Here is a 72,089-nt window from a genome sequence, read left to right as displayed (position 1 = left end):
TTAGACTAGGGCAAGGTTGCCTTTCCCGTACGCGCGGTGCTTCGCACAGAAGCACGCACGCCGCCGCCGTCCGTCCGGTCGGTCGGTCGGCTCGGGCTCGGGCTCGGGTTCGGGTGTGGGTGTGGGTGTGGGTTCATTAGATCCTATCTTTTTGCTGAAATTTTTGGTACGTGTTTTCCACACAAGTAGAAGAATCTTTTCTTTGTCTGAACGTGCTTGTCTTGGCTTCTTTGTCTGCACGAGTTTTCTCCTGACTTCTTTGTCTGAACGTGCTTGTCTTGGCTTCTTTGTCTGCACGAGTTTTCTCCTGACTTCTTTGTCTGAACGTGCTTGTCTTGGCTTCTTTGTCTGTACGTGTTTTGTCCTGGCTCTCTTGTATGTACGTATTTGGCTTGGCAGCAACACACTGCTCCATGCCTGTCAAAACAACTTTTCTTGCACTATCTTTAACCCAACATAACCAGTTTTTCCTGTCATACACATGGGTTTTCTTTCTTGTTTGTAACTACACAAACACTATATAAGAGAGTAGTTGTAATCTCATAAGACATACCACAGAGAAATATCTCTTCTACTCTCCCTCAGTTTTTCTATAAACATCTCTTCTACTGTTTTAAGTTCTGCCAAGCTCTAAGGGTACCCTCATTGTATGCTACATTGAGGGGTACTAACTGTAGTTGTATCCTGGAGGTGACTCGCCAACTGCTGTAGCATCTCAGAGGAGTGGCAGGCGATATTGCCTTTAGGACAGCGTAGTCTACGTGCCTCTACATTCTCTGTGCAGCAACATCAGCAACATTATTTTGTGCTAAGTATCTTCTTCTCAGTTACTTTATTATTATTATTAACAACAGTAGCGTGGAATTTGGGCAGTGACAAAGATGATATTCTCTTACAAATTAAACATGGTAAGATGTTTGTTAAAATGATTTCAATGAATAGTGTATATTTTGATCGTGGAAAAGAATTTCAACTTGTTAAAGGGTTATTTTCTTTTGTTGGTAATTCTGAATATTATTTTGATACAAATACTTCTGGTGTGATTATTCTTACTGGGTTGATATTCATGGATGCTTATTGGGGCAAATTTGTGTATGAATTGATTGCCGAGCTACGGTACTGTTTCGATTTTTACTTCAGTATTGTATCCTTGTTTGTTACAACTGGTGACAATGGTGATAGCCGTAAGTTGTTTGCCAAATTTTCACAAGAAAATAGTATATAACACTTATCTGTCTATGTGGATGTATATGCGGGAAAAGAAAATTTCTCTTTTTCAACTGAAGTATGTTTAGCCTGATGCGATTTTGGATTGTCAGTTTGAGTCTTTGTTGGTTATATTTGACTTCTTTAAAAAAAAAAAATTAAGCCAGAAAATGCACGGTATCATCAAATGCCTAAACTCTCGAATTCATATGTTACTTTGGTTAGAGTCAATGACTTTTCTATAAGGATTATTCTTGCAATTGTTAGAAGTTCTTTTCAACTTCTGTGGGGTTCTACCAAATTGGAGTTCTTTGCCAAGTTATGGGGAACTCACGTCTTGCAGGGGGCGTTTTAGATTCTTAAAATGTTGGTGTGGGTAGATACTTGAGGTGGAAGTTCAGATTGGTTCCACCTAGTTTGTCGAGTGTGACATATGTTCGCTGAACCATTTTATCTCAGTGGTGTGTATAATATTTCAATGAGATACTAAATCTGGGATTTCAGTGGTGCTTGAGGTTCTACAAGAATATAAGCTTGAGAAAGCAACATAATGGGTTAGTAGAAGACATGGAATTTTTTATATGGAATTCATTTTAGATCTATTCTTCCTCACTCCATCTTATCAATAAAGCATTACCACCAAGAGCTCCAAACAACTTTGCTAAGTTTATGGACTTCCCCAGTTTATTTGTGTTTGATCGGGGTAAATTTATTTTAAGCTATGAGTGGGGGTTGTGATACCAACAAAGACTAGATTATCGTCGGATAGTTATTGCAGTTCAATTCTCTGGCCACCTTCTAAATATTGCGGCTCATTTTTCTGAAGGCGTTGAAATCAAGAATACATTGCCACATGCTTATGCAGTTACTTATAAATAAGACGACAGACAAACATACATGTTGCAGTTTGTATAACATTGGGAGGATCAAAAGGGAAATGACCATTACAACCTCAGGAAAACCTCCAAGAGCAAGTACCTGGCGTACCATCCCATAATTGCAATCAAGGAATGGATAAACCAAGAGATCACGAAGTAATACCAGCTGACATCATGACCTCATGTCCAGACCATTGTTGTGCAGGAACTACTGTTATTTGTCTGGGAGTTCATTTCTACCTTGGAAAAAGTCAACAAGGTTCATGGTACTACAAGATATGTTGGTGATACAAACGTCAACAATGAAGGCTGCAATCTTCATACTCTCAACAGGGTATCTTTTCAGGCCTCATCTTTTAGGGGGGGAGGAGGGGGCGGCTATGCAAAGCAATACATCTCCATTAGTATATAACCACAAGTTGCAAAAGCTACATAAAACAAAAGAATTACTCATTTATGGAATTCACGAGCAGGAGGTGATGCTAGGAGTGCACACCAACTACCAAGTTGGGAATGGCAGGTACCTAGTATGGTTAAGGGTGCCGCAACTCAGTGTTTATCCTTGAGGACAAGGATGATTTCAAGGGGAGTGTAATGCCGTGTACCCGGTATTGAAGAGGAGTGCCCTTATGATTTCCTAGTGGGTTGTTGGTAGTAGTTAGTAATAGTAGTATTCATCTGTCGTCAAGGTGTGAAATAGTAGTTGTCTTCACTCTTAACCTAGCTATATAATTCTAGTGGTCTGTAAGTGAAACCCTATCAATAAGTAATCAACTTATTTTCGGAATATTGTTCTTCACTGGTTATTCGAATTAGCAGGCTCTTACCGCAAGGTTTGAGAATAAACCTTATCCACCTCAATTCGTGAGAATTGAGTATTATCTTACCAAAATGTGATCCAATATTGTGATCTTACTCTCGGGTACATGACATATGGACACTATCTTACAAGATTTATACTAATTTTTAGACTCCAAATGACAAAAAAGTTGAAGCTAATATTTTAATGTCACATTACTCCTATTAAATTATAGATTCCTACCAAAAAAGAGCACAGTTCAAGATACCAAACCTTACCATTTGTCGATTTTAGTTTCGATCATTAATTTTCAACGTCGATTATCAAAGTGGTAGATCGTAATGTTATACGTCTCAAATTGCGCTCAATTTTTTGCAAGACAGTCAATTTTCTAAGAAGAACATATCACCAAAGTATTGGCTTTAAATTCATTGTTGTTTGGACTTTAAAGACAATTGGGTCAAATTTTGTAAGATAGTTTCCATGTAAGATTCCACGCATCCTCCCTCAAATTAAAAGCCATATCCAAACACGCAATTTTATCTCATCATACCTTCAAACACAATGCAACTTCATTGAACCGAAGTCAGACCTACAAAACGAAAAAATTTCATGTTATTCTAAAGAAATTAAAGGAATTACTAACTATGGAAATTGCTGTAATTGTCTTCGTGGATGAAGGAGGACATGTCTATGAGCCAAGATCCTTCACCTGCAGTGTTAACTTATTAGAAGAAACTAACACCCTATGGGCCCTAGCTGCAATCAAGTGTCATCACCAACTTAAGAAGAGAATCTGGAACATTGAGATTGGCCATGAAGTTTAGGTAAAGAAGTTGAAATGGGGGTATCCAAGCTGAACAACATAGGTTGGCATGATTGATGAAAGTGTGGGTTTGTTCACATACTTTAGACAGTCTAATTGTATTCGACTAAGGCTTGGTTTGAAGCCAAAACTTAAACGTAGGTGACAAATAACATCTGCAAAACAACTGATAGATATAAGGTCATAGAGCTGGACGAAAATATAGAGCCCGGATCAAGACAAGAAGAACGAGTCTCTAGCTCGAGCACGACTAGTAAATTACAACACAATCACGTGCGAGAAGTGATGGTTGATAATGTGACATGTGCAAGTCATGAGTTCTGGAGCAAGAAGTGAATAAGAAATCAATGGCTATCAATGAGTCAAGACCTAGAGATCGAGAACTAAGAAGGAGTTCAGGTCGAGGAGGTTACTTGGAGGGAAAGTAAAGTCTGAGTGGATATCCTTTCTTCCATCAATATTTACATAATGACATAAAAGGCTTAACTTTTGTAATCAAAAGTTCATTCTATCTTTTACCAATACTTTCATACTGACATATAACAGAGTTAACTTTTGAACAAATATGGGACAGTCAAGGTTCACGGACGTAAACAACATATCCCATAACAATTTGCAATATATAAAACCATAAATATTAATACTGCAAAAATCATCTTCCAAATAACTTAAAATTTAAATAAATAAATCTAAAAACATGTTCATGTAGACACGAGTAGTTCCTCATTACACATATGTGTAGCGTGATATTCATGCATGTAATATGTATATTTACATAGGCTAATCATGTAGACCAAGAAATTGTATTACGACTAACTTGATCAATAAGAATTATACTTAATGTGTTTCCTCTCTCCTAATTCTCTTTAGATATAATTGCGTAAACCGTCTTAAAAGATAACCGGAAATTCATATTGGACAAGGACTTGGTAATCAACGGAGAAAGAGCTGAAAATTGATCAAATGAGGTGATCAAGTCAATAAAATAAGCATATTGTAACATTGTGTAGGCACGTATTACATTATAATTCCCAAGTATGTAAATACGCATCTTCATTGGGGCCGACTTAGAGATGCATCTAAGTTTCATTTTTTTTGTCATAATTTTTATGTATAATTATATCCTTAATGTGGGAGGAAAAAAAAATCTGCGAAAAATTGCATCTATAATTGATCTGAAATCATGAATGAAATGGTGAGGGTACCCAAGTACACCACAATCTTTTTGTTTGATCACAACCTATTCAAGACCGGCTGTGTATAAACCTATTTAAGAAACAATAACTTAAGGAATATTTCAACACGGTGTCCACTTGGAATAGGATTAGCCCAGAGTGGCCTAACAATTAGAAAATCAAAGCCAATTGGTGAGTCACAATACACCTTCTATTAGCATCAAAGCAATTTTCAAGTTATTGAAATAATCATAACGAAACATTCCAAGTCTACACTAAATGATTGTATCACATAAACCATGTAAGATGTTACTCGGAGAATTTCACATGATCATCTTTTGACTTTCGTCAAGAATATAAGATGAACTTGGTTAAAGAGAAAGCTTACCAACACATATTTCGAGAAATATGTAAGCGAGTTAAACTCAACTCGAAATCTCAAATGTGTATAATCAACAACTATATAGTAATACGACTTTTGTCTCAATAGAAATAGACTTTCCAAGTGATAGATGAGTTTTAGTCTCCACATACCTTTTGTTGATGAAGTTCCACAAGCTCTCCTTAGTAATTCTTCGTCTTCAATTGATGAACACCGTGAAGTCTAATGCTCAACTACACAATCTATCCTAGTCCGAGACATCACTATAAGTAGACTAGAAATCAAGACTTATAGTTTTGATCACTAACATTGATAAACAAGCTTGAGATAGAAACGCTTGCGAGTTCGACCGAGCAGTGCTCTAACAATCTCCCCCTTTGTCAATTTTAGTGAAAAACTATCAATGCATATGGAATACAAAATAAATAAACTTTGTAGCTTCTCATCCAAATGCTTGATCTCCCTGGTTCATCAACATTACTCGAAATATTCATCACTTCCAAGTACTCCAATGATTCAAAATGTGTTTAATTCAACATCATCGTTGTTGAAGATCCGTAGCTATAACAATGAGAAAACAATAGCTCCCAATCATTGTAATAGAATGTCATAGTATCATTACACAACATCAAAGTTCAATTGTATCACAACTTTGACAACAATACTATGGTGATATGTACTATCTGAACTTCCATAGAAACATTATTCATACTAATGTAGATGGGGAAAAACGATTTGCTGGTTTTTTAGGAAAGTGAAGAGACGACCGTACGGACGAGACTCTTCAACCGAGCAAACATCTTAACCTCACACAAACGCACTGCACGGGAGTGCTTTGAGTTCGAGAGATCAATCTGTAGGAATCCGGCCTAAACCAAGTCAATGGTCGTTCCAAAGTCAATTCGGTCACAAAGCGAGAAATGGGTTGATCTATAGGAGGGAAGTTGAGAATTGTGTGGGATCAATGATGATCAAGGATTGTGGATGTGTTGTGAGTTTCTGCAAATTGATGAACTGCCGAGTGCTGAGTTATGTGAATAAGTTTCGATCGAGAGAATTGTCTGTAGACAGATGTTGTTTTTAGTCATCGATTTAGAACTTATTTATATTGTCAGAATAGTAAACACATTGATCCCAGTAAGTGTGACGGTTTCTTGAGTGAAAGAAATGGGGAAGTGGGAGATCGTGGTAAAGTCAGTTCCATGTCGCGTGGATACTTGGTCGATCGTCCACCCGCTACTTTGCTAACTGATAGACACATTTTTGTGTCTAAATTGTACTCAATGTCTCTATTGTTAGTGCTCGATTTTTGTACTAATTTTGATGCTTTGTGTGTTTGTAGGTGTTTTTGGAGAAATACACTTGTGTGGAAAAAGTTGCTCAAAAAGTGCTATTTGGACTCCCGGAGAAAAGTACTAAAGGCACCCTCAATTTGGATAAGGGGCACCTCAGTTGGGCACCTACTATTCGCACCCCCAGTTTGGTTAGGGGGACACCATCTTCTACCTTTCAAATTTGTTGTTGGCGGGAAAATCTGGTTTCAAAGAACCAGAATTAGGGTTGGCAGTTTGGACGTGAATGAAGGAGACTCAACGACTGGGAATTGTTGGGATGACTTGAATGGTGGTAACAGGCGTGGTATGGTCGATTTCTTCAGCTATATTTGGCTAGATTCTCGGTAAGAAGAAAACAGGGGAGTGCGTAGTTGAGAAGAGTTTTTCACGGGATTGTACGTGTTTTCTGTGCATGGCGTAAGATGGATGTGTGTTTAACTACTTCTGGGACGTGTTTCAGACTAATTGGAGTGTGTCAGATGTGCGAAGACGCGTGAAGATTCAAAATAGGGAAGAAATATCCGTATCTTGCATGGGAATATTTGTTATTAACTGCCGGGAATTATTTGGAGTTATGAGAACATATTCTCGGTCATAATGGGTATATATAGGCTTCTAGCACCACAGAGAAGGGATGGAGAGTTTTGGGGGGAATATAGAACATTACAGAGGCGTGAAAATCAAGTTGCAGAATCAGCATTGCTGCTGCTGCATTTTCTGAAGAACACGAAGAACAGACTATCCACAACAGTCATTTATCAGCAGTAATAACGACACTAAGATAGGGTCGTAGAGCTACAGTAACAGCGACGGTTTCTTTGTGTCAATCTCTGTAACAGTGGGCTTGCAACACCATAAAAGTGTTGCAATTTCCTGGTTTATTCAATTTGTCTCATTTTCATCATTTGTAAACCATTTTTGAGCAATGAAATCTTATTCTGAGTGTGTTTCCATGATGAAGAGCTAAACCAATCCTCTGGGGCGACGGAGGAAGCCAAGTTTCACAAATGTGGTAATTCTATTAATTCTTTTTACGACTATTTGCACTGTTATTCAATTGATTTATGAGTTTCATTGAATGGTTGTGATTAAAATTGATGGGTCATTATTAACTTAGATGTTTTGATGTCTCATGCTTTAGTTTTACATTCATTACTTTCGAAATTCTACCTTAGGCAATAAATTAGAGTCAATGAAACTTCATCATACGAGCCATTATTGTTTAGAATTGATATCTGAACCACATGAGTGCGGAAATTTGGTGGAATCTTGAGCCCCGGTCTCTCCATAACTTCCTCAACACCTTTTTAATTGAGTTTTGTTATTTTTATTTATAAAAATTAAGTCTAAAAAAATCTTCCTTCACAAGTCTCAACGAACCTTTTACTACAACAGCATTGAAAATAACCATCAATTTTTGGCGCCGCCGACGCGGATTTGTGCTTAGGTAGAATTTTTAGGTTTTTTTATTTCATTTGTTCTTTTTACGTTTCTTTGGGTGTGTCTTTGTATTACAGGTTTGAAGTTGGATACTAAAGACTTGGAATCAAAGCTTAAAGCTAAAAGAGAAGGAAAAAGACAAAGCAAAAAAAAAAAGAGCGAAGGAAAAAATTAAAAAAAAAAAGAGAGAATTTATTTTATTTTATTTTAGAGACCTTCCGTTTTTTGTAATTTCTTTTGTTTTGCACTTTATTTGGACTTTGGACTTGGACAATTTTTTTTTTAAACCCTAAGGAAGGGTACATTAAATATAAAACTGTTTGCAGGGAAGGACAACGATTACAATATCGTCTCGGCCCATCGGGTTCGCACATGACATAGGAGTCGTGGCCCGAGTCGACTTCAGCGGTTCTTCGCCCGTCTGGTACGGGAGGTAAGCTTTCGAAACACCCGCGAATCCCCTGTCAGCGGGTTTATTGTATGCCTTAAGGTGAATATATGCTGAGGATTTGAATACGGTTGTTTTAATTTCCTAGTAAAGGGAAAGGCCTGGCAAAATTAAGATAAGGACTCGGATTTCATCACCGTTTCCTTCTTGCCCGCCTTAGGAAAACGAAACCAAACGCGAACCTAAGCTTAAAATTTTGGCTAGAACGAGACCTATAGGGTAACGAGCTTAATAGGAAAGTCGTTCGAAAAATATTGGTTACTATTTTGAGCATACTTTGAAGTTCATGATGGTTTCTGCGAGTTGAATGCGTGACTGCGCCGCCTTATAATACCGGTGAGACCTTGGGTATCAAAGCTCCTCGCAGCTTCCCTCGTCTCAATTCAACTTACTTAAACTCGGATTGATTCAAGAGAGGTTTGCTCAAATCATAACGAATTCCTTTTCGAAAGATTAGAAGCTGGTCTAGAAACAATCTAAGTGGAGCCATCATGCTTTTTGTTTGCTAGAAATCTTTAGGTTTGTTTTGGTGGAGTCAGCCTGCTGTGTGTTTGGTTAGAACCCCCCTTCCATTAGGATTTTTTTTTCCTAGTGTATGCCTGAAAGGGCTTGGAAAAGAAATATTTTTGGCCGTTTGATTAGTGACGAGCCTAGAAGTTCTTCTTGTGAAAGCGGGGAGCTCGAAGACTCTTCTTTTGAGAGCCCTGTTTTTGGAAACTTTAGTTTTGAGAATCTGTCTCTTCGTGAGGAAAGTACCCCTAGTACTTATGTTGTGCCAGTGATGGCAACTTTGAAAGATTACATGTTCCCTACTAGGTCTACCCGAGCCTCTTGCATTAAATTGCCAGCCACTACGGCTAATTTCGAGATAAAACCTAGTATTCTTCAGATGATCCCTATATTCTTAGGGAAAGATGATGAGAACCCTTATTTTCATATTAGGGACTTTGAGGAAATTTGTGGGACAATTAGAATAAAAGACCTTACTGATGAAGTCTTGAAACTTAAGATGTTTCCCTTTTCCTTGAGAGATAAAGCCAAGACCTGGCTGAACAACCTACCATCCGAATCCATTGAAACATGGCAGGAACTTGTTGCTGCTTTCTATATGAATCCTACCCTAAGCATAAAACTGCAGCTGTTAGGCAGAAAATTAGTTCCAGTGTGCAACATGAGGGAGAGTCTTTTTATAGGTTTTTAGAGAGATTCAATGATCTCCTATCCCAGTTCCATCACCATGGATTTGATAAGATGAAACTAGTAGAAATTGTTTATGATGGTTTAGACTATTCGACCAAAACCATGGTCGAGTCTATGTGCGCTGGTGAGTTCACTAGTAAAAATGCCGATGATGGTTTTACCTTCTTAGGAGTTATTGCTGAAAAATCCCAACAGTGGGAGTCTTGTGTTGAACCTCCTAAAAGACTCTTGGTCAATAGAAGTAGCACCAATATGGTAGATACAAGATTCGGGTCAGATGCTAAGTTTGCTGCTTTATCTAGAAGGTTAGAAGCTTTGGAATTGAATCAACCTAAACATAGGTCTCTTGTTGAAACTGATGATAGGATTAGAGCCTCTCAAGTCTCTAGTTGTGGAGTAGAACCCAATAGCTCGTTTTGGGATGGTCAGGTTAGTGAAGAACAAGCCCATGTTGTCTATAACAATACTAGGTTTGAGAACCATCAGAATTTTGACCCATACTCAGAGACCTACAACCATGGTTGGAGAAACCATCCTAATTTTTCTTGGTCTAAGGGCCAGAATCCAGGTCAACCTAGTAATTCTCAGCCTCCCCCAGGTTTTGGTTATAATAAAAATTCTTCGGGTCAAGCCCAGTTCCAGAACCCTTCTGAGAATAGAATGACTATCTTAGAGGAATCTCTTTCTATACTAAAAAAGAGCCAGGATATGCTATCACAGAGCCAGGAAATGTTAGTAAAGAGCTAGGGTAATTTTCAAGAAGAAACCAAGCACAATTTTAAGAATAATTCCCAGTCTCTTGCTAAATTAGAACTTCAAGTCGGCCAAATAGCTAAGTTTCTCATTGAGAGAGAATATGGAAGGTTCCCTAGTCATACTGATCTTAATCCCAAAGGAGAGAAATCGTACAATCATGTGAATTGTATTACAACCCTTAGGAATGAAAAGAAAGTTGATAATAAGGTTGTCATGCCTGATAGTGAACATGCTGTAGTTCACCCTTCTGAGACCGAAAATTAGGAGACTAATAGAGTCTCCAAAGAGACCAATGAGGGTCCTGCTGAGCCCGACTTTGTTCCCAGAGCCCCATTCCCACAGTTGTTAGCCCCAACAAAGAAGGAGTCGACTTTCAACGAGATAATGGAAACATTTAAGCAGGTGAACATTAACATTCCATTATTAGAAGCAATTAGGCAGATGCCTGCTTATGCCAAGTTCCTTAAAGATCTTTGTACACGAAAGCGTAAGCTAAATATCCAAAAGAAATCCTTTTTAGCTGGTCAAGTAAGTTCCATTCTTCTGAATCAAACACCTCCTAAGTATAAGGACCCTGGATGCCCCACCATATCTTGTGGGATTGGTAATCACATGGTCGATAAATCTTTACTTGACTTAGGAGCTAGTGTTAACTTACTCCCGTATCATGTATACACCCAGCTAGGTCTTGGTAAGTTGAACCCGACTAAAATGACACTACAATTAGCTGATAGGTCTGTCAAAGTCCCTCGTGGTGTCATAGAGGATGTTATGATTGAGGTTGATAAGTTTATTTATCCAGTGGATTTTGTTGTTTTAGACACCCAGCCAGTTCAGGACCCAAGTGCTCAAATCCCAGTGATTTTAGGTCACCCATTTTTAGCCACATCTAACGCTGTCATCAACTCTAGGACCGGACTTATGAACATATCCTTTGGTAATATGACCACTGAACTAAATGTCTTTAATGTTACTAGACAACCTTCTGAGAACGATGATTTTGAAGAAGTGAATATGATTAGCACTTTAGTTCAGGATAATTGGCTTGACACTTTACTGGTAGATTCTCTAGATGATTTTGAGGAAACCATTCTATTAGATCAGATGTGTGATCAATCTTTAGAAGAAGCTCTTGAGTATTTTAAAGATTCTATGGACCCAGAAATTCAGGCAATAGTTTTAGGTCTGTCTGAGAGTAATGACGACCCTAAGTTTGGGGGTAGAGAACTAGAAGAATCTCTTGAATATTTTAAGGACTCTGAAGATCCGGAAATTCAAGCAATAGTTAGAGGTTTGTATTTGAGTAATGAAAACCCTAAGTTCGGGGGTAGTGATGGTTCTTGTGATTGTCACGTATCCCTAATTAGAGTCCCTAACTTGGGACTCGAGCCTTGTTGTCTGAGATATTACTTGAGAGTCTATTCAGACTCCGCTACCCGATCCTCCTGATGTTGTCCAGGAGGTAACCCAGGTATTAGAGACCCGTTTTCGGATGAATCTATTTTTCGAGACAGACATATGAAGTTCAATTACGCGCCGTAGATAAACCCAGTTGTCTTGACAGAAACCTTAGATGAGGATGTGCTCCTTCTTTTCATTTTTCTTAACCAGTGCAGTTGTCTCATACTGGTGTCAGCTCTATTTGGTCTTATGGACCCATAATTTTTTCGACTATTGATATATGACTTTGGAAGGTGACAATCCTTTTTGAGGTATTTGATGTCTGGCTGAAGACTTTAAACTTATCACTTCTTGGAAGGTAACCCAATATTCTTGCGACACGGTAATATGTTTCCTTATCTCTTTTGCTTCAAGTGGTAACAGTTTCTCCTTGTTCATGCTTTTAATTTTATCTTTTAAACATTGAGGACAATGTTAGAAGCAACAATAGAAAAGAATAATTCAAAAAAAAATAAATCAAAGTTGAAGACTTAGTTACAAAAATTTATAAGAACAAATGATATAAGTTGTTGAAGTTCATGATACCAAGACATCACAAGTTGCGAAGATCCAAGTTCTAAAGTCCTTCTATCATGGCCATTTAAAATTTTGTCTTGTTATTTTTGTGTTGAAAAAAAAAATGAAAAAAATCATCGTTACGTTTTGTTCAATAAGGCCAAAGGGAAGTAGAAATTTATAAGTCAAGCAAGAAATCGAAGAGAAGAGTTAATTTTCAAGGTTCTATGAGGTTCGATAGTTTATCATCAACAGTTGAAGACCGAAGAGGACGTTGTTTCTACTGAGCACTATGAGAAAGTAGAAGAAAGATACATTTGGTTGCTTTGTTAGTCCGCTTTCAATCTGGCACAAGATCTTTCTAGCACTGGTTTACCTCATCACACGTAATTAGTCCAGCTGTGTAGCAGATGTCCCTCTCATCTTTATCTCTCTCCTAATCTTATCTAGCTGTAAATCAGCGGACGCATCTTACAATGTTTATCTAGTTGTGTAGCGGATATCTCTTTATCTAGCAGTGTTGCGGATGTGTCTTCCCTTTTCTTTAGTCATCTTTAGAGCTGACACCATTAATTTCTCTAGCATTCTAGTTACTTGGAGATAGGTTGAGAATATGTATGTCCTCATAGCTCTTTGGATACTTGTGACCAAGTAAGAGTAATGGTTTTGTGGGTACACCTCTGGTAAACCCTCCCGAGATTAACTCGGTTTTATTTTCTTATTGTTAGTTTTGCTCGAGGACTAGCAAATAATAAGTTTGGGGGTATTTGATAGACACATTTTTGTGTCTAAATTGTACTAAATGTCTCTATTTTTAGTGCTCGATTTTTGTACTAATTTTGATGCTTTATGTGTTTGTAGGTGTTTTTGGAGAAATACACTTGTGTGGAAAAAGCTGCTCAAAAAAAGTGTTATTTGGACTCCCAGAGAAAAGTACTAAAGGCACCCTCAATTTGGATAAGGGGCACCTCAGTTGGGCACCTGCTATTCGCACCCCCAGTTTGGTTAGGGGGACACCATCTTCTACCTTTCAAATCTGTTTTTGGCGGGAAAATCTGGTTTCAAAGAACCAGAATTAGGGTTGGCAGTTTGGACGAGAATGAAGGAGACTCAACGACTAGGAATTGTTGGGATGACTTGAATGGTGGTAACATGCGTGGTATGGTCGATTTCGTCAGCTATATTTGGCTAGATTCTCGGTAAGAAGAAAACAGGGGAGTGCGTAATTGAGAAGAGTTTTTCACGGGATTGTACGTGTTTTCTGTGCATGGCGTAAGATGGATGTGTGTTTAACTACTTCTGGGACGTGTTTCAGACTAATTGGAGTGTGTCAGATGTGCGAAGACGCGTGAAGATTCAAAACAGGGAAGAGATCTCCGTATCTTGCATGGGAATATTTTTTATTAACTGCCGGGAATTATTTGGAGTTATGAGAACATATTCTCGGTCAGAATGGGTATATATAGGCTGCTAGCACCACAGAGAAGGGATGGAGAGTTTTGGGGGGAATAGAGAACATTACAGAGGCGCGAAAATCAAGTTGCAGAATCAGCATTGCTGCTGCTGCATTTTCTGAAGAACACGAAGAACAGACTATCCGCAACAGTCGTTTATCAGCAGTGATAACGACACTAAGAGAAGGTCGTAGAGCTACAGTAACATCGACGGTTTCTTTGTGTCAATCTCTGTAACAGTGGGCTTGCAACACCATAAAAGTGTTGCAGTTTCCTGGTTTATTTAATTTGTCTCCTTTTCATCATTTGTAAACCATTTTTGAGCAATGAAATCTTATTCTGAGTGTGTTTCCAAGATGAAGAGCTAAACCCATCCTCTGGGGCGACGGAGGAAGCCAAGTTTCACAAATGTGGTAATTCTATTAATTCTTTTTACGACTATTTGCACTGTTATTCAATTGATTTATGAGTTTCATTGAATGGGTGTGATTACAATTGATGGGTCATGCTTAACTTAGATGTTTTGATGTCTCATGCTTTACATTCATTACTTTCGAAATTCTACCTTAGGCAATAAATTCGAGTCAATGAAACTTCATCATACGAGCCATTATTGTTTAGAATTGATATCTGAACCACATGAGTGCAGAAATTTGGTGGAATCTTGAGCCCCAGTCTCTCTATAACTTCCTCAACACCTTTTTAATTGAGTTTGTTATTTTTATTTAGAAAAATTAAGTCTAAAAAAATCTTCCTTCACAAGTCTCAACGAACCTTTTACTACAACATCATTGAAAATAACCATCACTAACTCCCTCAACCGCTTGCACGACTTACTCACATTTCTCATCGTGGATGAACACACGTGTTGTAGGCCGCCAGACCAAAACCCTAATTGATATCCCCCATGTGACGTGATTGATGTCTCACGAACGTGGAGTCTGCAAAGAAGACGTGTATTTGATTAGTCGGTCGTTGACCTGATTAGATAGTGAGTCTAAGTTTTGTTGAATTGAGAATGATTGACGAATGCTCAATGATTCATGGATTGAACATGTCATACATATGGTTCTTGAATGATGTTGATATTGCTCGTCTGAGCAAATATTGTAAATTCGACGAATTATTGAATATTAAGTAATATTCCGCGTAATATTGATAGCTAGATCAATATTCGAGCAACTGAACGAGTATTGCTCAATTCGATAAATTACTGAATATTGATAGTTGTATCAATATTCGAACAACTGAGCAAGTATTGTTCAATTCGAAAAATTACTCTATATTGACAATAGGATCAATATTCGAATAACTGAGCAAGTATTGCTCAATTCGACAAATTACTGAATATTGACAGTAGGATCAATACTCGAGCAACTGAGAAAGTATTGCCAATTCGATGAATTATTGGTAACGTGACCCAATAAAATATTAATTAAAATATTGGTAGCCTACCAAATATTATATAATTAATCCATATGTTGATTGTTGAGTCAACATAAATTTATTAGTGTTTGAAATTGCTCAAAATCGTGATTTGCAGAGCATTTGTTTGAAAACCTAATTTTTGATCAATTGTTCGTCAATTGATGAATTACTGAAAATAGGTCACTGAGTGAAAGAACGACCGACCACATGGGATGATGGACGACCATGTGGTGCTTAAGTGCTCGAATGAGCGTGCACCAGAGTTCTTTGTTGACTGGTTGGTGGAATGATGATTAAATGCAGGTTTAATCATTTATTGAAATAGTGCTCAATTGAGCATTAGGTGATAAAACCTAATTATGGAGAAGTTAGGGACCGACCAAGAGGGAATGAGACCGGCCTTGGTGGTCGTGGAACCAGCTGATGGTCATTTTAGCAAATTCCAAGTCGGTTGGAAAGAGTTTGGACCCAATATGAGCAATTGAGCAACTTAGATCGAAATCATAAAGATGTGCGAGACCGGCTCCTTGCAAGCCCTAGGGTCGGCCTTGGTCGGTCAAGGAATCATGCCAGTGTCACCATAATGTCCGTGTCTCAGTCCTGAGAGTTTTGGAATTTTCTGGTGTGCGTTTGAGCAATACCTTGGATTTTCAGAAGAGTTTGATCTTGGACTGAAATTCTCGATTTTGCTCGAAGGAGCAAGTAGAACTTTGCTCATTTAATCAATATTTTGATAATATTAAAATAATAGTATTTTGATTTTTTTCGTGAATAGCCTAGTCGGTCATGTGACCATTTGACTTTTTGGTTTTTTCATGGTTTGAGCAATATTTGAGAAAATATGAGAAACCAGGGTTTTTGCTCAAACGAAGGAGTTTCATGAGATGACGGAAATAATAATTATGAAAATAAGGGATTGCAAGGTGTCGGACCGGCCATGGCTAGGGCATGACTGGCCGGCTAGGTAGTCCGGTCCCGTGGCACCTTTCCATATTTTTATTATTTTTCATGAAACCGTGAAAATATGGAGAAACCGTGAGTTTTTCTCAAACAAGGAAATTTGCTCGAATGGAGGAGTCTTCATGAGATCATGAAAATAAAACAATAGAATAAGAAAATAAAGGAAGAGGCGTGTGGGGCCGGCCACAGTGGAATGACCGGCCGGCCGGTGGGCCTGACCCCTAAGCGTTTTTTTTATATATTTTATTATTATTTTCTCTCTCCTACTTTGCGTGGGATTCCTCGTTTGTCCATATTTTTGATTGCTCGTTCGTGCATCATCATTGAGTACACTTGCACCATTTTCTTAGGGCTTACTCGGTGATAGTCCAGATGCCCGATTGTTGAGTAATTATTACTAATTCATGAAATTCAGTGGAGAATGATTCATGAAACGGAGTAATAACAATGAATTGAGTATCTATTACTAATCCATGAATCCAGTCGGGGAATTCAGGTAACAGAGTAATGAGATAAAATGGTTATCTAATCCGTGGAATCAGCCGGGGATAGCCACGGAACGGAGTAATGAGATAAAATAGATTATTTTCTAGGAATTCAGTCGGTGAATGTCACGGTAGAGTTAATCTATTGTAGAATCGAGATATGAAATAGTTGAAGCATCATACTCGTTCTGAAGAGTGCATAGTCAGGAAACAACGTGCAATGTTGGTGTCCTGAAGGCGTTTATCCCTCCAGCAAACAATTATCTCCAGAGAGCCGCCTGAATCTATACACAGTCTCTCTACATAGTTAGGGGACATCGAGTATCTTCGACGTCCTGAAGGTGTTAAGCCCTCCGACAAACAATTATGTCCAGAGAACCTCCCAATCGTTCTTCTATGTAGAGGGGGGGGGGGGTCTCTCTATGTAGTCAGGGAACAACGAGTATCGCCGACGTCCTGAAGGCGTTGAGCCCTCTGGAAAAAAAATATGTCCAAAGGACCGCCCAATCATGTTATTCTACATAGAGGGCACGATGAAATGCATAGCATTGAACGCTCAGCTAGTGGGAGGCCTTTCGAGAAACATATTCATCATGGATCTGAGAGGAATGCTCAGTCAGTCAGAGATCGTGAAACGGTTCACGGATCGTAAAACACGAATCGTCACATGCACTCCTGAAGCTGGGTCAGAAACATGCAGTATTAGATATTACGATTTTGACCTTTGTCGAAAATCCACCATCAACAACTAACCATAACATCAATGAAGTCTCTTTTGTAATGGATAATCTATCTCTTATCCAAACACATGAAAACAGTCTGAAAACTAATTTAACATTAAATTATATTAATATATTAGTCAAGAGTTTTTCAATTGAAAATATCCAAATCTAAGTTTGTTATCAAATCAACCAAGAACTGAAAATTTTGTAAATAATAACCCATTTCTGGCTCTCCAGGGGGAGATAATGTAGCTCCATAATAAGATTCTCCCTTATCCTTTTCTTATAGAATAACTAAATTTAAACACACTAAAATTTTGTTGTAAATGCTCTAAACCGTCAAGAAAATAGGGTTTGGAGATAATTTTGTCCAGGTTTTGGAAATTATGATGGGTTTCATGTGCTCCTTGCGACAATACATCGATACCATATGTTGCTGCAAGGAATGAGGAGTTCCACAAAAACGGGTGTAGTTCTGCATTTGTCATAATTCTACTCTAGTCGACATGATTTATCGTCTACCTAAAGCTTCAGAAAAAGTGCATGCCTAGATCTCTGGGAAAGGACACCATATTTAGTCCCCCTTAGGTGTTCATAATTTTTAGGGGTGAAGGAAACGTTCATATCCGCTTATTTCACCCGACCCAACCCGGAATTTAGTGGGTAAACATCTGTCTCATAATTTGGTAGATTGGACGTGGGTTTATTTCTAAAACCGGTCGTTTTCACGGGTTGGACGCATGTGGAAAATCACGCATCCGCTAGTTCCCCAGTCTACAGGATACTTTAGATTACAAGTCATATGTTCATCACACATTCATGCCTAAACCTTGGATATCCCTGAAGTAGAGAAAAAATAACATAAAAAGTAGATCCCCATTTCCCACGTCAAATATAGCTTTGAAACTGATTATGGCTAATGCTATAAAAGTATATTCTAAGACTTCTGTCCTTGATTTGTTCTTTTGCTTGTATGAAAATGCTAGAGTCAAAAGAAAAAACTCAATGCAAGTGTCTTCCTATTTTTTGTACTTCATTTTCTTCTCTATTTAGAGAATATGAAATTTAGTTCTTTTTTACACTAATCATTAAAGTAGTAAAAACTTCTCCCAGGAATTATTTCTTCTCACTTTCAACCCAAGCGAAATTATAAGTAATACTACTAGAAATCTTAAATTCCTTCATCGTTTCCCCTGTTTTTCCTTTGTTTGTCATCACATTCTATAATTAAATTAGACGAGCTTCAAATATTACTCAAATTACAATCATTTTTTGTCAAATCCGTAAATTTACTCGCACTCATTCGGTTGATCCGATCACCAGCGGATATTATACCCATCAGGTAATTGATGGGACACAAATATATTTTTAAAACTGGTCATTTGGATGGATTGGACGCGAGCGGTACCAAATTCGCATCCACCCATCCGTTGCTCACTCCTAATAATTGTGCATAAATGCAGTACACTTGGAGCATCAAAAATTCTCCACTTGTACACACTCTTTTGTTTAAATTTCTTCAGACCATTGCTAGATTATCATATATACCCAACTCTCAACTGAAGTATAACCACCAAGTTGTCTGATGGTTCTCAAGCTTCCTACCATGGGATGTTGGAGATTGATCCCTTGTAACAATATAAATCCTAGGTCAATGAGAAATCTTATACTTATGATGACCAAGAATTACTAAACATTAAACAAAGATCAAGAGAGGTAGAAAAGATTGTATTATAGTTCAGAAAAACAAGATAACCCAAGACAGCGTTCTCTGACATATTTATTACAAGATAAATGAGTTGTCTAAATCAGAACAACTGACTCAGCTATCCTATTAGCGCCCCTCAAACTGATAAAGGCTAACTCAAAGCAGTTTGCAAAATATACATGACAAGAGAAAGCTCAACAACAAGAAACAATACTAAAAAGAAATTTGTGTTGTATGATAAGGAACTAAATCTAAAGACCTAGAAGATGGTGTAGTAGAAACAACAGCTGCAAGTTCTCCAGTACTAGCCAAAGTTGAAGCATCGGTAGTAAGCTGTAATTTAAAAGTCCTCAACAGTTGATGCAACAAGGAAGTAAAAATTGGAGCACAAAGACCCTTAGTAAAAAGATCATCCAACTGATTTTCTGAAGCAATATGGCAATTAATTCCCTTACAACATGATAGTGTATCTTTATATGTTTTGGCCCTGGAATGAGAAACTTGATTAGCTGACAAATAAATCGCACTAGTATTGTCACAATATAAAGTAATTGGTTTTACTAATGAAATATGTAATTCAGAAAGAACTGAAGAGAGTGATTCTAATTCAGCAGTAGCCACTGACAAACACTTATATTCTGCCTCAGCTGCAAATCTAGCAACAATAGGCTGCTTTCTACTAGACCAAGAAACCAAAGAAGACCCCATAAAAATTGCATAACCACAAGTAGACCTTGATGTTTCTGGAGAGTATAAGAAGTACCAGCGGAAGACATTATACTATAACTTTGATGAAGTTGAAAATTTTCCAGATCTGAAGTTAAGATATTGTTGATGCTATTGTGATTGATGTTACTGCTACTATTGTTGTTGTTGCAGTTGTTGTTATTGTATGTAAATTTTCGAGTTGTTACCATAAAAATCCTGTACACTACAAGAAAATATGGCTTTGGTGACGATAGTTTTTGCGGTGAAGAATATTTCATTGCTAAAGCTTAGTTATGGTGACCAAAATAATTATTGTCACTGTTGTTAGATTTTCCGCGACGAGACTCGGATTTCGTCACTCATAGACTTTTAGTGACTTCAGTTAGAGACGAAATAAAGTCTAGTCACTAATAAGTTTTTTGTGATTATATGTGTTTGTCACCATTTATATATATATTGGAATGATGCTAAAAAATTAACATAAAATCTTTTTGGTGATAATCTATAAATTTTGTTACAAAAGAAAATTTTATACTGACCAAATTAATTTGTCACTAACTAATTTTATGGTGACGAAACTATATGTTTGTCACTATGTTTATTTTAGTGACTTCAGTTAGAGACGAAATAAAATCTAGTCATTAATAAGTTTTAGTGACTTCACTTAGAGACGAAATAATGTCTACTCACTAATAAGTTTTTTGTGATTATATGTGTTTGTCACCATTTAAATCTATTGTGATGATGCTAAAAAATTAACTTAAAATCTTTTTGGTGTATAAATTTTGTTACAAAAGAAAATTTTATGCCGACCAAATTAATTTGTCACTAAATAATTTTATGGTGACGAAACAACATGTTTGTCGCTATGTTTATTTTTAGTGACCATCAGCTTGTTTGGTTGCAAATATTTATATAGTAACAACTTTTAATCTTTACAGGTAAAAACATTTGAAACGAACTATATTTTTTCGCTTTAATCATTTTCAGTGACACTATAACTTCACCGTAGTTCGTGATTCAGTGATTACTAAAATGTTGTCACAAAGAATTCTTTATGATGATAAAAGTATACATAGTTGCTAAAGAATAGGTTTTTGGTAATAACAATATAATTTACCATGTAAAGCATAATATTTAATAATAACTTATTAATTAGAGAAAATCAATTTATTTGTCGAAATAATTTTTCATAAGGATAAATACACAAGTCGTTATTTGTTTACGTCATTTAAGGGAAAAAGATTGAAAAGAATGCTCAGGAAAAAGAATGCTCTATAGAACTTGTGCTAGAATACTACCACATTTACACTACTCGACGGTGTGCTGGGTGCAACCGGCCTTCCTTGGAAAGATCACCAGCAGACAAACAGTAAATCCCCGGACTGCAGAAAAATAAGATGAAACAAGAAAAAGAAAAAGAAAAAACAGTAAAGAAAAGCCAAACCAGAAACTGAACTTCAAACAAAGAAGAATGTTGAAATCCAACTAACAATAAAATATATATGAACCATTGTGAAATCCTTGAAAGATAAAAAGTTATTGTTCTAATCATTGAAAGATAAAGTGCAAGTAACTAATATTCTAAATCTGAATCATCGCCAACTGGCACGATGTCTTCCTCGTCCACCTCTGAGTAATTATAATCAACCAATGTTTCATCTTCTTCCTCGACATCAACATCATCCACACATTTGCACGTGCAGCAAGTACAATATCTACATCTACCAACTCCGCCTCCATATCATCTCTGTAGAGTTCACCTATTCCAACATTATCTTCTTGTATGACTGATGATACTGTTACTTGCCCAGTTTGTTGATAAACATTTTCTTCGTCTTCTTCTTCTTCATCATCCATTTCAGGAACATCCAGGTAGAACACTTGTCGTGCGCCCGACGCAATAACTTATGATTCATTCTCATACCACGTAGTACTTACATTTAAACATGTCAAATCATAATCCTTTTTTAATATTTTTCTTCCGTGGATTCATATCGAACCAATCACACTTGAATAACACAACCCGATAATTTTCCAGGTATTCTACCTCCATAACATCACATACTCTACCATAAAACTCAATTTCCTTACCTTCAAATTCTGCATCAACTACCAATCCACTATTTTGGGTTGTTCGACGAGCTTCACGTTGTTTCGTATGAAACCGCACTCCATTCAAGTTGCAATATGAATATGAGTTTGCTCGTAACTCAAACACCAAAGCCAGTGAATACAATTCGTCGGTAACTTCTGGTGAATTTCTAGAACGCAAATCAAACATCTATAAATTGTTTGAAAAACACTACTGAGTAAATAAATATACAACAAACGATCATAATGTATTAAAACTTGAGACAATGAAATTTTCCACATACCCGATTCTTAAACCAACCAGGAAATTCTTTTTGTTGTCGTTGTGACAGCAAGTTATCATTATTTGTCTCTTCTTTCAACTTCTCCAAGTGTTCCCTATATTTAAAACATAAAATTTATTCGCATAGAATCTGAAGTTCACATGTTGCATACCAGATAAAAATGTCTTTGATTTTCTAATTATGTTGAAATCATGGACTCTGAACTCATTCACAAAAACAAACAAACACCGAAACACGCACGCACACAAACTTGGCACACAGATAGAGTGCAACAACCATGCTGGTACAAGTAATAAACGTGTTTGGCGCTATGGCTCAACTATAAATTAATAAATATATGGATAATGTCATGTCTGGTTGTAAGGATTTGGATTTGCAATATATAAATTAATGAAACCTTTTCAGCAGCATGTGTTTTATGTATCCAGGTATAAGAATTTTTCTTCGGATTCAGTTGTAAAATGATGAACACAAACATGTGAATAAAAAACCACAACATCTTCATATGGCTCAACTATTGTCTGAGACTGCAGAATATCTTCAATAAAGACTGAAATGCTGGTACTGTCCAACACATCAATATGACTACATATAAGAAACAGAGAGGGGAGAATTCACATTGAATGGAACATACACTGTTAAAGAGAGCCAGGTAGGAAGAGTGAGCGTTGCTGGTGCAAGTAAGTTGGATTTGCTGATATCATCACATTTGTGATCAAGAGGTCGATGAACATTGTCAGATGAACATCTGAACGTTGTAGAAATATGTCTATGTATATGCATGCTATGACGAAGCAAAATAGGATACATGTTGCATACTTGAAAATGTGATTTATGTATTGTTGAATGCTCATACTGGGTGATTGACAACGTGGAATTGTCAATTACTATGTGTTGGTTTGCGCCCCATGTTTAGTTATGTGAAGATGAAATTCATCTGTCTGACTGATCTAATGCAGATAGTTCATATTGATCAGAAATGTTAATGTTTATGATATTTACCATAACTTTTATTTGCACTTTAGAAACCTTTCTTTGAACTCATTTTACAACTGATATTTTTCATCTTTGTAAGTACAACACCGACATCAGTAAGGAATGCACGGGGCTCGACACGAGGCCTTAAACTGGATGCATTGATTGCTGCCAAGAAAGGGAAGCTATCTGTTAACTTTTCTGAATTAGAAGGAGAGCCGGACTGCGAAAATGCCAAACTACTCGCAAGCGAGTGCGGGGTAATTGTTCGCTCTCTTGCCCCGTTACAACACAAGTCATGGATTAAAATTCCTCTCCGCGAGAGAGAAGCGTTGATTGAAAGACTCAAGGTAATGCATTTTTCTGTTAAGAATTATTCTGTTAGAATTAATATGTAAATACTGATATAATTTTCATTTGCAGAATAAATTCATCTTGGACACTTCTTTACCGATGGTGAAGGAGTTCTTAATGACATATGTGGGATCAAATTACTCAAACCGTAGGAATAAAATGTCAACTCTTTTTAATGAGTCCTTACAAGCTGGAACTTATAAAGATGCCAAAATAAAACCGTATAAGAACGTGTCGCTAGAAGATTGGGAATGGTTGTGCGAACATGTGTTTTCCAATTAATGTTTCAAGGTATTGTCTTTATCATCTTATTCTTTTGGAACATGTTTTTAATTGTGGTACAATATGTTTACGTAAGCTGTTATTTTACTTTTGTTTTATTTAAAATTTGCCGAAGCGCTCTGCAGCAGGTACAAAGCAAGAGAAGTTGTTGCGTTCAACCATTGTGGAGGTTCTAAGTCACATGCGGTCCACATGGCGGAGGTATATACGTTCCTTTATGAATAAGAGTATCATTTTCTCTCCACTTTTCTGTTGATTATAGTGATGTTTGTTCACATGTATGAATTTGTCAAGTCCTTTAGAAGCTTAGGATGGAATGTGATTGTCTAATGTTTACTCTTTTTTCTGTTGCAACATCAACTTACTTGTTTTTTATTTCCTGTGTAAAATAGAAACGGAAAGCTGGATTCGATGAAGGTGACATTAAAACATTCTATGACACCCATACATCTACCAATAAAGAAACGGACGTAGTTGTTTGGATTTCTGATGAAACTCGCATCAAATGGGTGAGTATAGACATTACTAATGTTCTATTTGTGTTGTCTATGTCTAAACCTATAGGATTCAGAAACATATCCAATCAATATTTCTTCTCTTAGCTATTGAATCTTATATTATTAGAATTAACCTACATGTTCGACATTATGGTGCATTTGCTAATCATTCTCTATATTATGGATCTCTATACAAGACACGATGAATGAGCTAATGCAACAAGGCAGTGAAGCGGGAGCTACACCACGGACTAAGGCAGAGGCATGTGCTCAAGTTTTGAAGAACAAACAAAGACGATGTCGTGCTACAACCACTGATGCTAACATTGAAGGACTTCATGCAATGATACAAGAGCAAGATGATAGAATTCAAGATCAAGATGATCAGATACGCTCTCAGAATGAGGCTATGAAAACGTTGAGAGAAGATAATGAGAAGTTCATGAGAAACATACAGCTTTTGATGGGTACTCTCGGGCTAAACAATATTACCGCTAGCGGAACCAAACGGAAGTTGAATGCTGCACCACAAAGTCAATTTTTACATTATTGTTTTAGTTTTAGTATTATTTTTTTTAACTTGTAGAAGTGATTATTTATTTATTGGTAGAGTTTATTTATCAAATTTTTTGTTTGGATCTTGTTAAAACAATTTATTTTAATGGATAGTTATTTTTTTTCATTCAACTAATATTATTTATTTAAATGCTTATTTACTTATATTTATTTATTGTGCAATAAGTCTCTTTGTTATCATCGGTGGTAATATAAGCTAGTCACCAAAGAAAATTTGGTGACGAGTTTTGGCTTGTTGAGAACAGTTACGGTGAGGACAGTGTTGTCTCTAATAATTTTTGAGACGAGTGATTTTATCGGAAAAAATTGTTTTGGAGACGACTATGTTTTCAAGTAAAGTTGTTTCGGAGACGATGATATTCCATGCACATACAGTCTTAATTGGTCACTATATGTATTTCTAGAGACGATTACATTTTATTACTGATTTTTTATTTTGAGATGAAAATTATTTTGCTGCTAAACTGTTATTTTTTGTGAGATAAAAAATTTTGTGGCTAAAATTATTTAGGTGATGTACTCGTTTCTTCAGTATAAGTATATTTTGAGACGAACGAATTTCGCGGCTAAAATCGTTTAGGTGACGAACTCGTTTCTTCACTATAAGTATATTTTGAGACAAACGAATTTTACGGCTAAAAGAATTTAGGTGACGAATTAATTTCTTCACTATAAGTTTATTTTAGACGAACAATTATCGCCGCTTAAAATATTTTATGTGACGACTTCGTTTCTTCACTATAAGTATATTTTGACACGAACAAATATCGTCGTCAAAACTATTTTATGTGACGAATTTGTTTCTTCACCATAAACCTATTTTGAGACGAACAAATTTCGCGGCTAAAACTATTTTAAGTGCTAAAATATTTTCTTCACCAAAGATACCTAGAGTGACAAAACTATTCATCACAAAATTGATAAACAATGCCAATTTTATTTGCTCACGAAAAGGTATCTTTGGTGGAAAAAAGACTTATGTCACTAATTGAAAAAATCGGTGACGAATTCTTAAGGACGTCACAAAACACTTTCAACGACTCACTATAGGTGATGAAATTTTTTGTGCCGCTGAATTCATTTGGCAACGAAAAAATTGGTTTTCGTGACATAATATTTTACCACTAAAAACGACTTTTCTTGTAGTAGTAAGAACCCTAGAAAATTGAATATTGGGAAAAACTTATTTGACCTGATGTTACCCAAATTATAAAAGCTAAAAATTATTGAGAAAATTGTTGAGCTTGATGAAAAGATGATGAAGAATCGAACCTAAATTGATACCATGAGAAATCTTATACTTATGATGATCAAGAATTACTAAACATTAAACAGAGATCAAGAGAGGTAGAAAAGATTGTATTACAGGTTCAAAAAAACAAGATAATCCAAAATAGCGTTCTCAAACATATTTATTACAAGATAGATAATTGAGTTGTCTGAATCAAAGCAACCGACTAACTAAAACTGAGTCAAGTCGAATAAGTTGTAGTCAAGTCAACCCGACTATTCATATTAGTTGTAATTCTAGTGACCACTATTCTTTGTGTAAAAAAATATAATGAAGTACAACTACCAATAAACCAGAATAATGAATAATGAAACCTTTTTGATCCTGTATTGCCATTGGGTTTAAGGTATGTTCAGGCGGGGTTTTAATCCGCCCGAACATACCAGGTAAATATAGTAAATAAATTTCACTCGAAAAGTCAGAAGCAAGTAGGAAGGAAGCAACAAAACCAGGACTCTCGGACACAACTCTCCAGACAATTGGGGTTAGTTTGATTTATTAAAATCCTACGATAAAACAATCTTTCATGTCTGATAGTTAATTCTACAGAGAAGAAACTATGGCTGGTACTTCTTCACTGAAGGGAAACTTCAATTCTACATCAGATATACAGATACCTCTTTTCAATTTATCCCAACTTCATCAAAAAATGGACTCACTTCAACAATTTATTGCAGAATCAATTGATCGTAATTCTTTACTTGGAAAAGATGAAATGGATATGATCTCAAATGAAATTACATCAGCGATCCATCAAATTATCGTTAATGGATCTGCTTTAATCTCATCCACACAATCTCAAACCCTGGATGGTAAATCTCCAATCGTTCCTGATAATTTTATTGATCAGCAAATAGTTCTTGATTCTTCTTCTGGTGGTGGTTTAATTTCCAAAAATAGAGATCAAATCAAAGGAAAAACTGTTGAATCAAGGGTTCAGATGTGCTTTACGAATCCTGAACAGATGAAGAATTCAGCTGATTCATCAGAAGGTAATTATATCAATCCTGAGTTTAATTTGAGTTCAGAGAAATTATTTGAAGTGAAAAAAGATTTTACAATTGATGAACATATCGATGATGATGAAAATTGTGAAATCGTAGAACTTGATGAAGTAGAATTACTGGGAGAACATGTACACTTCTGTGAAATTTGTGGGAAAGGGTTTAAAAGAGATGCAAATCTTAGAATGCATATGAGAGCTCATGGGAATCAATTCAAAACACTAGAAGCATTAACAAAACAACCAGATAAAATTATTATTGAGTCATCAGATTTAAGAAAAAAAGTAAGGTTTTCATGTCCATTTGTTGGTTGTAGTAGAAATAAATTGCACAAGAAATTTAGACCATTGAAATCAGCTGTTTGTGTCAAGAATCATTTTAGAAGAAGTCATTGACATCTTAATTACTGCACCCGACAAACAGAAATGTTAATTTCGTTAGAAGCTTTGGCAATGGCTGGTGTTGATCATACCCAATACAACATTGATTCTGAAGAATAGGAGTCCGATGAAAGTGAAACACCTCCATCATACTTGCTTGCTGACGGAGAAGACGAGGATTTCAATCAAATTAAAATCAAACCCACAAATGACGAGTCTGTAATAATGGGTTGTTTCAGCGATTCGTCGTCTTCCTGTCTTTGGGATGATACCTCGTCTTTGTGCTCATCCAGTACACAAAGTGACGATGAAGAATACGATGATGAAGCTAGCATGGCTAATTGTCTCACAACTGCGGGTTCAGCTGGAATTGTCGTCGACCTGTTGGGAAAGGTTATCATTGATAGACCAAAAGTAGCTGCTGCTCATGAGGACGATACTGACAGTATTCACAAAAAGGCTACGAAGGATGATAAAAAGAAAACCACTGCCAATGCCGTGAATTAGAGAGACGGCCGAGTGACAAAACACACACTTAATTTGAATTTGATATTTATTTTAGCTGAACACCGAATTGATGGATCAAATTCTACGTGTGGTGGAGTCTATGGGCTAAGCCAACAACAATTCCCCGGAAAATTATGAGCACAACTTATTTGCATCATTTTTATTAGGACGTGTTTAGAAGATGTATAGTATTGTTTCATAATAACATTTTTACACCATATTTTATATACGAGTATTAATTTATTTTTACTGAACTACCACGAAAGAGTGCCCTTTCAGGAAAATTACATACAGAATGCACCATTTATATAATTTTCTTGTATAAACCGTAGTTGTTAATGCGGAATCGATTGTTAATTTTAGCCGAGTCGAGATCAGATTTCTGCTACATGCTTGACCACTACTGAAATAGTTCCAAGATGCTTCTTCCTCAAAGTTTCTCCCAGTAGTTGTCAAAGAGATCCACCATTTTCAAAAGGGTTAACGTTTAACAATTTCTAAATCTAGAATTTAGTTTCTTGTTAGCTTTTAGTTTGGGGACACATGATGGGAGGAAACTTTGGGGTACATGGCAGCTTCCAAAATAGTTGAATCGCATAAAACAAAGTCCGTCTCAAACATCACCAGAGATAATATTCGTGCTAGGAAAATGTATACCGAAAGAAAATCCACGTGTTTTGGAATCTCATCTCTTAAATGTCTCATGGAAATAATTGGCACACGTTTTCTTGATGCATATAGCATCTCTGCAAAGTAAACAGGAGAGGTTTCAGATAGAGAAAATCTTGCATAGAATGATTTCCAAGATTGTTGAAAATGATTTCCACTTCTTCTTGTTTTTCTAAAACCAATTGCATCTATTACCCATTATCATTCTGCATTCATTTGATTGCATTCATTCGTTTTCACTCTTTCTGCATTTTTTACAAACAAATGCTTCTGACATCCTTTTTAATCATCGCTTCATTTTGTCTCCGTCTTCTATTTGATTGCATCAGTTAACAAATTATGAAAACCCTTATTGGATTGTTAAATCAATAATCCATAGAAATGAAAAGTAAAACTGAAAACATAATAGATAAATAACACATGACACGAACTTAAATATTAAGATTATGGAACAATAGGAAACATAAACTGATAGATAATTAAAACTTGAAACTAAAACTGGAAACTTAAATCACTAGGTTTGTATATACATTAATAGATATATAGATAGAGAGAATCTCTATTTCCTAGATTTCGATTCCTTCCTCTCTTCCTCTCATCTCCATCTCTTCATAATGATTCTTACCTCGCTTCTTTAAGTGTCGTTCCTCCCTCTTCTGAACATAGTAATAATCAGATCCAAATGGCATTTCATCAAGATAAATTTGAGCATCTAGAGATATCCCCTTCTCTATTTTGAACCGTATAATCCTCTTAGCAACAGGTCGGAGCTTATCTTTCTCCTCAGGGCTAAAATTGTAATAAGCTAAGTATTGAGCTTGATTAGGATGAAGAAAAAACTCTCTGAAACATTTTGAACATCGGTAATATTGAATCCGACGGAGATGATTATCTCTGCACCGCATAATTCTAGTGGATGAAATTTTTGCACCTTTTGGAACTTGTTTATGATCTCGACTCATTCTCTTCTCTGATTCCTAATCTTTATCTCTCTTGGATTCTTGCAATTTTGCTGTGCTGACCTCTTTTCTCTCTGAGATATTTATTTACCTCAGTCATTGATGATCTCTTAATAGAGCATTAATTTCAGTCTTACCTTCCTCTCTAATTTCTTCGTCCATGTCGTGTCCTATGGTTTCTCTGTCTAAATTCTTTGAATATACATAGTAATTATGGTGTGACTTTTGTTTTTTAAACTTATAATTTTTGTATTCAATTGTGAATTGATCTCCACTAACTTCGTAATAATAGTTACTGAACGAAAACATAAATTTAAGAGGAATAAAACCAAGCAGACTAGAATGCTAATATGTAGTTCGCATAGATAAATATTCTAGATTAACCAGAGACATAAAATAGATTAACTACATACCAAGATTTAAACAGATAGAACATTAGTCTCTAGCAACCTAAATTTCTACTAACTTGTTGGCTTGTGGCCTTTCTTAGAAGTAAAGATAAAACAATGTAACAACCATGTGCACAATCATCTCATGCTTTTGTTGAAATGATGATATGCAGCTCTTTAAGAATGTTATCTCACCCCTGGCTTCTGCTGCTTCGGCAACCTCATACTGTCCCTTGCCTCTGTTCCAGTTGTATCTTGCTTCCATTTTAAGTGCGTAGCTATAGTCAAATCCTGGAGGCATCTCACTATAGAGAATAGTAGCATCAATAGGTAAACCTTGCCTGATTTTCTCCTCCGCTTCTGCCCTCTGCTCCTCTCCGAAGTTCTCTTTATCTCTAGCCTTAGATTGCAATAAGCTAAATACTGCACCTGATTCGCATGCATAAACATATTAGTTCCACACAAATAAAAAAAATAGTATTGCACCCTATGCAGATGATCTTCCCTGCATCACATAACCTTAGTCATTGAAATAGGAGCCCTCTCATGAACAATGTTATGATTGCAAGCCATCCTGTGTTTTCTTAAATTCTTTTGGTTTGTTTGTTGAATGAAAACCCTCTTTTTATACCAGTTTTAGGATAAGTACCTATTAATGCTGGAGTTTTTCCTTCAACTGCTCTCTTCTTTAATGCTCTTTAGCTTCTCTTGCGTCCTAATCTTGAAAACTTATATCTTAATCTTTAGTAGCTGTTATACGTCTCCCTTTTATGAGACTTGAGATCTCTATAACACTTATCTAGACCCTCTGATAACCTCTTTCTTCTACTTGACTATGTTGGGTATTACTAGTAAAACCTAGAGGTTTAAAATACTTGTTCACACGCAATTAGGGGCCTAGTGCCTATCTGATAACCTCAATTTAAAGGTTGAAGCATTAATGAACTATCTCTTAAATTCTATAGATAAAAAGTTGTTTCCCTCCCTTGTAGTAGCCTAAAGAAGATAAGTAAATTATCAGTTTTTTTAATTATTGGTTTAGATTTTATTACTATAGGTAAAATACTATATCCTTGTGCTGCTTTGTTTTTAAATTTCTGTCTTATCATCGTCTTGGTCAGGGTTCTTTTTCCTAGTTAGGATTTCCCGTAGTATGTCTTGTAAATCTTTATCCTTAATCCTAGTACAAATTCGCCAAGACCTTTTGACGTGACATTAGCAATAGTCGAGATATCAACTTTTTTAGGATGCGATCCCCCAAAATTTGGATAGTCAAATGTTTCTTTCCTCGTATTTGGCTAAAGTAAAATTTTAACCCTTCTGTTGTCGACCTCCCATTGGTTTGGATTAAGGTTTCTTTCTGAGAATCTCTGTTTCCCTCACGGGTGTCTTTATCATGGATTTTAGTGCTCTTCTCTTTTTCTCACTTTATTAGTCTGGTATTCTCTTCTTAACTCCTTTGCTTGTTTGCCTTTCTTGCTTCTTCCTCTCTCACCATGGGTGATCCCTTCAACCTTTACAAACACCTCAGCGGTCTTTCTCTAGATTAAAGACTTTCCAACCACAGTTCTAACATTGGTCTTCTGCATACTCCTTCATCCTTCATTAGAGATTATGGAATCAAAGAGCACAGTATTCTTGCAAGGGTTTCTCAACAGAAATTCTTCATCACTGGGAAGTTAGGGGGCATTAAATAACTTTTGGGGGAATCAGATAGTTTTCCAAATTAGGGAAGTAGATCCAAATATGTTTATTATCTCCTTTAGAAACAAAGAAGACTTCGTATGGATATCGTCTAATGGACCATGGTATCCTTTTGGTAATGTACTAGCATCTACCAAGGAATGAAAATCTCTACGGATTTAGTTAAAGAAATACCAATATGGGTGTCTATCTCAAATCTTAAATGTGAAAACCGTAGTGAATAGATGTTAGACTTAATAGCAAGTAAGGTAGGACAAGTTTCTAGAATATGTAAAGGTTCTGAGTCTCCAGACTGTCAGCCTCGTGTGCTTCTTTGGGTAAATATTGAGAAACCGCTTATTCACCACTTGCTAGTTAAAGTAGGACGTTTCCCTGTCACTTCCATTTACTTCAACTTCATTAACCTACCTTCAAAGTTCTGCTCTCATTGTCTGCGATTAGGACATAAAGTTGGTAAATGTGATGTGCTTCTTAGTAGACCGCTTGAAGACATTTATGATATCACTGTGGATTCTCCATACCCAAGTGATGATATGAATTGGTTAAATGGTGTATTAGTCCAAATTTGGAACCCAAAAGATAATTTCGATCATACAGGCATATTTGTCCCAGTGCAAGACTACTTAAACCAACCCGGAGTAAGAGAGACATTCCATGATATCTTCAGAACTTACGTAGATGAAGAACCTGCTTTGCAATGTGATAGGCATGCAATTTTAACTAGAACTCAACCTCGTCCTTTGAACTCCTATGAAGTTCTAGGACCTTTCGTCATTAATGAATCTGGGTCTTCTGATGTAGACATACCGTTGGCATCTACTTCTGTTCTTGGTAAACGTACCTTCCCTTTTAACTTGTCGGAAAATTATACCCCTTTACCTTCTTCTGATGACGATTCGTTCTGATCCGCTAACTCGGAATCGTTCCGAGTTATGGCAGAATCGGAATTGGGTACTATGGCTATTCTTGAGCCTGGTTCGGAACAATATTTGGCTATTCCGATTCGAGTCCCTAATTCTCCAATTATGTATATTCATGAGAATTCAATTGGGGTTAACAGAAGACTATCTTTCTCTTCTCCTGCCGCGGAAAGAATTCTCTAGAAGCCCTAATTGAACCTGCTTTTCCTGTGAGCTCATCAATCAGCTCTCCTTTTTTATCTGATCATAACATTTGCATTGCATCATCTTTTTAAACACCTTTAACTCAGCCAAAATCCGCTTTCAAAATTTCAGCATCCAAATTTCTTTCTTCTTCGTCTTCTGAGAAACTTTGTCCCTTTCCTTCTCATGATGGAAAAGTGTTTACTATTAACCAATATGGGTCAAATATTGAGGATAACCCAGCAAGTTACAACACTTATTAGCCAATTCCTTTCCCGGAATCAGTCCCCTCAACGCAACAGGATGAAGCACATGTACTCTTCTTATATACTTTCAATTGATTTAAATTTCTCTTAATTATATCATATATCTGATTACTTTATATTAAAATCCAGGTTTTTGTTCTTAAATTGAATGCTTGATTTATTCTTTTAGATTTGTTTTGAGGTAACATTTTAAATAAAAGTTTTTTTTTTAGGAATATCTATACCTAGCAACATGAAAATCCTTGCCTGGAATATGCAAGGATGTAGGAATCCATTAACACAAAACCACTTAACTAATCTCCTGAATAAAGAAAAACCTGAAATCCTATTTCTATCAGAAACAAAAAACCAAAGAACTCTTGTGAAAAACTAGTTTCATATTTCCATAATTATCATATTGTTGACCCTATAGGTTCTCCAGGAGGATTAGTTGTAGCCTGGATAGATGGATTTCACTTTGACATTGTGCAATGGAATATTAACATGATTAATATCATAGTCAAAACTTCTTTAGATAACAAAAAATGGGTCTTAACGTGTTTTTATGGAAGTCCTTACCCAACAAATAAACACATAGCTTGGGACTTCTTAGAAGAAATTAGTAAACAAGTGTCCCATAAAATGATGCCTTGGATTGCAATAAGTGACTTTAACATGATTTTCAACCAATCTGAAAAATTAGGAGGACTACCTTTTAAAAAAAATAATAGTGATTACTATGCTAACATCCTAGAAAGATCAGGACTTTACGACTTAGGATATATTGGTAATGATTACACATGGGATAATCACAGAGAAGGAAATAAAAATATTCAGGAAAGATTAGACCGGGAAATGATTAATTCAGAATGGCACTCTCAATTCCCTAATGCTTCCTTAACTCACTTAGTAGCAGTAGGATCAGATCACAGTCCCATAGTATTATCTCTAGATTCCTCAATGCCTAAAACAACCTAGGTCTTTAAATTCTACGATACCTGGTTGAAAGACTTATCTTGCCTACAAGTTATTCATGGTTCTTAGAAGGACTCTACTGAGTTAGAAGCATCAACTGGTCTAGTTCTGAATCTTAAACAAGTAGGGGAAAATCTAGTTGACTGGAAAAAGAATATCTTTGGTCTACCCTTCAAAAAAAATCAATAAATTACTCAAAGAGATAGAAAACTTACAATCCCAAAGAGTTACTCTATATCAGCAGAAAAAAATTAAAAATAAACTACAAGAACTAGAAGCCCTTTATGATATTCAAGAGGCAATTGCTAAACAACAATCAGGAGACAATATTATCAACTTAGGAGAAAGGAATACTAAATATTTTCATACTATTACTTTGAGAAGGAGAAAATGGAACACTATCCACAGCTTAACTAATGATCAAAATCAGGTTACAAAAGACAGGAGAGAAATTCACCAATCTCTAACTTCTTACTTTCAATCTATCTTCTGTGAGACTTCTCCAGAAGTAGAATTATTAGATCCTATTTTTAAGGACATTCTTGCTACTATTTCCAAGGATGACAATGATAGAATCCTAACTATCCCATCTAAAGAGGAAATTTTCTTAGTCCTTAAAACACATGAAACCCAACAAATCCCCTGGGCCTGATGGTTTCCCAGTTAGTTTCTTCATTCATAACTGGAGCTTAGTAGGTGCTCAAGTTACTGATACAATCTAAAATTTCTTCAAAGAGAAAATTATGAACCCAGACCTAAACTTAACACATCTTTTTCTCATTCCTAAACTTAAAAATTCTAAGAAACCTTGTCAATGCAGGTCAATTGGTCTATGCAATACTACTTATAAAATTATTGCTAAACTACTGGCTAACAGAATCAAACCAACCTTAGAAAAAATAATATCCCCTTTCCAATCAGCTTTTTTATTTTCTAGACAAATTTCATATAACATTATAGTAGCTCAGAAGATCATACATTCTTTTAAAAAGAAAAAAGTTAAAACAGGAGGTCTAGGAATTAAAATAGATATGTCCAAAACTTTCGATAGAGTTAACTAGAGTTTTCTCCTAAATGCCTTAAAAACTTTCGGTTTCAATGATGATGTGTGCAAACTAATTGAACAATGTATTTCAACAACCTCCATTGTTGTTTTGCTGAATGGTAGCCCTGGAGAGACTTTCAAACCTACTAGAGGTCTTAGACAGGGTGACCCACTTTCACCCTATCTCTTCATTGTTTGCATGGAAATTTTCTCTAGGCTATTACTTTTACAGGAACAGAAAAAACTCCTTCATGGTGTTAGAATTACACCTAAAAGTGAATCTATTTCACACCTTTTTTTGCTGATGACTGTCTGCTCTTTGTGAAAGCAGACTTGGTGGAATGTAGAAACTTACTAGACACAATAGCAACATTTAGTACAACCTCTGGACAAGTTATAAATTTCGAAAAATCAGGAGTTTTCTTTAGTAAGAAAGTAGAACCTAAACATCAAAGGATGACATCAAAATTACCAAAAATAAAACACATTAATATTAAAGATCCATATATAGGATCCCCCCTGTTCATGGAAAAATCAAAAATAAAAACTTTTACTCCCATTCTGGAGAGAATGTAATCTAAATCCAAAGGCTGGAAAAGTCTGATTCTTGCTCAAACCTGCAGATCTGTACTCAATAAAGCAGTTCTTTCTAGTATCCCATCTTATTTAATGGGATGTTTCCTACTTCCTAAAACTATAACTAAAACAATAAATGCATTTTAGAGAGACTTCTGGTGGGGGAAAGAGGCTGGAAGAGGAGGTTTCTACCGCAAAGCTTGGCCTAATCTTTATAAACTTATTCTTAAGGGAGGACTAGGCTTCATAGATACTAGGAAATTTAATTTAGCTATGAGAGCCAAAGTAGCCTGGAGACTGCTAAATGAGCCTAATGCCTTATGGGTCAAAGCTTTAGGTCCAAAATATTTCAGAAACAAACCTCCTTTTAGGTCTAAGGTTAACTCTAGAAGCTCTTGGACATGAAGATGTATTAAACAAGGTCTAGATTTAGTACAAAAATACAGTATATGGGAAATAGGAAATGGAGAAGATATAAACATCTGGGATGATAATTGGATACCTGGATTAACCCAAGATCTGTCTTACTTAAAGAATTCCAATAATAATTATCTCATTGAAGTATCTGATTTGATTGATTCGGAAACTGCTTCTTGGAATGTTACACTTATTTATTCCATATTCCCTAGTAATATTGCTGAAAAGATTAAACAAATTCATCTATTTAAAAATGCAAACCATGACCTAAGGAAGGACCAAATCAGGTGGACACTCACTAAATCAGGGGAGTTTTCTGTTAAATCTATGTATGACAAACTGAATCAAAATAATTTGGAAACAACTAGTCTTTTACCACATGAATCTTTCTGGAGATCTCTGTGGAGAATCAATATCTCTGAAAGAATTAAACTCTTCTTATGGAAATTCTTACAAGATGCTCTACCTACTAATGCTAAGCTTTATGGAAAAGTTAAAGATGTATCCCCTATTTGCACTATGTGCAACAATGATATTGAAACTACACAACATCTACTATTCCACTGTCCTTATGCTGTCTCTATGTGGAATTCTGCTCCTAATCTTGTTTCTTTAAACATAGATCAATCCAAAACATTGTTAGAGCTTTGCAAGACCTGGATGACTAATCCCAGGAAGGATATTTCTATAGAAACCCTACTCACAAAAATGTGGTTCATTTGGAAGGAAAGATGTGACAGAGTTTTTGAAAACAAAACCAAGGATAGTATTGTTCTAAACTTAGAAATCACACGTCATATTGAGTTCTGGTCCACAAAAAAGAAAGAAAAAAGAATTGCTTCTAAAATTAAGCAGAAAAAGAAACACAGTTCTACATGGAAAGCTCCAAGTACTGGAAACTTGAAGTTTAATGTTGATGCTACCTGGATTTCTAATTCTGTTCCATCTACTTATGCTTTTATATTGAGAAATGAAACAGGAGATTGTGAAGGAGGAAAAGCAGGACTCGCAGCAGGTCTCGACCCACAAGAAGCAGAAGCTATAGGAATCTGGCAAACAACTACCTGGGCCATGGAAAAGCAGATCAACAGTTTTAGTATTGAAGGAAATTGTGAAAGCACTTTTAACTTTATCAATGGCAAGACAGCTGACATTTCTTGGAGCGTAAGAGCGTATATGCAGGAGGCCCATAGATTAACTCATCTTTGTACCAATTTTTTGGGTTTTGTCATTGTTCCTAGACTAGGAAATCAAGTAGCAGATAACATTGCCAAATTCGCTAAAACTGTAAACCATTCTATTGAATGGGATATAATCCCTCCTACATGTTGTAGGAAACAACTCTTTGTAAATAAATCTAATATTGGAAGCTCCTCAAGCCCCATATTAAATGGCTCTACTTTTTTTTTTGTAACCTCGACTCTTTCCGAGTCTTAGTTTCTTATGCAATGCCTTATTTACAAAAAAAAAAAAAAAGAAGTTGTTGACAAAAATTATAGGTAAATTTTTACTACAAGAAAATTATGATTACAATTGTGGGGTGCAAAAAAGAAGCACAGAAACCTAGAGTTCCGTATAACAAAGCCCTCTTTCACTGGGATGAGATCAAGCTTTTTTTTTAACTTGAAAACCTCTGGGATTACATGCCCAAAATAGAGATTTACACATGGAAGACTAGACTATCAATCGAAATGTCAAAATGGAGTACCTCTCATCTTCCACCAGATAGCTCTATTGCATCTTGGTTATATATTGAATCTTCTCCCAAATCAAATCTTCGTTGAAATCTATCGTACTCCTCTTGACGATTAACCTCCACTTGTTGCCATTCTTCCCACCTTTCAGCTAAGCCCTCACCTTCCAGCATTCGAACTACTTCTGACATCGTAGGTCGTTCCTCCGGCGATCCTTGGGTACAAAGCAATGCTACTTGAATCATCATTTCAACTTCTTCACTGACATAATTTCTACACAAGTTACGGTCAACAATGGCACTTAACCGTTTCTCTCTTTGGAGTTTCTTTACCTATACAAGCAGAACAAATAAATGCTTCAGAATTAGAGAAGGAGATAACACAGTATAACTAGAAGGATTTCACAAATTAAATGAGGCACAAGAAGTTAAAATGAAACGATTCCAAATTAGCGAGATAAGTAATCTTACATGGTCAAGTAACAAAACATCATCTTCTTCCTCTAAACGAGAAAAGTCAATTGCTCGTTGTCCAGTTACAAGTTCTAAGAGCATAATTCCATAGCCAAAAACATCAGTCCTTTCAGATGACTTCCCAGTGGACAGATATTCAGGTGCAATATGGCCCATAGTCCCACGAACTTGAGTTGTGACGTTAGTCTTTCTTACATCCACCAATTTTGCCAAGCCAAAGTCACCAACAACAGCTTCAAAGTCCTCATCAAGTAGTACATTGGCAGCTTTTACATCACGATGAATAATCTTAGGATTGCAATGTTCATGAAGATATTCTAATCCACGAGCGGTTCCTAATGCCACTCGCTTTCTTGATGGCCAATCTAGAACTTCATCACCAGGTTTAATCTCTGCAAAAAGGTAAATAACAAATTTCTATAATGTACACAAATTACCTCGCCACAAGAAATAAGATAGAACTGCATAAGAATATCTTACACTAATAAACTATACTGAAATGCTAGAGTAAAGGAATTATCACCTCTAAGACGATAGGCAACACTTAGGTTTTGCATAAAAGGATACACCAAAAGCCTTTCTGATGGGGTAGTACAGAAACCAATCAGTCTTAATAGGTTCTTGTGCACTGCTACACTTATCATCTCAACTTCACGAAGGAAAGCTTGCTCTCCTCCTGGACTTTCATAATCAGTCAATCGCTTTACAGCAATTTTTGTATTATCTCCAAGAACTCCTTTATATACCTTCCCAAAACCTCCTTGACCAAGAACATTTTTCTCACTAAAATCATCAGTAGCCAGTTGTAGTTCTCGCCATGAGAATCTTTTCAGCTGCCCAAAAGCGATTCGACAGTCATCTTCACCTGAACACCAAATTACATTGAGCACCATAAATCAGTTACAAAATAGGAGCTGGCATCGTTTCTTGTTATTTCTTACGATGCAGAAACTAACAATTAAGCAATACAAACCTGCAACGTCTACAAAGACCTCACGTTTATAACCTTTCTGCTTTCCCTTCCAGATGAAAAATAAAAGACCCCCCAGAAGTAAAATTACAATTATACCTCCCACACTTCCGATTAGAATCCCAAGCTTTGATTGATGGGCAACTGTAAAGAAATGAAAATAAATTGTTGGCATACGTATATCAGTGAAAGTAAACCTAAGCACTCCTGAATAAACATCAAACACAAATATAAATTGATTAAGCATAATTTACCTGGATTATTATTATTAGAAGCACAAGGATGCAGAAAACTTACGCCACAATTTAAGTCATTTCCTGAAAAACTGAAATAATGAATCCTATTAAGTAAATTTGTTCCAGAAGAAGCTACACCTTTGTGAACATTTGATGGTAATTGAGCAACAAAAATTATTTCATATATGCGCACGCACTGCTGGAATAAATAAGTAAATGGCTGAAAAAAGATAATGACATACTTATTTTTTGCAACTTGAAATAAATTATCAGGTATTTGACCACTCAGATTATTGGAAGCTACTCTCCTGTAAATGAAATACCATTGAATTGTCAAACATTTAAATTAACAAAGCTTGCAAAACCATTAAACTTTTGGGACTTAGAAAGTACACTCATAACAACATACAGATCAATCAAGTTTGGGAGATTCGCAATGGATTCTGGAATACTTCCTTGAAGTTTGTTTTGATTCAACATCCTGCTCCAATTAAGAGAAAAAACAAATCGTGTGAGAATAAAAATACAACTCCCAAGTCCCAAAATGTGCTGATAGGACAGGTGCAGACAGAACAACTTACAAGAACTGTAACTTTTTAAGATTGCCAAGAGAAGACGGAATTTGACCAGTTAATTGGTTATTTTCCAAATCCAAGCTTACCAGGCTTGATAGGTTACCGAACTCTTTCGGTATCTCACCAGTTATCCTATTACCTTGTAATGTGCTGTATGATGAATTCATCTGATGAGTGTCAGCTGAATAAGAAGATATATTCAAAAAATATAACTAGAAGAATTTATATAATGAAAACGATCTACTGAGTAAGAAAGAATGGTAAAATAGAGTCTCCAGGAAAATACAATGCGGTCAAGCTTTGCTTCAAGTGATATAATTCCTTAAAACTTACAGCGAGGAAAGGGTCTTCAGCCCACCAATTCTAGGGGACAGAAATCCAGAGAATCCCATGGCTGATAGTGTTCTGCAAATCGGTATATACTCAATATATAAGCATACAAATTTATACAATACGGAGAGCTGTAATGCATCCAGTCACCGCCCAATAACTTACACAGAAATGACATTGTAGCTATTGTCACAAATTATATTGGACCAGGTGCATGGGTTAACTTGGTTTGGGTTCCAATCTGAGAGCTGAGTGGAAGAAGCATTCAACGATGCCCTCAGAGCATACAATGCATCCCCTGATTCAAAACTCAGGGTTAGTCAAACAGTTCATTTATCAATTAAAAGAAAGTTCATTTATTTTTCTTTTGTGTTGGTTGCAAGCAGTTATTGGAACAGAAACTCATGGTTCTGTGGTTTCACCATCCACATGAGCTTGGACCAACCATAGTTCCCATCTAAAGATGGTTGTGGCTCATTGTCTATTTCAGGAATAAATTGAAAGAACAGTTAATCTAATATGTGAACACACACCATCGTCAAGCCTAAAAAGTGTAAAACGTAATACTTCTACTCATGAAAAACTAGATGCTTGTAGATACGAAACAATTGAAGCTTAACAAGCATAGTTCGAAACGCTCGACAACTAATAAGGTATTGATTCCCTAACACTGAAGCATAATCAGGTATGTGCACCTGTATAACAAATATTTTGCTGGACTGTAGAAGAAGTGACTGTTAACCTACAACATTATCACTCGGTACTCATGCACCATTAAGAAAGTCTATTAATGACACGACATACCTTGATAATCAGATGTCACGAAGGAATCCAGGCAAATTAAAAGCAGAAGCCCATAGACCAATCCCATCTTTAATAGCATTGTTCCAAGTGATTACACGGAACACCCAAAGTTTTCTTGACCAAATGCCATATCTGAAAAAATGAGGGTCACACGATGAATAAAACATATGCCATCTAACAAAGAACTACGAGTTTATAATTACCCTTTTGTGTGCATGCCTGTGGCATTTCTTTGCCTATCTAAATATTGAAGCACAGGACGACAATAGCTCGTCTTAATGCGACCAAAATAAATCAATTACATGCTTCTAAAACTAAATTGTGCGGGTAATTCTCCACTACTTAGTGAAGCATCTATAGCAGAACGAACCCAGAAAGCTAACTGACAAGTGACAACCCCACACCAAACCATAACCCCCTTTTCCTCACATTCCTTGTATACAGACCACCATACTGCTTATCGATTCAATCATACTACAGATGAACCTATTCTTCTCCGATTTTAAAATTTCACTCTAAACAGGTTTATGTTATTTCCTCCCCAGCACTTGAATGTTTTTAACATCTAAACACTAGAGTCAAGCTAGTTGTGTGACCTACCGGATGAGCTAAGGACCGCACAAGCTTCTTCTAGAGCTTTCTTTAAGTTATTGGTTAATCAGAAAATCTTACTCTTAGAAAGTCTGTATCATGTACCTACCTAACCGATGGAATCAATTCCTCCTAAACCAATCAATCATTTCCACAGAGAAATTAAGTACGCCAATACAAGGCATCCAAAACAACACACAAAAAGACCCCAAATTAAACCTAACAATAACTTTCAAAATTCATAAAAACTAACAAACCACAAAAAACTTTACCAACTTTACTAATTTTAGAATTAAAACAAAACCCAGAGACAATTTTAGCAAAAATTAATAAGTTCAGTTCAACATCCATAAAATGAAGAGCAAAACTACAATTAACATAACCAAAAATTGAAAAAGAATGAACGAAAATTCACCTCTATTAAGAGATCTGCTTCGGAGTAAGAAAAGGTTGTTGTTTATTTTTCATTCTGATTCTGGAGAAAGAAGGATTTCTACTTATACGTGTGTCTGGAACAAGAGTAAAAAACACTACTGTCTGTCTCACTCGAGTAGAAAAGGAAGAAGAAGAAGAAGAAGGTTTTTGCACCCATCAATTATTGGATATATAAAAATACAGATAAAAACTGTTTTAGTCGTCCCGAGGTTAAAAAAATTTAATTATTACTGTCAGATTAACAGATGGCGGAACATTTGACGGTTCAGATGTAAGGATGTTGTATTCCTTTCAGGAAGTATGATAACTCACCCGTTTCTACTTGTACAGTCATAAATTCCCTTGTACCGCGTTTTCCTTGCCAATAAGGTACAGACTACAGAGTTAGTTGGCTGCTTTTAAAATGCCCTTCATTTTCAGTTTAATTATGAAATGCCATTAAAAGACAACCCATTTAGTTTATGAGCCCTAGAAATTCTGGGGTGGTACACACACAGTAAGGTTGCCTTGCCCCAATATAGTGTTGACCATTTAATATGAGAAGAAGTTCTTATCTTTTGCAATTTATAATCATTAAACTTGTGGAAGTAGAGACTAGAGAGAGATATGTTTGTTGGAAAAGGGAAAACCTAGTAGTGCTTGGTGATGGGGACTAATTTGTCTCTACTTGATTTTATTTAAAGTATTCTCCAATGGCTATCTTTAGTTTTGATGAGATTCTCCACATGCTTATCTACCCACTCCAGTAGAGATGTAGAATGTCTAAATGCATAAAAGAGACTAGGGGCACTAGGATTGTTTTTGTTCTCATGCCACCAGACAAAATATCATGGTTCATAGGATATAAGTTCAATAGAAACATCTACAATTTATAGCCCTACTAGTGGCAGCTAAACAGCAACAGACTAAGCAAAGAAAGTGTAGTGACCGGTCACCGGTGTCACACAAAGGTGCGCTAGAGTTGTTTAATGTTCCAGAAACACGTTGATGCTAATAAAAAAAAGAACTCTCTTGGGTACCAAAATCAATGCAAAGCACAATAAAACATATTTGAGGTTGTTTTATATGAATTTTGACACACTATGATATACGGGCACCCCCGTTAAGTTGGCTATGTTGCATAAACAAAGTTCCTTGCAATTAATGTTAGACAAACAAGGAAAATGTAACTACTGGTGTTACCCAAGTTTGCTTCAGCAGAGTTGTTTCCAGTTCTATCGGATGAATTGGTACCTCAGAAAGTTGCTAACTGCAGCTGTGATTTTCTTTGCACTCAGATTATCCATTACCCTTTTACCGCCCCCTTCAATCGACAAGTTTGATAAGGACTTGTGATCTAGCATTTTCTGAACTAATGTCATGTTGGGCTGCTAAACGTGAAACATTCAAGTATAAAGTCTCACAAGTGAAACCAACGGAAAAGTGGGATAAAACTTCGACTCAGGTTTTAAACTGCCAAGTCGCCGGTAAATGACAAGTGGGATGCACTTATAGCTTTATAAAGATGCCACTGTGCTGGATTGGTCATGTGAGTTGTGGGTTTTGCAGTGTAAATACAGAAACAGGCTCAGACAAAATTACAACCATCACAATGGCAAGTTAGTTAAGAAACAGACAGAAATACTAATTAGTCATAAACGCCGATTACAGGCTTTTCATAAATTTATAATGTCTTTTTAAGAAAACTTGCAAGGTTGTAGATTATTATCTTCGACTATAGAACAACTCGCTTGCTGTAAATGTCAAACTTCTCAGAAGCCGACAACTGAGGTTCCTGCAAATCGACACAAGGTAAAACAAAACGAAATTAGCTTTATTAATCCTTTTTGCAAGCATAATTTGTGTACCAAAAAAAAAATACATTTTAAATTGAAATAGGAGATCCATAGAGAAAAAGCACCTGTGACAATCCAATGTGGAACATTTTCCTTAAAACAGATGTAATTGGGCCGTTAAAACGTATCCCAGTTTTAGCCTCGCGTATAGCAGTTCTCATAGCGAGATGCAGAGCACCATATGTAAGTCCCGGTGCGCTCTGAACAGCTTGTATGAAACTAAATGTCATGCCACCAGTCATCGCATTACCAGCAAGAGCCTGCGAATTCAATAGGAACAACTGTTTAAAACTAGGCTGCTTAATCCTTGCAATTTCTTATCTGCAAGTTTATTGGGAGATGCTTAAAATAAATCTCATCTAGATCCTCGATTCTAAATAGGTTCGCGAAGCAGTTGATTAAACAACGAAGTTTGAGGGCAAGAAAAATATTGTTTGTAGAACTTGTCTGGGTTGGGCTAGATAAACATATTTACTTACAGAAGTATCTGCAGAGGTTTGATGATCATCACAAGCACTGAAACATAAAGCCAACCCGCCGCTTGTTCCTTTATATGCACCGGATGGAGGACTGTGATCCTCCCAAGTATAGTATCCATTCCTGTGCAACCCCATTCAGTAATATAAATGAGTAAGAAACTATGTCATACTGCATTTAAAAAACGTTTGCAAATAGGTTGAGTTATGTGATGGCAGAATTTGTTAAATGTCTTCTATATAACAAATTAAAGGAAGATCTTTACTGGTTCATCCTGCAAAAGTAAGGTAGATCAAGGACCGTTCCGCTATGGCAAGCATCGATGATCGCATGCAGTGTTGCACCCTTAGGGAGAGGCCTAACTATAGTAGCATTTATCTCGTCGTCGAGAATCATCCCTTCTTTCTCATAATCTAGAGGACAAATGGTTTCATCAAAACCATCAACTTCATCTCCATTACGATTAGGTTGTTGAGCACCATGACCTGAATAATGGAACACCAAAGAGTCCCCCGACTTGCATCCTTCCATAAGCCACTGAAGTGCCCGTTGAATATTTCACTTTGTAGGAATCCATTCACGCTCAATCGTCTGTAAGTAATCATTTTCAAGCATAAGTTCACCAATTATCATGGGTCAGTAAACATATTTTCACCACAATATTTAGTTCTTATATCACACACAGTTACAGCAGAGTACCGGACACATACAGGGGGCTCACAGCTCACAATATCATCTAACTCATGCTTATCCAAAGATGTACATATCATCATAACTATCAATTTCTTGAAAACACGAAGAACTTTAAAGAATAAGTAATCTGTTCAAGATACCTGTTAGAACCAGTATTGAATCCTTTGGATATCCTAATTTCTCAATCAAAAGAAATTTCATGCAGTTAACGTCGTTGACACTTCCCTTGAGCTCATACCTCTTAGACCGGTAAGATATACCAATTAGAAGCGCCCTCTTTCTACCATGCACTGGTGGAAAAGCAAGTGGCCGCTGAATAGGAAGATAATATGAGTAAGTAGAGGGACGAGTTGAACCCGAATTATTAATGGAAGAAGCGACTACTGAATCAATTGTATTCGAAACATTGTTAAGCACGCCTTTGAACCAACGTGTGGCCTGACGTACCGGGTCATGATTAGTAGTGGTTTGAACATATGAGTAACTGATTGGCTGTACTGACGTAACGGTTTGACAGATTGAGCACCGAATGGTTTGAGCTGATGGAGGTACGGCTAGTTGTATCCCACACAAGGTAGTCAATTTCGGATTTCGGATTGTCTCGGTCGACACCGAGATACTGGTACAACTTTGTCTCGGGAAAATTCCGTTTTAAAATCTCGGTAAAATCTCGGTTTCATATTTTATATCCTCGTATCGATAATCACTTAAAAGAAACATAGTATTAGTAATTCTGGTTGTTCACCTTCCTCATCATCAACACCAAATAATAATTTTAGCTCAAGAAATTCAAACACAACAACAAACAATAATACTAGTGAGTGAATTAATCTTTTTAATTTTTGTACGTGAGATTAGTCCACTCAATTTAAAAAGAAAAAAAAATCCGGCCAAGACAAATCAATTCCGACCGAAAAATGCGTTTCCGGCCGAAATTTTCGCAAAGATTTCGTCCGACCGAAATTAACAAAATCATGTCTTCTTGGACCGAAATCCGGAATTTCGACCGAAATCGACTACATAGATCCCACATCCATTGCATATTTGTCTCCACCTGCCATTTTCTCAATGTTGGTAGTAGCAGCAGTAATAGTGGGTTTATATTGCTTATTAGTTGCTGCAGGATGCCTGAGTTTAAGAACTAGGTGAGGATAATTGAAATGGTGGTGAGTTGAAGCAGAATATATATACACTTTATTCCCCACGTATAAAAGCGTTTGAGATTGAGAACTGGATGCCAAAACTTTTATCCTTTTTCTGTTGAATTGTTTTATCACTTTATGGATTTGAAGCATTTTCCCAAGTTCCACATGAGCCGTTAGTTCCATATGTATGATGGTTACTGGACGCTTGGGGATCCTTCCGAATAATAATAGGCTTTCGGCAAATGGTAAAAGGAGGGTTGATTCGGTCTTACTTCAGTAAAATGGTTATAGTTATTAGGCAGCGTTGGAAAACGATTAATAAAAAAAATAATTTTTTAAAGTTTTAATAAAAAATTATAATTTATTATTTTTTTTTTTGTGAATGAAACTTTTTAGTCCCACATTGTGGAGTTTCCAATTTTTAGTAGTTTTAAGAAACTATATAAACCTTTTAGTCCCACATCGGGGAGTTTTTCTTCTTAAGTTGTATTTGTCAATTATATAAACAAATTCACTACTTTTGTAAAATTTATGGGAAAGTGGTTGCTCTATATTTAGAGGGACCCCCAAGGGAAAAATATTTTATATTGTTTTCTCAAGCGTTCGAGATTTTCCTTTATGGTTTTTTCGAGGTTGCCAAGCTCAAGTTGAGCATCTACTACATATGCTAGTAGTAGGTGTATTAGGATGTTTTATCCTGGAGATATCCGTCCTGTGAGGGCTATAGCATCACTCTTGAGTGTAGCCGGGAGCTAATGTCTTAAGGGCAACGTGTGACTCACTCTGTTTTTTCCAAAGTTTTGCCTTGTTGCTGTTGCGGAGATATGGGGAGCTCATTCGTTTCATCAAATCGATCACTTCCATTATAAAGGAGCTAAGTATCAATAACTTTTGCTTATTTTATTTTTCCTTATTTTTGATTATTGCACCCAACAATCTTAAGACATTAGTATTTGTAATAATCAAAAATGGTTGGTTGGTTTGTGAATCATGGATGTTAATTGTGGAGTGAAAAACAAAAACGAATTTTTGGTCAGATGTAGAGTTTCGAGTTTATCTCTTAACCTAGAAGGAATTTCGATGAACCCTTTTGACACAACGTAGTAGACATCCTGATAGTTACCCACGTAAAATTTCAGAATTTTTGGAGTTGTAAAAGTATTTTTTTGATATTTTACAAAACTGAGAAACGTTCCTGAAAAATTCTGATGGGCAGAATTTTGTTGTTAACTAAAGTAGTTTTTATGGGGTAACCATGAGGTTTTTGATATGGTGGTTCAAACGAAGTTTATAAATCTAGATATTATATTCAAAACTCATATTTTATCTGAACTAAGGTTTGTGAGATATGGTGTATTAGGTGATTGGGAAATTACCGTGTCCGTGGTCAGAGTATAAACGAAGTTTGTGACATGAAATTGAAAAGGAACATGGCTACCAGGCGCATGTGGATGAACACAAGTCTTCCAAAGCTGACAAAGGCGAGAAAATCAAACACAACTCTAAGCATAGTCTTTATAATAAAGGTATGTTTCGTAAAACTGAATCCAGCATTACTTTAATTAAGGGTGATTGTTATGTTTGTAAAATTCCTGGCCATACGACAGTAAAGTGTAGACAACATAAAACCTTAATTAGTAGAAAGTTAATGCTAATTTAGTTGAAACAATTTAGAACGAGTTCATTGACATGATATCGAAAGTTATTTTAATAACCAATATGAGAAACTGGTGGGTGGACTCTGGAGCCATTAAGTATGTTTGTTAAAACAGAGACTTGTTCACCTCTTATCAGAGGATAAGGGATGTCGAGAAACTCTATATGAGTAACTCATCTGCGACAGAGGTTTCATAAAAGGCAAAGGTCGAGCATAAGCTCATATCTGTAATATTCTCACACTGAATGAAGTTTTCATGTTCCGAGCATATGAATAAATCTTGTATCTTGTTCTCTTGAAGATGGTAAAAGATTGAAGATCTTAATTAAATGTGGAAAACTTGTTATAACTAAGGGTATTGATTTTTTAGGCAACAGTTATAGGACTTAGGGTCTATATAAGTTTAAAGGAAAATCTGATGAAGTGAATATAGTTGATTCTTGTGCTTTCTTTTGTGTGTCTTTGAATGTTTTGCATGGTAGACTTGGTACCCAAATTTAGTTTGGATCTTGAACACAAAAGTGAAATGAATTTGCAATAAAATCTTTTAGCACAAATGTTCATAGTAATTCTAATCCCTTAGAATTAATTCAGTTAGGCCTAGTTGACATGAGTTCAACCTAAAACCACTATGGTAAAAGATGGTTTATAACTTCCATAGATGATTGTACGAGGTACTATCTTGTATACTTGTTTAGGGATAAGGATGATGCCTTAGAAGCCTTAAGATGTATAAACTTGAAGTTTAAAACCAATTAGAAGCCTTGAACATAATAATTGTAACCTTAAGGAGATAATAATTGCCATGTTGATTAGTTCAGGATTATCTGCGGTCTTGTGGGAGGAAGCAGTCCTCTTAACTAGTATATCCTGAATATAGTACCCTTAAGGATCAGATGAAACTCCATATGATTTATGGAAAGGTAGATGACCTTCTTATGAATATGTCAAAGTGTGGGGGTGTTTGACTAAGATTTTCATTCCTCTTCCTAAAAGAACTAGATAGAAACCAAAAATGTTGATTGTGTCTTCATATAAGGTATGCTGAGTATACTTCTACATATAGATTTTTGGTTGTGTGTTCTGATTTTTCATACTCTGGTGTGATTTTTCTGACTTTGTTGTGAATACTATTACATAACCTAGGGATGTTGAGTTCTTTGAACATGTTTATTCTTAAACCTGTACCTCATTAGAGATGTATTGTTGATCCCCTAGATTTATTTTCAAATAGTCAGAACTTATCTTAAAGGAAGATAAAGTTAAGGTTGAGCCTAAGAGAAGTAAAACAATTAGACTTGAGACTTCTTATGAAGCCGACTTCATAACATGCCTAGCTTAGTCTAATCCCTGGACTTGTAAAGAAGCCTTGATATCTACTGAAACCCCATTCTGGTAAGAAGCTTCATTTAGTAAAATGGACTCAGTCCGTCGGAACCTGATTTAGGAGGTTTATAGTTTACCTCCAGAGAATAAGACCATGAGATGTAAATGAGTCTTTAAGAGGAAACATTAGGTATATGGAACTGTAGAAAAATATTAGGCTAAGTTGGTAGCTAAAGGCTATAAACTAAAAGAAGGTGTATATTTCCTTGATTCTTATTCACATGTGACGAGATTTACTTCCGTTGAGATGATAATTGTTATTGTTGTCATAAACAAATTAGAGATACATCAGATGGATGTTAAGACATCTTTTCTAAAATCGTGAATTAGATAAAGAAATTTACATAGACCAACCTGAGGACTTTGTAGTGAAAGGTTATGATGACAAAGTTTGTAAGTTGAACAAAATTTTGTATGGTTTATAAAATAAGCACGTAAACAGTGACATGGAAAATTTGATCATATGATAATGTGTAGTGGATTTAAGTTAATGAATCTGACAAGTATATTTACAAGTAACTTGTTAAGGATGCCTGTGTGATTGTATGCTTGTATGTTGATGATATGCTTATACTTGATACAAACATAGATGTGATTAATTCCACTAAAAACATGCGCTGAATGAGAACGTTGACTTGAAAGACTTGGGCCCTGTTGATGTAATCTTAGGGATGAGGATTAGAAAATAATCTAACATATGTAGTCTTTGTCATTCTCATATTTTGAATTTGTGCTTAAGAGATACAATCAGTGTGATTGTAAGCCTGCTTGTACTCCGTACGATTGTTCATGTAGACTCAAGAAAAAAGGTTAATGGAGTATCTTAACTTGAATACTCAAGAGTTATAGGATGTCTGATGAATTTAATGAACTGTAAGAGTCCAAACATTGCCTATATTGTGAGTAAGTTAAGTACATATAATTGTAGTCCAGAGCAATAGCATTCAGATGCACTGAGTAGAGTATTATGGTACCTAAAATACTCTATTACCTTTTATTTGATTTATCAAAGGTATCTTGCTATCCTTGAGGGACTTTGTGACGTAAAATGGATAGTTGACTCAGAGGAGTCTAAGTCTACGAGTGGATATGTTTCACTCTAGCATCAGGGTTTATTTTTGGAAGATTTACAAACAAACATATATTGCTCAATTCATTATGGAATCTGAGAGTATTGAGTTAGATAAAGCACGAGAGGGGGCCGAGTGCCTAAGATGCTTTTTAGAAGACATTCCTCTCTGGCATAAGCCTGTGCCAGCTATATCTATACGTTGTGTTAGCCAAGCTATAATAGCTAAAGCTGAAAATAACTAATCTCAATCGGCATTATTTCCATTGATTGGATAAAGTCCAAGGAGAACATCGCGCAATCTTTGAAGAAAGGTTTATCCCAAGAGATAGTTAGAAATGCATCGAGGGGGAAGGGGCTTAAGCTCATAAATTAAACTTCCATGAAGGATACTCAACCTTGATGACTGAAGATCCCAAGATCAAGTTTTCGAATGAGACAACTAATTTGTGGTGGGTAAAGGTAAACACTATCAGAGAATTTTATTCTCTGTCCCTTCCCTATGGTGTAGACGTGATAGTGTGACTCCATGTGAAGGATTATTTTTAAGAAGTCTTAATGAGTTCTATATTTTTAATTTAAGATTGAAGTGGGGTGTAGCAGTAACACTCTTTATGGAAACTCACCTATCTGAATGAGGAAGTGGGCCGCTTCCTATGAGAATATGAGCTTTGATTCTCTAGAGCATTCTGAGAAACAGGATATGTCCAGGGCCAAATTGGACAAAACGGCACGAGCTTGGCAGCAATCTTGGAGATATCACCCGTGGTTGTTATCGCGAATTACATCAAATGCTAGCAGTTCAAGACATAGTTCACTGTCTCTAGCAAGTAATTCCGGTAATATCTCACTAAGCAAAGGTTCAAGACCTCATGGACACCTCTGCCTAAAATGGTATTTCCTGCGCTTTTTATGTGATTTTTGTTTTGATGGTTTTGGTATTACTGGAACTTAGGACCTAAAGGTCACTAAGGGTTCACTAGTTCATGCTTTTTCACTTTGGTGAAATATACCTATAGTCTCACCATGTGAGAACTAAAGATGAAAGCTCTCAATACTATTATTATTTATGCAATCCATAGTATGACCCTAGGGTCAACACACTTTTGTGTGAGGGAGAGGACGTAGAAATTACTAGTATGATTTCAACACTTGCACGATCAGTCTGTTTGGATCGTGAGGTTGGGATGTTGATTTACCAAGATTTATCTGTGTTTTCATGTTTTATTGAGTTTTCATTCATGTGGGGGATTGTTGGAAAACGATTAATAAAAAAATAATTTTTTAAAGTTTCAATAAAAAATTATAATTTATTGTTTTCTTTTGTGAATGAAACTTTTTAGTCCCACGTTGTGGAGTTTCCAATTTTTAGTAGTTTTAAGAAACTATATAAACCTTTTAGTCCCAAATCGGGGAGTTTTTTTTCTTAAGTTGTATTTGTCAATTATATAAACAAATTCACTACTTTTGTAAAATGTATGGGAAAGGGGTTGCTCTATATTTAGAGGGACCCCCAAGGTAAAAAAATATTTTATATTGTTTTCTCAAGCGTTCGAGATTTTTCTTTATGGTTTTTTCGGAATTGTCAAGCTCAAGTTGAGCATCTACTACATATGCTAGTAGTAGGTGTATTAGGGTGTTTTATCGTGGAGATATCCGTCCTGTGAGGGCTATAGCATCACTCTTGAGTGTAGCCGTGCGCTAATGTCTTAAGGGCAACGTGTTGAACACGTGACTCACTCTGTTTTTTCCAAAGTTTTGCCTTGTTGTTGTTGCGGGGATATGGGGAGCTCATTCATTTCATCAAATCGATCACTTCCATTATAAAGGACCTAAGTATCAATAACTTTTGCTTATTTGATTTTTCCTTGTTTTTGATTATTGCACCCAACAGGCAGTTATACGAATCATTGAGAATCAGAGAGCACCATAGTTACCATTTGGCAAATAATAGCAGTAATCTGCATAAGGATCGTTGAACCTTTTTCAGGGTTGTTGCCAGTGAAACATAACTAATGAACACCAATGCACGATTGCAGTACAATAAATTGGACTCAATCTTTGTCTAAACTCGACCTTTCTCCTGCTTTACTCACATCTTTTTATATATCTGATTCACTGCTCCTCTCACTCCACCACTATCTTGCTTTTCTATTCTTCTATATATCTGATTCATTCACTACTACTTTGGATCCTTCCTAGTGGTAGTAGTAGTCGCTAACTTCTTCATCTGAATCACACTCTTCGAATACTTTGTGGCGGTTGTAGTAGTATAATGTATCAACATCCTCAAGACCAAAAGCCATCCATACACCCCGATCTATGAACTTCCTAGGAGAATTCGCTATCTCTTTCATTCTGGGCCCCAGAGTTCTTGTTCTTGAGTGTTCACATAATATGTCACGTTCCTATAGTCAAGGCACTTTTTTATGCCACTGAGCGAGTGCAAGGGAATTGAATTGATTTGAAGCGGATCAAGCTTGAAGTCCTTATAAACGACAGTCATATAAATTTTCTCAGGTTCAAGTTGCGTCAGGTTAACAATCTCAATATCGCGTAGGCGGACAACAAAGAAAGGTGTATCCACAAGCCCAACTAGCGAAAATGATGTCAGGCCGAAGACGGACCATGCCTTGGAGGGACCAATCCCATGAAATTCATACGTCTCATCTAGCTCCTCAAATGGATAATCGTGTATAGGTATACAACTCCATTTAAGTTCAACTTCGAAGAAAAAGTTCTTTAAATCCTCGATACGGCTTTGCTTCTCTTTCTCAATCTTATTCGAATCATCATCAGATCTCCCCTGTCCCACAAGGGTCGACACCAATCGGAATTGGATATGTTGTCTCCACCTTAATGGGGCGACCCAAGCGGAAGCGCAAGAGAGGTGGCCTTCCCGTTTTGGGCATACCAAAATCTTCCAAGGCATACTGAATGAAGACAAAAAAGGTTGTGAAATAGCAAAATCAAATAACCCCTTAACCCAAATTTTTTTAATGGCAAATCTGCCCTTTACGTATTAGTGTTAATAATCTTGATTAGTGATTAAATATTTTGTTTAGTGATTAAAATAATTTTCAGAATTATAAGAGTTGTTTAGATGAAAAATTTGAGGAAAAAAAATCATAGTTTTGGTTTGGTTAAGAAGGAGAGAAAGTGAGAAAATTCTAATTCTTGATTCAATGGAGGATGAGGAGGGTCATCATTCATCTAAAAAACCTAGGAAAATACATATCAACTACAACAATGATCCAGAAATGGCTGATTTCTTAGATTATGAGAATGATTTTACACCCACTCAAACTCAAGCTCAAACTCAAACACAAACTCAAGATGATGATTTTTATGAGCCAAATCCTGATGATGAAGACATTGATGAGGAACCCAATGATTCTAATACACAGGTACACTTATATCCTATACTTAATCTCACTTCTATAGCTCTCAATTATCAAAAGTTAGGTTTTTTGAATCATGGTTCGGCGAAACAGGTTGAGGTTCGGCTCACATCTATGAGCCGAATCTACCAATTGATGAACGGTTCGGCTTACTGAATATGTTTACTGCATGCGCCGAACCTATAATTTCCAATTCCAACCCTTTTGCTAGACACTAGTTCGGCTTATATGAAAGTTTCATAGTAAGCCGAACAACATCCTGAATATCCCGGAATAGAATCATTACTAATTCGGCTTACATATCCAAAATCGTATGTGCCGAAAATAATTTTTTAATTTATGGGTTGAAATATTGTTACTGGTTCGACACATATGAAGAATATCGTATCAGCCGAAACCTCTTATGTTCAAGGTTCGGCACATAATATGATTATCGTCTGAGCCGAACATGAATTTGTTAATTTTTGGGTTAAAATATTGTTCGTGGTTCGGCACATATTGAGGATATCGTATAAGCCGAAACCTGTAAATGTTTATAGTTCGGCACATAATGTGATTATCGAATGCGCCGAACCTTGTTATTATATTCCCTTTCTAGTGTTTAACCTTGTGATATTCTTTGTAGATCGTGCTTGGACCCATGGAAAATCAACTTGATCCAGTAGACATAATTCACGAGGATACCAAGGATCACTTCCAAAATAATTTGGTATGTAAGAACCTTTTATTTACCTTAATGTTGTAGGAATATTCCAAAGTTTTTCTTACAAATTACTTGTTTTGGAATGAACGTAGATATAGAAAACTAAACCAGAAGTTCTGGATTGGCTTGAGAAACACGCGATGAAGATAAATTGTGTACTAGTTAAAGGACAACAAAGCCGATGGGATCGGTTTGAAATGATTTGTGAGCGTAGTGGAACCGGCGCTAGCAAGGTTAAAAAGGGTACTGTATACGTTGGGAAGACCGGGAGAAAGAATAGGACGAAGACGAAGAAAAGAAATTTCCCTTTCAAGATCGTTTTCAACCTCAAGAATAAGTCCATGAACAAAGAAGATCAATATTGGATAATGAATAAAGATATGGATTGTCGTCATAACCACCCACGTCCCAAAGACCTTCATGGACATGCGAAAGTAGCGCGACTCAAACCCGACGAGATGCTAGAAGTGGATAAAATGACACGAGCACGTTTGCCACCTTCTAGGATTCTTAGCAAATTGAAGGCGGACAACAAGAATAACAAGTCGACTATGCAAACTATCTACAATGCAAGACAAAAGATTAGAATACTCAATTTGCAAGGTAGGATGGTGATGCAACAAGTAATGTGGTTAGGGGTGAAGAATAACTACGCTTGCCAAAAGAAGTTGGATGACTTCGGTCAAGTCACACACCTTTTCCTTGCCCACCCGGAATGCGCCCAATTGGCTCTATGCTTCCCACAAGTTATTATATTGGATTGCACATACAAGACTAATAAATATGAGATGCGTTGATGAACATTGTGGGGCATACTTCGACAAAGGCACCGTTCACCGTGGCTTTTTGTTTCATGAAAAACGAGAAGAAAGAGAGTTATGTTTGGGGGTTAGAACAATTGAAGTTAATCTTCCGGGAGGGTGCTCTTCCTAAAGTGTTCGTTTCCGATCAAGATTCATCGTTGATGTATGCTATTAAGAAGGTATTTCCGGATGCATTCAATTTTCTTTGTACGTTTCACATATGGTGCAATGTGAGGAAAAAATGTCAACCGATAATTCAACCACTTAAGTTGAAAGAATTAGAGATATTGCTAAGCTACCGTTGGAGACACGAGTAAAGAAAAAGAAGGAATTCTTGAAAGCATATGAACATAATGAGATGTTGTGGGCTTCTTTCCAAGGCGAATGGGAAGCTTTGATATGGTCAATCACCGAGGATGTCTATGAAGAAAATTTTAAATGCTTATTAAGCATTGGAAGACCGCCTACCCCGATGTCATTACTTACTTGGTCAAAGATGTGTTGGAACCTAATAAAGAAAGGTTCGTGAGTTGTTTCACAAATCGGCACAAACACTTCGACAACCAAGCCACAAGTATGGTAGAGTCGGCTCATTATCGGTTGAAGAAGAACCTTTTTGGTTGTGTTGACACTTTTGTCACGGTTTTTGATGCAATTGATGAATATTTCAAAAGTGATGTTGTGAGAATTAAAACCGCGTTCGAGCATGACCTTATGTTTAGACACAAGAATTATGGTACTAATTGGCTAGGGAATTAACTTATAGAGTCTCCCATTATGCATCGACTTGTTGATGAAAGAAGTGGATTTGATTAACATTAGGCGCCACCTTGGAGGAAGAGTGTGTTTGTACAATGAAGAAATCTATGGGACTTCCATGCCGCCATGACCTACTTCGGTACAAGGATGGTATCATACCATTTGAGGATATTGATCATTTTTGGAAACAATTAAGCTTCGATCCTCTCCCAACCGAAGACGATGAGGATGATCTAGAGATATGGGACACGACAAATGGGAAAAAATTGGCGGAGATGTATAGGAATATGTCCCGACCTCAAAAGAAATTCCTATGGGACAACATGATGCCGGTCATGTATCCTTTCACCCAAGAAAATATTTTGGAACCGGAGAAGAGTGACCCGAAAGGTAGGAAGAGTAAGAAAATGAATAATTTTCAAACTAGACAAGCCAACAAGGAACTATTGGCTAATAAAAGGAATCCATCCGGCGTTGAGTACCATGATGCAAGGTTTGAAAAGGCAAAGAAAGAAATTGAGAAGTTGATGAAGGAGGAAGAAGTCAAAGTTCCAAAAAAACGAGGTCGCCCGAGTATTCAAAAATCGGAAACAAGTAACAAAGAGGTGAATGATAATGATTGTCCGTCACAAGCTAAGGATAGTAAAGAGGATGTCAAGGGGAAGGCTAAGATGTATCCTTCACAAACTAAGATAAAGGAGAAAAGGACCGTACATGAAATTGGTAGGATGAGAGGACCCAAAAGAGATAAGTCCGGTAGGTATATGAGGCCTATCAATTTTATATACGATAACTACTTGGAAGATCTATCGCCAATAATTCATGAGCATATTATAGCAATGGACGACGTGCAAGGCGATGGAAATTGTGGTTATTACGTCACGGCAAACTTGGTCCTTTTATGGAAGGGAATAATCCGGTGCCCCCTGAAAATGAAGTGAACTATATTCGGAACGATTGTTACAAACCCTACGTAAAAACAAAAATTCTATAAGACAATGATGAGAACAGGTCCAAGAAAAGATGCAGGGGTGGCAGCGGAGTACGTTGCATTCGAACGTCGTTTGCATGGGGATTTTATCATTACCGAAGAACATTGGATGGCAATGCCCATTTGTGGGTTTTTAATAGCGGAGACATTCAATTGCGTCGTACATTGTTTCGCATGGACGGGTAGTAGCTTTACTTACGCGCCTCCAACAAAACCTTGCAATGATGGTGTAAAGGATAGAAGACTTGTTCTTGGATTTGTTCAAAATTGTCATTTTATCGGCCTCAAACTTAGACCCGGTTGCCCATTACCACCCTTGATGAGTGCAGCCTTTTGGCCTAGATTTGAAAATAATTTTGCGATGGATTGGTGTGCAAATTATGCGACAGAAATGGATCTTTGGAAATCTTTGCATGTGCAGCCTCCAAGTGCAAGTAATATTACGTTTTCAAGTGATGAGGATGAAGATGTTAAGCAAGAGGTCAGTGAAGATGATGAGAATGAGGTCAGTGAAGATGATGAGAAAGAGGTCAGTGAAGAGGATGAGATTCGTTTAGGATCTCCATAAAAAATGTTTCATGGATTTATCCGTTTATTTTGTGTCAGGTTCGGCTTATAAGAACAATTCACTGAAAGCCGAACCTGACAACAAAAAAATACCAGAGTTTTTTTGTCAGGTTCGGCTTATAATATTATTTCACTGCAAGCCGAACCTTGAAACTTTAAAAAACCAGAATTACTTTGCTAGGTTCGGCTTGTAGTATATTTCTGAAGAAAGCCGAACCTTTCATGATTCATGAACACAAGAATTATTATATCATTCCAAATAGACTTTTCAAATTCATAGAAATTGTGGATTACATCCCTGCTACATAGTAGGCTTGCAATTAATTTCTAATATCCTAAACGGGTAATGAGAAACCTTCTAAGAATGTGGTAGTGATCTTTGTATTTGAAATTCTTTCCCTTCCATCGTCGCCATTCCTCTAGAGCTCGAACTTCAATCTCAGAGTTTGTTTCACCTTTGAGTCGATATCGACTCACAATCCGAACTAAAGCTATGAAGTCTGTGACTTTTTTCTTAATACTTATAATTCGGCAAAACAAGGACGCACTATCCCGGTTGTGAGGATTACCTGTTTCCATGCTGAAGGCTTCATGAATTCTAACCAAGTAGTACATACTCATCATACCATTTACTCGTCGTTCTTCACCCTTCTTTGGATAATATGCTACATAATTAGTGCAAAGAGATAAATCTTCTTCTAGAGTAAACTTAGGAGTTGGGGGTGCCATTTGTTGAGCATATGTGGTTAAGAATATGAAAGAACATGTAGGTATATATAGAATATAGTTTTACAACGGCTATATATTTCAAAAGAAGAGTCGTTCCTAGATTTTCGTGAAAAAAAGTAAAGGTTCGGCTTATAGAAATTTTAGAACATAAGCCGAACCTATATAAGTAACGGCTATTTTTTGAAAATTTTTACAGATTCGGCTCACCATATTGGTGAGATTTAAGCCGAACTATATACTGGATTACACCAATAATGATTTTTAAGGCTCGGCTTATAACTCAAATTATAGAAAAAGCCGAACCTGAAGGACAAATGATTCGGCGCTTAACTAACATTAGAGGATAAGCCGAACTCTATACATTCGGCGCATAACTGTTAAGCTATTCATTAAAACATGAAATTGAAGGTGTCCATAACCCAATCCCAGCACCATTAAAAACAAAGTTGAGCACCTAAAAGCAAAGGTGTTTGCAACACCATAAAAGTGTACTTAAAACTTAAGAAAAACATTAAAAGGAAGTTGGAAACATAAAAGGGCATTTAACCACGACCCCTCTTCTTAGTGGTAGGCCTTTGTTCGGGTTCCTCGGGTCCTTGTCCTTTGTGATGATTGCATCCCACTTGTTGATGAGGTATTTTTGTTCTTCCACGGTCATTGGTGTTTTGCAACCAAGTTTGGCCTTCATTTTTTTCAACATCTCCCTACCCGCGGCATTGGTCCTGACACAAGTATGAAAGTTATAAGACTAATTCGGCGCAAGTATGAATCATGTCTTGAAATTTTTATTAGCTTACACAGAGAGTGGATCGGCTCATACCACAAAAATTATAAGCCGATCCTATATATTCGGCTCAACCAAACCGTTGAATAAGCCGAATCCGATTATGAACTCAAATATGTATCGGCGCAACATGATATCAGATAAATAAGACCTATACACTTTAAAATTTATGAAATTTTAACAATGATATTCGGCACAACCCTAATACATCGAATAAGCCGAATCTAGACTTATGAATTGAAACATTTCGGCGCAAAACTAATACAACCATACAAGCCGATCCTAAGCACATGCAAAAATTCTGAAATTCAAACAACATTTATTCGGCACAAAACTAATACAACCATACAAGCCGATCCTAAGCACATGCAAAAATTCTGAAATTCAAACAACATTTATTCGGTACAAAACTAATACTACCATACAAGCCGATCCTACGCACATGCAAAATTTCTGAAATTCACAAAACATATTCGGCACAAAACTAACACCATCAAATAAGCCGATTCTAAATATAAGTCTCTGTGTCACTAAGTTCGGCTCAAAACGGATTTCAGATCTACGCCGAGCCGTTCATATGCACTTTCAGGGTTCAGTTCCAAGAACAGCTCGGCGCACATCTAACATTTGTTTTACGCCGAACCATACCCTGTAACCGCCGCAGAACACATGATTTTGAAGAATTAAATCGACCAAAACAATCAAAAACATCAAATATGAGATGGGTTTGTAGAACTAACCTTCTTATTCTCATTTCCGGAGTTGGTTCTTCTTCAATCTCTTCTTCCGGTTGATTTTGTGGTTGATTTTGAGTTTGTTCTTCACTCTATAAATCTTCTTCTTCATCAATAGGTTGTTCAATCGATCGATTTGAACGAGATACTGCCTTACGACGACCCATTATATAGATGAGTTTAATCGTCGATTAAAGTTTCACGAATCGACAATTAAATTTCCGCGATGAAATAAAAAGAAAGGGAAGGGTGAATGAGTTCGGCTGTGGAGAGGAAGAAGAAGAAGGTGAATGAAACTGATTTTTTAGGTGTAGTTGATTATAGGTTTTGTATTAGGGTTAGGGATAGATTAGTAGTAATTTAAAGGATTTAAGGGCATATAGGTAATTGAACCACCCCATAGGGTACCCCTTATAAGGTCACCCAAGTTAGGACTAGTGACTTGTATGCCTAAGAAGATTTTGGTATGCCCAAAATCAGGGTTCGAAAATTTTCTTTACATCCTTGTACAGAAAAGAAACATTGAAGTTGGGACTGGAGGTTGCATATATAAACCCGTTTACATGAAATTGAAGGGAGCCAACAATGGTCTATCCATTTTTGCCACCTACCTTGGGAAATATTGTGACGCCAGCTAACTCTATAACCTTGGACTTTTTATCCATTATCAGTTGGTTCTCAAAATAGTTTCTCCCACACTTTTTTCTCCCACGCTTTGATACATGTACTGTCCCAGTCTTTTTGCCATGACTATCTGTAGCCTTAGACTGACCCTCTACCAATAACCTCCGGGAAGTTACTCTGTGTAATTGATCATCAAATCTTGCCCGATTAACCTTGAGCATCTCTTCCTGTATATACATGTGCATCTCTTCCGTAATGCAGTCATAGTTCTTATACTCCTGGCAGGCTTTTTCTTTGGCAAGTTCATAATCACTAGCGAGAAGCGGGCATTTAGGTAACCCCATTGAAAAGAGATGTAAAACTAAATCTGTGTCTGAAAACAGAAGAGAAAGAAAATATTATCCCTCGGTATTAACACTGCAAAAAATAAACATCATGTTCTATCACATATGTGTGACCCAAGAATGGGGGGGAGGGTGGGTGGGTTATGCAAGTTGGTTCAATAATCAATCCTCGTACAACTAAAACCACTACTACATAATGAAGTACTTGACCATTTTCTAGATATGCGATGAGAGATAAACACAAGACATCATCTGTGATTCGCAAAAAACAAGAACAGGAAAACATATACTGCAAACTATAAGAGCATCTCCAATGCTATAGGTTAAGGTCATCCTACGTGGAGGTGTTATTTATACCTTTTGGTTTTAGTTCATTCATTACATGACAAAAATAAAATAAAAATAACACTCTCTACCTGAATTTCATCTCCAATCTCCAAGGTACTATCTTACACTTTTTATTTAAATTAAGAGACAAAAGATGATGTAGACTTAAGACCCAGGATCATGATAAAAGTCTTATTTCCACTTTATCCTTTACCCCCAATAATCTATGTCATCTTTTTCTATGACCCCCACCCTTGCATTGGAGACAAAATTTTGGTGTAAAAAGTTTTAAATGCTAGGTGTCATACTAATTTAAGACATTTACTCCTTGCATTGGATATGCTCTAATATGAAGTGTTGGGTGCGTAGTTACTTGCACTCTAGCATTCATGCAAACTTAACAAGAACCAGCGATCAGTATGGATGTAACAACTAAAACCAAAAGAAGCACATAATAAGCATACTGATACACACATATATAATCCTGGTTAATTCTTTTTTATAAGCTCAAGTTGTAACACCTTGTATCACTCTCCGTTTCGGACACAACGGATGTAAATTAATTTTGGAAGTATCTTTAAACAGTGAGGAAAAAACATATATAAAGCAAAAATCAAAGGTTGACATCAATCTGTGCTGGATCATGGATGTATATCAATTATGAGATAGAAATCAATCGATAAGAACATATATGTAAGTAAGTAAACATGTTGAATAAAAGATCATTCCGGACAACAGTACGAAACCCTAGAAGTAAAAATTAGGACACAAATTGGATGGGGTGGGGATGTGGTCGGGCCAGTTTAGGTCTGTCCCGGTTACGATGTGGTCGGGCCACATCCTCAAAGTATATGGATACTTTTTTTTTTCTTTTTTGACACGTATATAAACTAAAAGCCTGCCCCCTCCAAATCCCCGCAAAAAAAATTACTTTTTGAGAAAATGTAGGAAGTTAAAAAAAAAAAAATTAGTTAAATAATTGTGTAATAAAATTGTTTTAGACTTTATTTGAGTATGTGGCCCGACCACATCGTAGCTGCACTGGTTTAGGTCAAGCGGCAAACAAACACCGAGAGTCCTCAAGAAGACGAGACACTGGATCAATAAGCCAAAAAAGAAACCAACTCAGCATTAGGATGCAGAAAGGAGAGATACCAATCGTCTAATCTTTTGGAAGACTGCTAGTGTTTCCTTTCTGGTAATAGAACTTTTACCATCTTTTGGAAGACTGCCAGTGTTGCAGGAATTATACGGGGACACAAAATAAGCATGTACACGTACTCATCATGTAACGACACATAATAAAATCCATATGCATCCGTGGATATTATTTGAGTGTACAACAATCCTAGCAAGAATAGTATTCTCAACATCCTTCCAAAAAAATAATCGAAGAGAGAGGACCCGTGGATATAAACATGCGCTTGCAACTAAAATAGTGAAACAGCACGTGCGATGCACCTGCCTCCTGAATGGAAAATTGTGCATTGCTTCTTTTTATTCCGTTTCAAAACTTGTAAATTGTAATACATATAAACGCAAGAACATGTGATGCATATAAACAATTCTAACTAAAACCCGCAATTTCATTGCATTCTATTCCGGACTGATAAACATCAAAATTCAAGACCTAAGTGTTAGAGCATTTCTCGGTCGAACTCGCATGCGTTGCTATCTCAAGCATGTTTGTCAATGTTAGTGATCAAGACTATAAGTCTTGATTTCTAGTCTACATAGCTAAAGGTCTCGGACTAGGATAAAAAGTGTAGTTGAGCTCAAGACTCTATGGGAATCATCATACAAGACGAAGGACTACTCAAGGAACTGGTGGATCTTCATCGACTAAAAGGTATGTGGAGACTTGAACTTATCTGTCATTCAAAAGTCTATCTACTCTATCTCCTACTCTTGAGATAAAAGTCGTGCTGATGTATAAACTTTCATTATACACATTTGCTATTTCGAGCCGAGTTTAAATCGCCTATCTGTTTATCGAAATATGTGTTGGTAAGCTTTCGCTTTAGCCAAATTCATCTTTACTTAATGACGAATGTCATGTTATGTTTCAATCACTTTGAAAATTGTTCTGACGAAAGATGGTCTGTGAATAACGGCTACATAACGTCCTCTGAGAATGTTTCAATGATTGAAATGAGAGTTTAGATTACATAACCATTGGTATGATATAAGCATTGTTGTGGAAACACATATACATATAAGTCCTTATTCCTTGAACCAAAGTTTGCGAACTTTGTTGATCAAGAGAAACGGAATGTGGCATGAGCCAAGTCCGCGAACTGGCAGAAGTTCTCGACCCGAGAATTTCTGCTTGGAGTTTGTGAACTCCTTACGTGAGCTTAAGTCCGCGAACCCAGTCCGCGAACTTGAGAAGGTTATATCTAAAAACGGTTTTTCTTGAACTCATGTTTATATAAACTAAGGAATGATTTTGCAAACCATGGCTATAAAGTTCATGAACCGATTCGAGTGAATCAAACCGTTTTTTCTTCGATTGTGTCTTTTGTAGTTACATAAGATCTAAGCAATTGAATAACTCTCTAACTAGTTCATTTGAGTCATTTGAACTAGTTATGGTGAAGAAGAATATGGTGGATATGAAAGTGATCATATTGTTGAACCAACAAATGTTAATGTTTGGGAACGGTTCGTAAACCCAAAATTGGACATTTCGTTTATGTGTAACAAGCTAAGTTTCCGATCCAATGGTTGAGAAATATTAGCTTGAATCTAATCAGGTTTTCATCTAACGGTGAATATTGAATGCTTTGTTACCAAGCTAACATTGATTGCAAACCCTGATTTGAAAGACTATATAAAGGAGAACTCTAGAAACTGGGAAACCTAATCCCCACACCTTATGTGTGATACTAGTTGCATAACTAGAGTCGATTCTCCTTTAACCTTTGGTTTCTTATTCTAAAACAAGATTAATGACTTAAAGACTTCATTGGGATTGTGAAGCCAGACCGATACTACTTTTCTTGTAGTTGTGTGATCTGATCTTGCATCTTCTATCGTTACGAGTACGATTGTAATAATTGGCTCGAGATTTATATCTCCGATAAGCAAGATAGAAAAGTAATCACAAACACTTCATCTCATCGTTTGTGATCCCACAATATCTTTTTCGCTGCGTCGATTAGGATTATTGTGAGGTGATTGATAATACTAGGTTGTTCTTCGGGAATATAAGTCAGGTTTATCAATTGGTTCCTGTTCACCTTGATTTATCAAAATACGGAATAAAACTCATAGGTATATTCGTGGGATACAGATTTAGCTATTACCCTATACTTTTCTGTGTGATAAAGATTTTTTTACTAAAGTCTTCGACTTTGGGTCGTAGCAACTCTTAGTTGTGGGTGAGATCAGCTAAGGGAATCAAGTACGTAGCATCATGTTGGAATCATAGGCATAGGAGCATAACTGTACCTTGGATCAGTGTGAGATTGATTGGGGTTCAGCTACAGTCCAGACCGAAGTTAGTTTGGAGTAGGCTAGTGTCTGTAGCGGCTTAATACAATGTATGTTCAAACTGGACTAGATCCCGGGGTTTTTCTGCATTTGCGGTTTCCTCGTTAACAAAATTCTGGTGTCTGTGTTATTTCTTTTCCGCATTATAATTTGTTATATAATTGAAATATCACAGGTTGTGCGTTGTTCAATCAATTAGAATATCCGACCTTTAGGTTGTTGATTTAAATTGATTGATACTTGGATATTGGTCTTTGGTACCATCCAAGTTATCTCTCTAGTATTTGATAAAGACTCGCAGATTTCTATTTGCTTGAGTATATATCAAATCGAGAGATTGAGATATAACCTCTTTGATATACTTTTTATCTAGATTCAGTCTGAGACTGTCTAGTTGATTCTCTAGAAAGTATATTGGAGTTTGTCCATACAGATTGCTAAGCGAAATATTGGGTGTGGTTGTTGTACCCCCACTTTTTCACTAAGAATCAAACTTTTCTTTCAATACCTTCTCAATTCAAAGTAGTCATTTACATAAATAATTTTACGGCTCAAACTTTTCTTTGCTTCAGTTTCTAGATAAGCAAAGAAATGCTACAGATATGCACACAAAAGGGTAATTCTTATAAACTCGGAGTTCTTTGTTAGGTGGCATATGTTTCATTCATCTTCCTAAATTCCATATGAGTCGTTAGTTCAATGTACCATGGTTAATGAACGCTTGGGGAACCATCAGAATAATATATAGGTTTTCGGAATATGGTTAAAGGAGGGTTGATTCGGCATTACTCCAATAAAATGGTTATGGTTATTAAACAGTTATACGAATCATTTAGAAAGAACATCATCGTATAGGGGATAGCAAATTAGGATTTCTGAAGATTTTGAAAAATCCTCGGTGACTTTCACGAGATATTTATAGAGACTAATCTCATTGATTTATTTTTAGAGCATTTTCATTTACTAATGTAGAAAAAAACTTATCTTATAACAAAATATTTTCGACCAAATTTATTTTCTTTATCTTTTTACTAACTAATATAATAGAATACTTTTTCTGATGGAAAACTCAATGGTGATAATTTTTTATATGTATAGGACATATGAAAATATGTCATTTTTTGTTCCTTGTTTTGTTCTAATTTTTTTTTAATAATTTTGCACATTTTTTATTTATGTTAGAGCACTGCTCGGTCGAACTCGCAAGCGTTGCTATCACAAGCTTGTTGTCAAGTTTAGTTGCCAAAACTATAAGTCTTGATGTCTAGTCTACTTATAGCTAAGTCTCGGATTAGGATAGAAATTGTAGTTGAGCATTAGACTTCACAGCGTTCATCGAATGAAGACGAAGAACTACTAAGGAGAGCTTGTGAAACTTCATCAACAAAAGGTATGTGGAGACTTGAACTCATCTATCACCCAAAAGTATATCTACTATATCTCCTATTTGAGACAAAAGTCATATAGCTATATAGACTTCAATTATACACATTTGATATTTCGAGATGAGTTTAACTCGCTTACACATTTCTCGAAATATATGTTGGTAAGCTTTCGCTTTAACCAAGTTCATCTTATATTCTTGATGAAAGTCAAAATATGATCATGTGAAAATCGCCTGGTAACATCTTACATGATTTGTGTGAGACAGTCATTTGATGTAGACTCGGAATTTTTCGTATTGATCATTCGATCACTTGAAAATTGCTTTGAAGCTAATAGTTTGTGTGAGACAGCTATTCCTGTCTTCCGAGAATGTTTCAATGATTGAAATGGAGTTTAGAACACTTAACTATGATTGGATAAAGCATAGTATGCATACTTGCATATATATAATCCAAGTCCGGGAATCATAGTATGCATACCCGTATGCGTACTGGTTGGTTTAGTGAAAGTCCGGGAACCTTGTACTCATACTGGCGTGAGGTTCAGGTCCGGGAATTTCTGCTGAGTTTGGAAGGTATGCGTACCCGTTCTCATATTGGCGAACCCAAACTAAGTCCGGCTACTTAGGTATGCGTACCCATTTGCATACTTGAGCGGGTTGTTTTCTAAAATCGGTTTGTTCATGAACTAATACATTTATTTATATAATAAGGAATGCAATCTTTTGCAAACCGTGGCTATAAATGTTCATTTTCATTCATGTGAATCAAAATTGATTTTGCTTCAATTGTGTCTTGTATACTTCTATGAGAATATAAACAATTAAACAACTCTATAACTAGTTTCATTTGAGTCATTTGAACTAGTTATGGTTAAGATGAATATGGTTGATATGAAAGTGTTCATATGGCTAACTTCGGTTAACTATTGTTGAGCCAACAAAGTGCACACGTTTAGGTACGGTTACTCATATCTAAATGAATCCACTTTCCATTTGTGTGTAACAAGCTAAGTTCGATCTAACGGTTGAAAGATATTAGCTTGAGTCTAATCAGGTTTTCATCTAAAGGTGAATATTGAATGATTTTTTACCAAGGTAACATTTATTGCAAACCCTGATTTGAAGATTATATACAGGAGAACTCTAACAACTGGGAAACCTAATCCCCACACCTCATGTGTGATATTAGTTGCGACTAGAGTCGATTATCCTTTACCTTAGGTTTTTCACGAAACCCTGTAGGTTAACGACCTTAAGACTTCATTGGGATTGTGAAGCCAGACCCAACTATTTTCTTTGTAGTTGCGTGTTCTGATCTTGCTGTTTTCTATCGCGATTGAGTACTATCTTCTCTAAGATTTTCTCGAGATTTAATCTCCGATAGTCAAGATAAAAAATAGTCACAAACATCTTCGTCTCATCGTTTGTGATTCCACAATATCTTGTTTCGCTACCATATGATTAACATTATTATGAGGTGATTGATATTTCTAGGATGTTCTTCGGGAATATAAGTCCGGTATATCAATTGGTTCTTGTTCACCTTGATTTATCAATAGACGAAACAAAACTCATAGGTTTATCTGTGGGAGACAGATTTATCTATACAATAGACTTTTCTGTGTGAGTCAGATTGGTTTATCAAGTCTTCGACTTTGGGTCGTAGCAACTCTTAGTTGTGGGTGAGATCAGCTAAGGGAATCAAGTGTGTAGAGTTCTGCTGGGATAAAGAGACATAAGGAGCGCAACTGTACCTTGATGAACGTGAGATTGGTTAGGGCTTAACTACATTCCATTCTGAAGTTAACTTGGAGTAGGCTAGTGTCTGTAGCGGCTTAATACAGTGTGGTGTTCAAATATGGCCTAGGTCCCGAGGTTTTTCTGTATTTCCGGTTTCCTCGTTAACAAAGTTTCTGGTGTATATGTTATTTCTTTTCCGCATTATATTTGTTTATATAATTGAAATATCACAGGTTGTGGGTAAGTTCAATCAATTGAGTATCCAACCTTTGGTTGTTAATTATATTGATTGACACTTGAACATTGGTCTTTGGTACCGTTCAAGTAGTTTCACATAATAATCAGGCTCACGGATTTATATCTATTTGATTTGATGATTACATTGTGAAACAGAGATACAACTCTTGGATATATTTTCATTGATTGAGTATGACTGTCTAGTTGATTCTCTTGGAATTATATTGGAGTTTTCCATATAGGTTGCTAAGAGAAATATTGGGTGTGGTTGTTAGACCCCCGCTTTTTCAATTGGTATTAGAGCAGGCAAACACGTTTAAGACCTTATAAGTCTTTGTTTGTGTCATGACCCTAGTGCCTTCCCTTGTCTAAATTCGGGTGTGAGAAGCATGAGTAGTTAAAATTAGTTAAAGACAATTAGTTAGAGTAACAAATCGCATTTATTTCAGAGTTTAAATTATTGAACTGTTAAACTTGGACGTGGCTGATGTAACCACGTGTAAGGATGTCCTCTCTTAGGGTTTTGTTTTAGGGTTTCATAGCTACTATTTAAGACACCATCAGTTGTAAAAGAGATGCACGAATAGAGAGAATTGAATCTGGCTGCACTCTGTTGAGTGTAGAGTTATCTAAGCTTCTGTGTTCTATCATTATCTTCATATTTACTCCATCGTCTTGTCAAGATCAAACTGGTACCTGACAATTGGTATCAGCCAGTCGATTCTGTACCTCAACAATGACTGGTGATTTGAAAGATGTGGATGCTAGAACAGTAGAAATCTCCCACATGTTGAAGACACTCACGAATCTACATACTCGAGAATCTGCAGCTCGTTTGGAAGCAACAAAGATACAACAAGAATCATTAAACGCCTTGGTTGCTTTATCACAAGAATCTAGAGTACAACTTACTAATCTTTTCACCCACTTAGCCAAAGTTTTTCCTGACCCTGAGTCAACACCATTCTCTGCTCGTTCTGTTCACTCAGACAACAACCATTTCGCAAGTACAAGTAACGATAATTTCTTAAAACCCCCCCAAAATTGATTTCCCAAAATTTGGCATTGGATTATGAACATAGTGTGCATTCTTGCATGTATGTGATCCATGACCGGACCTAAAGTATGCATACCCGTATATGTACTTGTAGTTGTGAAATTCCATGTACCAAGTACACATACCGGTACGCATACTTGCGTAAGGTATATGTCCGAGAATTTCTGCTGGGTTTTGGAAGTGTACTTAAGTATGCGTACCCGTTCGCATACTGGCGAACCCAAACTCAGACCGGCTACTTAGGTACGCGTACCCGTATGCATACTTGAGTGGTTAAAGTTCTAAAATCGGTTGGCTCATGAACTAATACATTTATATATTAAGAAATGCAATCTTTTGCAAACCGTGGCTATAATGTTCATGAATTGATTAGAGTGAATCAAACCGATTTTGCTTCAATTGTGTTCTTGTATACTTCTATGAGAATATAGCAATTGAACAACTCTTTAACTAGTTTCATTTGAGTCATTTGAACTAGTAATGGTTAAGATGAATAAGGTTGATATGAGAGTGTTCATATAGCTAACCTTGGTTAACTACTGTTGAGCCAACATGGTGTACACGTTTAGGTGGTTACTAAAACCTAAATGAGGGTACATTTCATTTGTGTATAACAAACTTAGTTCGATCTAACAGTTGAAAGATATTAGCTTGAATCTAATCAGGTTTTCATATAACGGTGAATATTGAATGCTTTGTTACCAAGGTAACTAAGATTGCAAACCATGATTTGAAAACTATATAAAGGAGAACTCTAGCAACTGGGAAACCTAATCCCCACACCTTATGTATGATACTAGTTGTATAAGCTAGAGTCGATTCTCCTTTAACTTTAGGTTTTTCACGAAACACTGTAGGTTAACGACTTAAAGAATTCATTGGGATTGTGAAGCCAGACCCAACTATTTTCTCTGTAGTTGCATGTTCTGATCTTGCCATGTTCTATCGTATTGAGTACTATCTTATCTAAGATTTGCTAGAGATTGATTCTCCGATAGGCAAGATAAAAAGTATTCACAAACATCTTCGTCTCATCGTTTGTGATTCCACAATATCTTGTTTCGCTACCATACGATTAAGATTATTGTGAGGTGATTGATAATACTAGGCTGTTCTTCGGAAATATAAGTCCGGTTTATCAATTGGTTCCTGTGCACCTTGATTTATCAAAAGACTGAACAAAACTCATAGGTATTTCTGTGGGAGACAGATTTATCTATTCCAATAGAATTTTCTGTGTGAGACAGATTTATTTATCAAGTCTTCGACTTTAGCAACTCTTGGTTGTGGGTGAGATCAGCTAAGGGAATCAAGTGTGTAGTATCTTGCTGGGTTCAGAGACGTAAGGAGCACGACTGTACCTTGAATCAGTGTGAGATTGATTAGGGTTCAACTACATTCCATTCCGAAGTTCATTGGTAGTAGGATAGTGTATGTAGATTCTTAATATAGTGTGGTGTTCAAAGATGGACTAGGTCCCGTGGTTTTTCTGCATTTGCGGTTTTTGTCGTTAACAAAATTCTGGTGTCTGTGTTATTTCTTTTCCGCATTATATTTTTTTATATAATAGAAATATCAAAGGTTATGCGTTAAGATCAATCAATTAGATAATCCAAACTTTGGTTGTTGATATAAATTGATTGACACTTGGTCTTTGGTACCGTTCAAGTTATTTCTCTTATTCAATCGGGCTCGCAAATTCCTATTTGTTGATTGCAGATTGAATTTAGAAATCGAGATATAAACTCTTTGATATACTTTCCTTTAGATTGAGTCTGACTGTCTAGTTGATTCTCTTGAAAGTATATTGGAGTTTGTCTATTCATATTGCCGAACGAAATATTGGGTGTGGTTGTTAGACCCTCGCTTTTTCACTTATGACTTAGTCATATTCATCTTACACTTCTAGATCAAATATGATGATCAATCAATCATGATAGATAATCAAACGAATCTAAATGTGTTTCAAGAAAGTTGTTCAAATGTTCAACATTCTATAGAAATATATATATGAACCATTTGAAACAAAATCGGTTTGGTTTGTAATTGTACAATACACTTATACAAGAACCAATTCATGAACATAATGCCAAGGTTTGTAAAACTAGTTTACATTCCTTAATACATTAAATTTCCAGGGACTCTAGTTCGCACACGAACCTGAGTTCTCACACGAACCTGAGTTCATGAGTATGAAAATCCATACTTGCCGATTTTAGAACTTGACCACTCTATTCGCAAACTGAGTATGCAAACAAGAGTTCCAGACTTTGGCTTTGTCCAGCCTTTCGCAAACAAGGTATGCGAACAATTGTTCCAGACATGACCTTGTCTAGCCCGTTCGCAAACAAGGTACGCGAACAACAGCTTCGGACCTTTACGGGTAAACCAGTTCGCAAACAAGGTTCGCAAACAATATTTCCGGTCTGAACTAGACTTACACAGTTAGTATAAAAGGTATACACTCTGCATTATATCTAGACATAGTAGTCGTTCTAAAACTCTCATTTAATCATTGAAACATCCTTGGAATACAACAATGGTAATCTTACACATTCCACTAGCTTCAAGTGATTAATCGATCAATACGAAACTTCCCAAGTTGACATCAAATGATTGTCTCATACAAATCATGTAAGATGTTCAAGGTAATTTTCACATGATCATCTTTGACTTAATATTTAGTTTCCAACAAATAAATTGACTTCAACTAAACTCGATAAGTATACGATGAACTTAGCTAAAGATAAAAGCTTCCAACACGTATTTCGATAAATAGATAAACGAGATAAACTCGGATCGAAATATCAAATGTGTATAATATAAACGTCTATATAGATGTACGA

General features: G+C 36.3%; 2 protein-coding genes and 1 pseudogene across 7 annotated transcripts; 1 reads left to right on the top strand and 2 right to left on the bottom strand.

The window, feature by feature from the left end:
* The first annotated feature begins 26,777 nt into the window (after positions 1-26,777).
* LOC113278904 (protein SENSITIVE TO PROTON RHIZOTOXICITY 1-like) lies at positions 26,778-27,617 on the top strand. The gene is made up of 2 exons (XM_026527626.1): positions 26,778-27,074; positions 27,231-27,617. Exons 1-2 carry the CDS (start codon positions 26,778-26,780, stop codon positions 27,615-27,617), a joined length of 684 nt encoding a protein of 227 aa, XP_026383411.1.
* A 10,054-nt stretch (positions 27,618-37,671) lies between these two features.
* Positions 37,672-42,437, bottom strand: LOC113281260 (LRR receptor kinase SERK2-like). 6 transcript variants are annotated; one of them, XM_026529958.1, is made up of 12 exons: positions 42,280-42,437; positions 41,274-41,405; positions 40,635-40,767; positions 40,473-40,544; positions 40,146-40,320; positions 39,974-40,045; positions 39,807-39,872; positions 39,583-39,653; positions 39,332-39,472; positions 38,882-39,223; positions 38,356-38,750; positions 37,672-38,217 (listed from the first exon to the last, which is right to left on the bottom strand). In XM_026529958.1, exons 5-12 carry the CDS (start codon positions 40,304-40,306, stop codon positions 37,903-37,905), a joined length of 1,563 nt encoding a protein of 520 aa, XP_026385743.1. In that variant the 5' UTR covers positions 40,307-40,320; positions 40,473-40,544; positions 40,635-40,767; positions 41,274-41,405; positions 42,280-42,437; the 3' UTR covers positions 37,672-37,902. The 6 variants fall into 6 exon arrangements, with proteins under 6 accessions (XP_026385743.1, XP_026385744.1, XP_026385739.1 ...); XM_026529959.1 differs by having other exon boundaries at positions 40,146-40,306; XM_026529954.1 differs by having other exon boundaries at positions 40,146-40,289.
* Positions 42,438-43,876: 1,439 nt separating this feature from the next.
* LOC113278903 lies at positions 43,877-61,000 on the bottom strand (annotated as a pseudogene).
* Between the last annotated feature and the right edge of the window lie 11,089 nt (positions 61,001-72,089).

This window comes from Papaver somniferum, chromosome 5, assembly GCF_003573695.1.
Source record: "Papaver somniferum cultivar HN1 chromosome 5, ASM357369v1, whole genome shotgun sequence".
NCBI lineage: Eukaryota > Viridiplantae > Streptophyta > Magnoliopsida > Ranunculales > Papaveraceae > Papaver > Papaver somniferum.
The sequence above is the reverse complement of the archived record's forward strand: the minus strand, read 5'-3'. Positions and strand labels throughout refer to the sequence as shown.

Bases quoted from the DNA above. Each gene is read 5' to 3' on its own strand.
- LOC113281260 (XM_026529954.1), bottom strand. From the start codon at position 41,352: ATGCTATTAAAGATGGGATTGGTCTATGGGCTTCTGCTTTTAATTTGC. The intron at 39,873-39,973 runs GTATGTTGTTAT...TTTCATTTACAG, and splicing joins CTCCCAAACTTGATTGATCT to GAGAGTAGCTTCCAATAATC. The intron at 38,751-38,881 runs GTGATAATTCCT...ACCTTTTTGCAG, and splicing joins TGTTGCCTATCGTCTTAGAG to AGATTAAACCTGGTGATGAA.
- LOC113278904 (XM_026527626.1), top strand. From the start codon at position 26,778: ATGGCTGGTACTTCTTCACTGAAGGGAAACTTCAATTCTACATCAGAT. The intron at 27,075-27,230 runs GTTCTTGATTCT...ATCAATCCTGAG, and splicing joins ATTTTATTGATCAGCAAATA to TTTAATTTGAGTTCAGAGAA.